At 42.7% G+C, this 56,049-nt stretch overlaps 2 protein-coding genes and 1 pseudogene across 5 annotated transcripts; 1 reads left to right on the top strand and 2 right to left on the bottom strand.

The window, feature by feature from the left end:
* Positions 1–3,720: 3,720 nt before the first annotated feature.
* On the bottom strand, positions 3,721–47,159 carry LOC112215589 (transforming acidic coiled-coil-containing protein 1). 3 transcript variants are annotated; one of them, XM_024374751.2, is made up of 13 exons: positions 47,013–47,159; positions 21,884–21,987; positions 14,703–16,074; positions 13,185–13,245; positions 12,350–12,542; positions 9,232–9,284; positions 8,076–8,216; positions 7,664–7,740; positions 7,467–7,510; positions 7,079–7,245; positions 6,573–6,679; positions 6,164–6,284; positions 3,721–5,897 (listed from the first exon to the last, which is right to left on the bottom strand). In XM_024374751.2, exons 3-13 carry the CDS (start codon positions 16,043–16,045, stop codon positions 5,829–5,831), a joined length of 2,376 nt encoding a protein of 791 aa, XP_024230519.1. In that variant the 5' UTR covers positions 16,046–16,074; positions 21,884–21,987; positions 47,013–47,159; the 3' UTR covers positions 3,721–5,828. The 3 variants fall into 3 exon arrangements, with proteins under 3 accessions (XP_024230519.1, XP_024230508.1, XP_024230501.1); XM_024374740.1 differs by lacking the exon at positions 47,013–47,159 and adding an exon at positions 36,341–36,662; XM_024374733.2 differs by lacking the exon at positions 47,013–47,159 and adding an exon at positions 23,895–24,758.
* A 547-nt stretch (positions 47,160–47,706) lies between these two features.
* On the bottom strand, positions 47,707–54,771 carry LOC112223249 (phospholipase DDHD2). Of its 2 annotated transcripts, none has more exons than XM_024386273.1 (18): positions 54,526–54,771; positions 54,140–54,220; positions 53,857–54,014; positions 53,313–53,509; positions 52,820–52,909; positions 52,528–52,651; positions 52,168–52,257; positions 51,795–51,936; positions 51,421–51,629; positions 51,033–51,094; positions 50,792–50,920; positions 50,616–50,705; positions 50,200–50,346; positions 49,587–49,742; positions 49,389–49,494; positions 48,995–49,153; positions 48,247–48,406; positions 47,707–48,140 (listed from the first exon to the last, which is right to left on the bottom strand). In XM_024386273.1, the coding sequence occupies exons 3-18, from the start codon at positions 53,993–53,995 to the stop codon at positions 48,074–48,076; spliced, it is 2,067 nt and encodes a 688-aa protein (XP_024242041.1). In that variant the 5' UTR covers positions 53,996–54,014; positions 54,140–54,220; positions 54,526–54,771; the 3' UTR covers positions 47,707–48,073. The 2 variants fall into 2 exon arrangements, with proteins under 2 accessions (XP_024242041.1, XP_024242049.1); XM_024386281.1 differs by having other exon boundaries at positions 50,200–50,343.
* A 1,154-nt stretch (positions 54,772–55,925) lies between these two features.
* The window catches only part of LOC112262769, a 7,471-nt pseudogene continuing 7,347 nt past the window's right edge, over positions 55,926–56,049 (top strand).

The raw sequence follows: 56,049 nt of genomic DNA, 5'->3' as shown, positions 1-56,049 counted from the left end.
TCAGCCTGCATATTAGGTTGGTGTTTAAAGGGTACAATATTTAGGATATTTACTTCAGTTATTAATTATCATTAAAAATATATATATAGATAGAGCATAACCGACAAACAAAAAGTTGACAGTGATTATTATTCTAGTAAAGTAAATACAAGAAAAGGCTAAATTAATAAACGCTGATGTGGTACTTACGCCAAGGTGTCAGTTTGTTTCACTGGACTGTGGCTTGGGTTTATTGATACAGCATTGACAAAGCACTTCACTTGCAACAGTTTGTATCACTGAACTTGAATCAGAGAAACAAAGAATTCACTACATAAGAGGAATGAATTGCAACCAGAACTCCCAATAGAAATGTTATATGAAAGGTCATCCTTATTCCCAAATTATCCCTATCAAGACGGTTCCATATGCACGTTTTTATTGGTAATTCTATTGTGCTTCATTGTACTTTGCTTCAACTGATATGTTTTATGACTATTATATCGCTGTCTGTATTATTGATTCACTATAACATACGCTACATGTCTTTGTTTAGGCTCAAAGAGGCTCTCTAGGGAGAGAGGGAAGGGGGACCGAAAGGGGAAACCTAGTCAGTTGTAGAACTGAATGCATTCAACTGAAATGTGTCTTCCTCATTTAACCCAACCCCTCTGAATCAGAGAGGTGCAGGGGGGGGGGCTGCCATAATCGACATCCATGTTTTCGGTGCCCGGGGAACAGTGGGTTAACTGCCTTGCTCAGGGGCAGAACAACAGATTTTTACCTTGTCAGCTCAGGGATTCGATCCAGCAACCTTTCGGTTACTGGCCCGAACACTGCCTCTGATGAGTCTCTGTGGGGTCGAGAGAAGACGGGGCACTGCCTCTAAGATGAATCTCTCAGGGGAACATGACACTAACACAAAAGCTAAAAGGTGGGAGGAAAGGGAGAGAGTGAGTGAGTGCGTGCATGCATGCATGGGTGGGTGCATGCATGGGTGGGTGCATGCATGGGTGGGTGCATGCGTGAGTACACTGTAGCATTAATGCTCCGAGAGTGTATATTACATCATCATTAGACAGAATAGACTAGAGACTGAAGGTCTGACTCTGTTGTGTTTAAGCCCAATCCGGCTGGAAAGACGAGACTCCCCTCTACCCAGCTGTGCTCCCATGAAGAGTAACCAGTCTGTGAAACTTCCATTTAAATTCAGCAAGAAAGACATATCTACAGTGCCTTGCGAAAGTATTCGGCCCCCTTGAACTTTGCGACCTTTTGACACATTTCAGGCTTCAAACATAAAGATATAAAACTGTATTTTTTTGTGAAGAATCAACAACAAGTGGGACACAATCATGAAGTGGAACGACATTTATTGGATATTTCAAACTTTTTTAACAAATCAAAAACTGAAAAATTGGGTGTGCAAAATTATTCAGCCCCCTTAAGTTAATACTTTGTAGCGCCACCTTTTGCTGCGATTACAGCTGTAAGTCGCTTGGGGTATGTCTCTATCAGTTTTGCACATCGAGAGACTGACATTTTTTCCCATTCCTCCTTGCAAAACAGCTCGAGCTCAGTGAGGTTGGATGGAGAGCATTTGTGAACAGCAGGTTTGAAGCCTGAAATGTGGCAAAAGGTCGCAAAGTTCAAGGGGGCCGAATACTTTCGCAAGGCACTGTACCAAACAGAGGTACAAGAACTATATCTTAAAATACAGGACATGATCATATGCACATATGATATTTATATACCTGTGTGTGTGTGTGTCCAGGTACTGTATGTGCAGAGTAAGATGTATAATCTCATGTTTTTTCCACAGAGACCAACAGCAGAGATCAGAGTCAGATATTCCCAGTGGTCGGTCTGCCCAGCATCACACACACCTGGCCTTTATATAGTAAGAGTGAGATGATGTATATTGGTCTTGATTACCTCAGTGAAGGCATAGTTCTACAATATGTTGAAATAACTTGTGTTCCTTCGATCTGAACTTTTACATTTTGTGTGTTCAGTCACTTGGAGAGAATGTCATCACATTTGCGAGGAATGAGCTGAGTTCAGATCACCCAGAATTATTTTGAAGTCAGAGAGAGAACGAGGAAATGGTGGACGCTGATGATGAGAAGCAGACTTTTGTGAAGACATTCAGCTTGAAATCCTGAATTACAGTACATAAAATCTCTGGTAACGGATGTCCTCTACATTGTTTGAATCCCAGCCCAGATATGTTCTTGCTATTGCTTTAATTCCTTGATGTTAGTAATGTAAATATTTCCCTTTGTTGAACATTTATTTGACAAATGTCGACACAGTATGAGTGAACTCATTTAAACTAAGTAGACTTTACATCACAGATGTAGCTTAAACATGCACACTAATTAGTCTAATTAAAAATAAACATTTATCACAGGTTCAATTCATCCCAAAGGTGTGTGATGGGGTTGAGGTCAGGGCTCTGTGCAGGCCAGTCAAGTTCTTCCACACTGATCTCGACAAACCATTTCTGTATGAACATCGCTTTGTGCCCGGGGGCATTGTCATGCTGAAACAGGAAAAGCCCTTCCCGAAACTGTTGCCACAAGGTTGGAAGCACAGAATCATCTAGAATGTCAGTGTATGGTTTAGCGTTGAGATTTCCCTTCACTGGAACTAAGGGGCCTAGCCCGAACCATGAAAAACAGCCCCAGACCATTATTCTTCATCCACCAAACGTTACAATTGGCACTATGCATTGGGGCAGGAAGCATTCCCCTTGCATCCGCCAAACTCAGATTTGTCCTTCGGATGGTGCCAGATGGTGAAGCGTGATGTGGTTGAAACAGCCTAATCCACTCATTTGAAGGGGTGTCCACATACAACATATACACTAAGGCTGGGATTAAATCCAAGGCGCATTAAACGGCAGCACATTGCTCTTCACGTTTGAAGTGTCACGAACCGGCTCAAAGCCCGTAACAAAAGGGAGACAACGTGGAGATAAGGAGTAACAAAATATACATTTATTAAATAAGTAACTAAGTATCATATACAATGGTGTGTGTAATCAGTAGTGTAAGTGAGTGTTTTGCATGCATGAATGTGATAATGCAGGGTGTTGAAAGATGCTAAAGCAAACAACCAAAAAACCACCAAGAAACACAACAAAATCTATGAAGGTGTCTGCAGAAGGTCAGCCGACATGTGCAGCATTTACTGTGAATGTGTCACGCCCTGGTCTTAGTATTCTGTGTTCTCTTTATTATTTTGGTTAGGCCAGGGTGTGACATGGGTGATTTATGTGGCTTGTTTTATCTAGGGGTTTTGTAGTTTATGGGATTGTGTTTAGTTAAGTATTCTAGGTAAGTCTATGGTTGCCTGGAGTGGTTCTCAATCAGAAGCAGGTGGTTATCGTTGTCTCTTATTGGGAACCATATTTAGGCAGCCATATTCTTTAGGTCCCTTGTGGGTGATTGTTCCTGTCTCTGTGTTTTGCACCAGTTAGGACTGTTTTCGGTTTTCCACGGTTTCTTGTTTTGTATAAGTATATTGTTCACGTTATCATCTTTATTAAAGATGTTTATAAATAATCATGCTGTATTTTGGTCCTCCTCTCTTTCACCAGAAGAAAACCGTAACAGAATGTGATCTCGATGAACGTCAGGGAAATTGCCTTTAGGCACATCGGCTGTGCAGTGCGCTACTCTATAGAGTGCCTCGAATTGAAATCCCAGCCTAAAAGTTTTACTGAAGTAAAACAAGTTCACAATAATGATCACTTTTATTCAGGAAATGCCTTCTGCACAAAATATATATATATCAATCAGTAAACATCATAGAATCTGTGCACGTTTCGTTCCTCCACTTTACAAATTCTGTATGAACAATCCAATAAAATTATATTATTTTCATACAATATAAAATGTACACATACTGCAGTGCTAGAATGACAAGCAACTTCAAAGTCAGACCTTTAAGTCATGATACCTCCTCCCGAAGCCCCTTTATTTGGCACAATAATAACATTTGGCAGTTGAAGGTACTGATGATGATGAGGATGATGATGATGATTCATGAAATAGGTAGGATAAGGCAATGGCTCCCAAACTATGACTCAGGTAGGTAGCACCTAAGTGGGCTTGGGGACAGTTCCGTGTCCACATACTGTACTGTAGGTCCTTGTAGACCTAAAGGTTGAAATGAACCAGTCCGATACATTGCCATAACATTAAATAAACTAGTCGTTGTGCTGTTTAGCCACCAGCTAGCTTTTTGTTCGCTCTGAGAACATCTGAACAAGAATCCACATCTGCATTAGTATATAGTTTACACATATGTCATAATCTGTCATAATATTTAGTGTTTTCTGGAAATGTTATTCTCAGAGCCTACAACATTAACAGTGATGGGCTTTGAGGGCAAGGGAATGATTTGGCAACTCTAGTATTATGGAGATGGTAGAAAATATTTGTCCTGTTTTCCAAAGGTCTTGTAGAGAAATGTAACTGTGGCTGCACTGCAGAAAGCCAAGCTTACAACCACAGCTCCCTATGCTGTGTCTAGCTAAAGGAAAGATGAAAACAAAACATGTCAGTTTCAAACGATTCTTAAACAGAGCAAAAGTCCAATTATAAACAGGATATGTCACTACTCCGTTGATGGATTTGTTAAGATATTCTTGTCATAGTGCTCTTTTGTTCAGCTACATGAGCTAAGGGGTAAGACACAAGGAATATGGATTAAAGCCTATATTGTCTATATAACAAAACATATTTGTTCAAACAACAAATACAGTAACAAGAGTTTTTCCAAATAATGTTGCATTGTTAATACAGAAAACCAAGCACTTCCTCCAGACATGTGGTGATAACAGACATGAGTAAACAAAGATACTTTAACATATGCTGTACACATGAAACACGTGTGCTTTGCCTTCAAACTATAATCAGAATTAATAGGAGTATATAGAGTATATCTCATGGAGCTACATAAAAGATCTAGAGCATCGACCACAAACTGCAGTTTGAAGTTGATATCAAATAACAAGAAGCTACATAGTTATTAAAATAAATGTGCAATCCCTTGATCTATTTAAAAAAAAAAAGTATACTAGCATACCGCTATAAGCATGTCCTACCTAAAGAAAGGTACAAAACAATAGAAGATGAAATGAGAGTAGATCGAAACGGTAACTCTATCAAATGAAAAATGGATCGCTCTCCATCTCTAGTAGTTTCTAGAATAGCAGCAGAATGATTGTGTAAAGTCTAAACCCGTGGAACGCAAGCGATTGCAAAACGAGAGCCACCAACTGATTGATTGTTGATCTCTTTCCCTGTATCAGCAGAAGAATGTCCCCCAAACCCTTTCTGGATCACACGTCTCTGTCTCTTTCTTCAAAACTGATAATCCATGATGTGGAACATACTTTACAAACACACCCCACAGTACGCAACGCAACAGGTTACAAGCAGATCCCTCACATAGCCCCACAACAGGGAGAAATCGACAGTAATGTCCATACTATGCTTTATTTATGCAAAAGTTACGATTTGGCACTACATGCCTATAACAGCTGCACATGCACATTACAATTTGCCACATCAATACTTCAATTGATCATAAAAAACATATACTCATAGCTGTTTCGCAGTTTATTTGTTCCATTCGAGAGACAACGGGTGAATACTGCCGTCACTCCCTGTGTGTATAAGTAATAATAGCAGAGACGGGTTCAGATTGTGTTGATGTGTGGATAGTCGTTTACTAGTGGTGGGGATGGTTAGGACTTGGCTGCAAAGGTAAGGCAGAGCGGAGAGATGTTGGTGGAACAGTACATCCAAGAACTCCAAAGTTCCTGATATCAGGTATCAGTCTAATGTTCCGAGCTTTGCTATTAGTTCGTCGCAGATTTTTGTGAGTTCCTCAATTTCTTGGTTCTGTGAAGAATAGAGAGATAGGCAGAGATTGTTCAATCAAAGATTCAGCATTTGAATAGTTTTTTTGTGACTAACAAATGCGACATCATGAAACACTTCCTGGTCGAAATGCGCCATCTTGTGCCTCTCATTGGGAGCCATTGATAACAAACAGAATTCTTGTATCCAATTATTCTTTTACTATCAATGATTCCTACTGACACATTATCCCTTAGGGATAAAGTCAAGCCAAGTCAAGTCAATTTAACTCATGTCAAGTCAAGTACCTTCTGATGGAGGGCTCTCTCCAAAGAGTCCACCTTCATCTGCTCCTTCCTCAGGCTGGCATGAAGAGCCACACTCTCTGAGTCGGCCCTGGAGCGCACTTGGGCGATATCTTCATTTGCTCTGCAACACAGCAGAGAGTGGAACATTAAAGAAAGAAAAGAAAGAAAAATAGAAGACCTCACAAAGAAATGAGAGAGTGAACCATTGAAAGATAATGTCGCTCGCCTCAAAAGTACATAGTAGCCAAACGAACAATAGACTAGATAAAGTGATATATTTATATTTAACATGATCAGATATTTAACATTGAGACATTTACCGTCTCAATCCCTAGAGTCAAGACTCAAATCATATAAAACATCTGCTGAAAAAGCAGTCTAGATACAAGAAATACTGAACTATCGTTACTTGTCTAGTTTTTCCTCTGCGTGGATCTTGAGTGTGTGGTATCTCTGTTCTTCCTGTCTGACGCGGACCAGGTACTCTTGGGCACACTTCTTCAGCACCTCTTCATTCTGCACACACACAGACACACACACAGACAGACAGACAGACAGACAGACAGACAGACAGACAGACAGACAGAAAAAAAACTGAGAACTGAATAACCTTGTATCTCCATTACAGATAGTAATTTTGTTCGCAACAGTCCGATACAGAAAAAACAGTGACGCTAATAATACCATTTCATACCATTAATAAGTGCTTTTCCAAACATAAAAGGACTCTGTACATCATAACATCAACAAAAGAATAAAAAAAATTTGGGGGTTGAAATGACGTGAAAACAACATTGATTAAACCATTTTTTGCCCAATGGGTCACTTCGTCAACAGAACCGCTCTAGTCTTAATCTAACCTTACACTCACATTCTTTAACCTTCTCTCTAGTCTAGTGTTAACACGTAGCCTACCTTCTTAAAGCCTTCCAGGACGGTCTTCATGTTCTCGTAGCGTCTGAAGAGGTCAGAGAGTGAGCGCTCCACGGAGTTGAGGTCAGCCAGGGCCTGGTCCCGCTCCAGGATCACCTGCTGGACGCTCTTCTGGGAGCCCAGGACACTCCTCTTGTGCTGCTCGTCCTCTGTAAAGGTCGCAGGTCAGACAGTTGAGGGACATCCAAACAAGGGTGTGTCTCAAAAGTCTAAATCGGCTTGTTATTATCATCTAGTTCCATGGATTTGCACTGATGTGGAATTAAATGGGCTGGTGAAAGCCATAAGCTGGTAGACATCCACCATATTGCTTTCACCTCTCCCATGATTTCATATCAGTGCAGATAAAATGAACTCCTCAAGAACTTACCAATCATCTGTGCAACGGTTTTCTCGTACTCTGCCACTATTTTCCTACAAGAGACAGATAAACACAGGAGAGATATAAATAAAAATGAAAAGGTTTCTTTTCAGTCTAAAAGGTTTCTTGTGAGTTTGTCTCTGTTATATTCTAAATATTATTATCTTTGAATTATGGCAAACAAAAGCAACAGCGCCATATAATACCTCATCTCTAACACCTCTATGTGGCTTTCTTCATACTTTCTCTTCCATTCATTGGCTTCTATCTCTTTAGTAATTATCTGTTGGGGAGAAAACACTCTGGGGTTAGAAGAGTGCCAGGCATCCATTTCCACTTGCTACTTGTTGATTATTTAAGCATGTTTACTATTGTATAATTTAACAGAAGCACTGTAGTGTGTGTTCAGTGTTACAGTGACAGTCTGCGATCAAGGAACTGAGCCTTTAGCTCAAAGTACTAGCTTGGTGTTAGCTAGGTTGTGTTCATTAGGGCAGGCAACGAAAAATGTTTTTTAAACAAAAAATGTGTGTTTTATTATTAGTCAAAGTAGTCCCTCTCTATTTCCGTTTGGTGCCTAATGATCACGACCCAGGTTTAATCAGTCAGTTACTGTACCTCCTCTCTGATCAAGGTGAGCACTGCTGCTTTGTCCATCTCACTTTGCGATATGGTCTCCAGGGAGGAAGGACTGCCTTTATCATCATGACCCTCACAGCCAATCAACTTTGGCTCTGGGGTGATTGACAGCTCTTCACTCTGTAGATACCAAGGACAAAACATGTCAGTCTGAGCTCTAATGCAAACTGGCTTCTATTGACAAATTATGACAACTAACAAATCAAAAGACCTAAGCCAGGGATGGGTAACTGTCTGCCCGTGTACCGCATAGGCCCTCTTTTTAAGGCACGCGGATCAATTTCCAAAAATGGGGCCCTCGACCACAATGTATTTTGGGGTCGAGGTCTCAACTTACTGTTGAGAGTTAAAATAGTAGAATACAAAAGGTGCAAATTCGAAATTTGGTTGTGCATCAACAGTTTTTCTCTTGTTATGTTAGTCACTGACAGTCACTCAATTAGCCTTGTCAGCTAACAATTTTTAGATTGGTAAGTTAGTCTAGACAGCTTTCTAAAATAGTAATCATGGCCAAATGCTGACCGGGCATGCAGGGCACGTGCCCAGGGGCCCTGACCTTGGGGGGCTCCCCATTGATTTTGCAAGTCACTCTCACTCAGATATCATACTGACATGGCATAAGTCATGGCAAAATGTGTAGAATTAGTTTTATCTCTACCTCGTGGAAAAATGATTATAATTGCATGAAATTTGTTAAAACAGTTCCAAATGTTCTCTCTGCCCCATGGGAAAATGTGTCGAATTGCAGAAAATGTGTTTTAAAATGACAAAATGTTCTTTACGCCCCATGGCAAACTATGTAGAATTGAAAGAAATGCTACATTTCTCTCCGTCGTCAAGAAGAGGCCCAGTAAAATGATTTGTCGGCGAGGTGGGGGGACCCCCCAACCAAATCTTGCTTAGGGCCCCCAAAAGGCTAGAACCGTTCTTGGCTATTGGTATAATGCATTTAGTTAGGAGAGTTAAGTAGTTTAAATGCACAAATGGATTGATTGCACAAATCAGTTGACTGTATGTCTGGGTATGGATGAGGGTACGCTGACCCACGAGCCACTACGGTCCCTCATGACGAGTTCAAATTCTTTGTGGCCTCACCCCCATCAAAGTTGGCCAGCCCTGATCTAGACCTACTTACCGAAGTGCAAATGTCTTTCTCATCCATACAGTGTGTTATCCTCGCCTGTGGACCTGAGGGGAAAATAAATAAATATTGAATCAGGGGATGGAGATGGAAAGTCATTTTATTCAACACTTGATTTTCAATGGCCAATAGGTGGCAGTAAAACCTAATGTGAGATTCAACAATCCAAGAGGCTCTCCAGAAGCTGCTTTTATGCTTTGTCTAGGACTGCTTCTTGCATTTAGCTGTTTGTTTTCTTGCCCCTTTAAGCAGAGTCCCTTTGACTATGACTATTGGATACTTTGACTACTGATTATTGGATACATCTAAAACCGGGATTCACAAGCTTTTCACTCATGTCCCCCTTCCATCGTTGGGGAATGTGATATCTGAGTGACTCAAACATTACAACAAAATCAATGGGCAAAAAAAAAAAAACTAGCTAAAAAATGGGCTAGTTGATCTGGACAAGTTCAAAATACTGTAGCTCTCTAAGGTCTGCAATGACTAACACGACAAGAGGAAAAATGCTTTATGTACTACCCAGTTTCGAAATTGCACCTTGTGCATTTTACTATTACAACGTTCAAGAGTAAGTTGAAAGCCCGACTGAGTTCCTTAAAAAAGGAACTCAGCTAATAATATAACTAAACTCAATCACTGTTAGCAAAACAGACAGTTCTGAACAACGCATGCCTGAGCGAGCAGACTTTTAGGGTCCCTCGGCTACACATATACTGCAATGTAAACTTGCGAACTTGTCAAGCCTCGAGCGCTACCTTCAGAGGGAGCGCACAACACCCGGCCTACAGTTGCCCCCCTTTAAGCAGGGCTGTGTAAACAGAATTGTCTCGTTGAGCCAAGACTCTTACAGTGATAGCATAGCAATGTTTTTGAAACAGCTAAAATGTACAGACATTTTCCTTAATTTTGAGACTTTGAACCTGTTTATTTTTTGCTTGACTGCACTGAGCTACTGAGGTCCAAACAAGAAGTAACTCTCCGGGGAATTATCAGCATTTTCACAATTTGCTTGGATCTCACAATGACTTCCATGATATTGATCAAATGAAACCTGGTTTGTTCTGAGATAACTTTAATACGGTACCTAGTGTAAGCCTAAGAGCTCACATTTAGCAATGGTTCAGCTAAACGTCAGCTACAGCTAGCACGTTTACGTGAGGATGCAGAACATATTTTGTTTCGCTAACTAGCTAGCTAATGTTACCTTGCTGTGTAGCCTATATTATAATATCATATACATGACACTGTATTATAGCTTTACTGTACTTTTCTATTCGTATGGGTGGGTAACTGAGGAACCCCCGACTCTTCTCTTATATTGAGGTGGTGTTGAGTTTTGATAACTGGTCGTGGGATTTGCTAGCAACAACATTGAGTCACAATCAGTAGATTTCTGTAAAAAAAACATTCTGAATACGCTTCACTGAACTTATGTTTGTCCTGTACAACTTGCAGTCCTTCCGGGTGCTGAAATTCCTATTTCTAATCAAAATCATTTAACGAATACAACCACCGACTTTTTAATCGTTGCTCGTGCTACGTAAATGACCCTAACTATTAACCTTAATCATAACCCTACCATAACCATTACCTAACCTCAACCATTACATTAACCATTTAACATTTCAACTTCAATGGGGTAGGGTCATCCCAAGGACCCAATTGAATCTTAGTTTACGTAGTACGCGCATTGAGTAAAAAGCGCTAAAAGCTTTTAAGAATTGACTGATGGTGACTCAAATGTTGTTGATAACAAATCCCGCGACCATAAGAGAACGGGGTTGATGGTTCCTCAGCTAGGGAGGGGTAAACATTCATTATTTGATTAAGAAGCATGTTGTCAGCTAATTTTATGTGTATTGATGAGAAAATAAACCCCTTAATTGTCTGCACCTGCTTGTGGATTGTCACATTATTCAACATTGTAGCCTAATGTGTTTTAGAAGAAAAATTGCTTGGATTGTTAAATCGTTTGTGCTTACTGGCTTCTGTGATATTTACGGTCAATTTGCGCTGCGGACCAAGAATGTCACGTTGCCAGCGACAACGAAAGGTAAGGCAAATGTGAAATATGAAGTGAAAATTGGAAATCTCTTTCGCCAATCTGGTCGTCAGACTCTCCTTAATCTCGTAATGGGAATAGGGCCTATAGAGTAGACCTAATCAGCTATGTTTGTTCTTTCTTTGCGCTGGAGAAATGCAATTCTACTACACTTTATATGACGTGAATGCAAACAAAATCTAAAGCCTACGAAAAGGGGAGACACAAATTGTACAATATGACGTCCATCTAGCCTGGAGGACATTATTGTCGCCCCCCAAAACATTCCAGTGGTACTGATCCAATGATAAAGACAGTGAATATGCTTGCACGCGGGGGATATGGCCAATGATATTCACTGGTGCCAATAAATTGTGTTGCTATATTGGGAATTGGAAATTTTGATAACTAGAGACAGATTAATCTATTATTTGTCTTCTCTTTTCAGCAATGGCCATTTGCTTTTTAAACTGTTTTCCTATTTTGAAATGTTGCGATAGGTCAGGGTCTATTTAATTGCTTTTCTGACTGCTGCAACTCAACAATCAGCTATTTGCTGCGCGCTTAAAATGATTCACAGCTCATTTTAAAAAGAATGATTCTCTGTGGCCAAATCATGCTCTCTGGTGTAGTATTTTCAAAGTTTGCATTTATTTCTGTATAGGCACGAGTAATTATATCGCTAATTTGGGCAGATTTAAATCCATTTACTGTCACCTGTGCCGACATCAATGTGAAAGTGACCTGTGCATAAAACAGCTGGCCTCGAGGCTTACAAGGCCAAGTTAAACGCCGATATCAGATTCAAAGAAATCGGCACGCTGACTGACAAAGCAAACTGTCTCTGCTTTCTAAAAGTAAGAGAAATGCATGCAGGCTGGCAGCTTCTCTCCGAACGATGCTCTGCATGGTCCTAAAGCCATCTAATATGCTAAACAGCCTTTACATTTTAATCGGGACTGGAATGATTTGCATCTACTTATGTGTAGCCCACTTTTACATTTTTTTTTTGGTCTTGAGCTAGCCATACCCAACTGACGCCCCTGCCTGAGAGCAAACCAAATTTACCATCCAGCAGCGCCTGGCTTTTGACATTGGATGGGTTGGCTGGGCCTTTGGCACATGCTGAGTCTTCCTCCACCTCGGCCTCCTCCTTGGCTTTCTGGCCCATGATGCCACTGCAAGCCAACTTTTCCTCATCGGTGGCATGGCGAACACGGCGGGGCATTCCTTGAACCTGGGACACCACCGCATCCTCTTCCTGTAAACAAGAGAATGCAGTGCCAGCGTGCTGTCAGTCTAGAAGACTCTAGAGGAAGATAGAACACTGATGTGATGGTACTAACTGTCATTACCATATTCAATTCAATGTATTCCATCTGATAGGTGGTGAAGATCATTCTATAATTAAATCCATAATCTGTCAAATGTGCATACTGTACCCTCAGAGAATAAGTCCACCAACAAAAAAATCAAACAATGCAGCAATATTCCAAGGTGCATTCTATATGCATTTCAACATGCAAATAGTACTTGATTTCTCTGATATTATAGTATTTTGTTTTTGTTTTTCAAAGCGTTACATTTGGGGGTCACTTGAAGTAGTTTGATAGTCTATTGAAGTACAATGGGAGGTCAAAAGACTTGATGGCACACGGCCTCTATAAACAGTGCTGAGAGATTGGTAATGCATCTGTCAACACGCCAGGGTTGTACTGCAGTGCTAGAGACACACTGATGAGTGTGTGAGAAAGGGAAAGGCACTGGTCAGCATGAGAGAGAAGTGTGTGTGTGTGTGTGTGTGTAAATGAGATGAGGTAACCTACTGAGTAATAACAATTGCAGTGACACTGCAGCAAGGTTATATTCAGCTGATATTGCACACACACACACACACACACACCTGATTGCAGACATCCAGGACCAGGGACTGGTTTTCATACTTCTTCACCTTACAAGAATTCCTAGAGAAAGAACACAGGCAGAGGATTTGTGAATAAAAAATATAGCATTGGTTATTGGGGCAATCAGCCAAGATGACATGTTTACTTGACATGTAATTGTTCAGGATAGGTATCTAATAAATAGCAGTTGTCTAAATATGGATTATACTGTAAACACTACAGGTCCCATTGGTCTTGTCAGTGACACACACTACAACACTGTTAAAAATCCTATGCTGATTGAAATCTGCTATTTAACTTTGCAAAGAGTAACAAGGCAACCGTTCAGGAAATAGCCAACTAGCTAATGAATCTTTGTTTTTCAAGGAGGGTTTCACGTGCCAACAAGCAGGAGTGCAAGTGACTAAAAGCATCTTCATTGAGCTCTCATCATGACAACACTGAGCTCTCATCATGACAACACTGAGCTCTCATCATGACAACACTGAGCTCTCATGACAACACTGAGCTCTCATGACAACACTGAGTTCTCATCATGACAACACTGAGTTCTCATCATGACAACACTGAGCTCTCATCATGACAACACTGAGCTCTCATCATGACCACACTGAGCTCTCATCATGACCACACTGAGCTCTCATCATGACCACACTGAGCTCTCATCATGACAACACTGAGCTCTCATCATGACAACACTGAGCTCTCATCATGACAACACTGAGCTCTCATCATGACAACACTGAGCTCTCATCATGACAACACTGAGCTCTCATCATGACAACACTGAGCTCTCATCGTGACAACACTGAGCTCTCATCATAACAACACTGAGCTCTCATCATGACAACACTGAGCTCTCATCATAACAACACATGCAATGGGACAGAAAGCAAAGACGGCATACCAAGCGAGAGATTGAGTGATGGAAGAGCAAGTACTACTTACAATAGAAAACAGAGAAACTTCACTTGTTCAGTGGTCCTGAGGCGAACAAACACAAGGAGGAAGGAGAAGCAGAGAAGGGGTGCATGATAGACAGACAGTGGAGGTTGGTTGGGTAGATGGGAGGGAGGGGGTACAGCGGTGGCACAGAGAGCATTTTGGGAATGAAGGATGAAAGAGAGAGAGAAGGAGGAGTGAGTAGAGGTGTTCTGCTCAGCATTAGAGATGGAGTTAGGTTTCTAGGGGGCTGGCTAGAGGGCTGAGGGTTTGGCAGCGGGCGACTGACCCAAACATTAGGATGCCAGTGACTTCGCAAAAGGCAAAAAGAGATCCAGTAACTGCAGCACCATCTAAAACTAGTTTAAACTAGTGTAAAAACCACAAAGGAAGGCTTGATATCACATACTGTAGGATAACGACAAGGACGACAATTTCATGTTTTTCTTCTTGCTAGGACAAAACACATTTCTGGATACAGAATTACCCTGAAGAAGGCTACACTAGTGGTGGAACACAACGCATGCTTTGGATTGACGTGCTGAAATGCCAAGCTGTAGGTGTAGCAGACTTACTTGATGATCCTGTCCTTGCTTTTCTTTGGAGGCTGGCGCGTTTTCTTCTCCTCCTCCAGGGGGCGATCCAGCTTTGGTTTCACTGCTTCCTCTGCTGGCCTCTCAGGGGTATCCTGAGAAGTTGGGTTTTCACTGCCCAGGGCTTTAGATGGCTTAAAGGGTTCAGCTGAGTCGTCAAAGTTCTGAGGATCAAAGCTGTTGGATCCTTTAGGAAGAACTGGGGAACTGCTCATTTTGCAACCACCAGCCCCAAAGGGGTTAAAATTAGGGTCATCCCACTGGTTGGGGTCATACTTATAAGTTGACTTGGGAATTGGAACGTCATCCAAACTTAAGGAGGCACCTGGCACGGAAAGCAGTTCAGAAGCGGTTTCTGAAACTGGCTCTGCTACCGGTTCAGCTACAACTGGTTCGGGTGTCGGCGTCGGGGCAGGTGCAATCGTTGTTGCTTTGGCCTTTGGTTTCTTGGTGGCGAGCTTGCTGCCAGGCTTTTTACCCAGCCTCCTTGGCTGTGTTTTTGTTACCTCGCCTGCCTCGTCTAACCCAAACTCCATCTTCACAGGCTTGGGCTCTTTGACCTCCTCAACCTCCATTTTAGGAGAGGAACTAGTCCCACAAAGCGGCGGAGAAGAGCTATGTACAGGTAAAGGCTCCAGTTTGGGAAAGGAGCTACTTACAGTTGGCGTCTCAAGTGTAGGCAGGGCATCGGCTGCAAAAGCTGGGGGGGAGTTCTGTATCTTGGAGCCTCCAGTGGCGAATGGGTTAAAGCTGTCGTCAAACTGGTCCGGGTCGAAGTTGTAGCTAGCCTTAGGGATTGTGATGATGTCAATGTCCCCGTCCCCCTGTGTGCTAGCATCGCTCAGGGCTCCCTTTATCTTCAGGGAAGGGGGCTTGGTTTTAGTGGTTTTAGGGATTTTAGTGAGTGTGGCCTGCGGTTCAGAGATGGTCTCAATGGGATGTCCATTACAAACTGGCTCTGTGCTGCTGGACAGTGGCCTCTTTTCCTCGGGTTGACCTAGGTCCAGAGAAGTAGCCAGTGGCTTCTCCTCAGGTAGGCCTAAGTCCAGAGAAGTAGCATTTGGCCTCTCATCGGGTAGACCTAAGTTCAGAGCAGGACTGGTCATTGCTTCTCCATTGGCATGTGCTGGTGGGTCTGCTGTGGAGGGTTGAACCTCGGTAGTGTCTGTGTTGGGAAGCATTTGGGGCCCTTTTTTAGAGTCCATGGGGGCCTCCTCCTTAGGGTCCACGGGGGCCTCCTCCTCAGGAGCCAAGGGGGGCTCAGCCTGGCCCATGTTCTGGTTAAAGAGGCTATGAACTGGATCCCCGGCTAGGCCAGACACCATCAGCTGTTCATCCTCCTCCTCCAGGGTATCTGGTGAAAGCAGGAGAGAGGATACAAAAAGTCGACTCAAAAACCAGTAGTAGCTGCCAGAAAATATATATTTTTAAACGTAGCCACAAATGCAAAAGACGACGATCAAAAATGTAATTTGGAGTGTGATGTAATTTCAACAAAAAAGCCTTCTCAAGGCAGGTTGCAACAAATATTAAGAGATGATAATATTCCTTGGTTGCTACCAATCTCACAGTAACATAAAGTTGCATCTATTTCCATGGTTACGCTTTTCTTTAAAGGCCTAATAACATAACAATACATTTGTTTGTACTTGGAAACTGTAATAAGGGAATATGGAAAAGTCTTAACAGGTCAGATTGAGAGTGTATGTCTTGAGGGAGCTGTTACTGTTGTTGATTTTGCAACACTGCCCAGAGGAATGTACAAATGTTTCCTGATGGCCGTCATCGTCACAGTTTTCATGCAACAGTCTGTTGCTAAGAGACAGGGGGCAGCAAAGGCCCTAGTTTATTTATATACAGTGGGGTGGAAGAATTAATATGCTACAGTGTTTAATGCAGAGTTGATTCTCTTATTCAAAATATTTAGAGCTAATCATCACTAAGCAAAGTCAAATCTTTCCATCAGTATGTTTACGTACATGTGAATGGGTGTGGTGTGTGTGTGGACAGAGAGAACAAGAAAGGGCCGCAGAGAGAGGTACAGTATATAGGATCTTGATTTGAGCCAGTTTTCTACAGTAGGAAAATAATCCTGCAGCAACAGGAAATGTGAATTATTATGTGTATTATAAATAATGGACATTATTGAAGGGGTTGATACATTTTTCATAAGGCAAAATTAAGTCTGAAAAGTGGCAAATGAAATGAAGATCCTATATCTGTACAGCTTGGACAGAGCAGATCTGATTAACTGCTCTATAGTCAGTTCATCAAAGTTCAGATCCCTGTACCCAGGAATTCAAGGTTAAGTTATTGAATCCATATTTAGTGGAGATAGTGAACATGGCTATATTGCTATATTATCAAGAGAGAACACCTATTTCTGAAAAGAAGTTTTTCTGTAGTGTCATCACTTTTCAGTCTCTATTATGCCATTATTACATTCGGTCCTGATACTGCAATAATACTAAGATTAACTCTCACTGGACAGAAGTACTTTTGTACTCATTTGATACAAATACTCATAGTATAAAGGAAAATACAGTTATATATTTGATAATATACGTTATACTTATTGTCGGCACTAGGGTTTTTAGTTCAACCCTAAAACAATATAGCAGTTGCTTATTTTCCTGCAGTAGCCAAATGCAGCACTAAGGACCTAAAGTAGAACAAGACTAGACAGTAGGGCAAGACAATACATTCCCCAAGTTAAGAGTGGTTATATAAGCTCTCTCACCAGGTCTGAACACTGGCAATCAACTTTCTCTTATTTAAGACCAACCAAAAGCTGGTTTTATCTGTAAGGCAGTGGGTTATGGCATGAATTTTGACGGCCTATCCAGTCGTGATGCACACTACCCGTATGTGCATGGAACAACAGTAGCCTAATGTGCTTTTGGTGCCTGTATACTTTGTATTTAGTAAGATGGTTCCGGTATGTTCATAAAACATAGGCCTATTTGGGAGCAGTACAACGTGAGTGGACATTTCTCTTTACATTGGATCTTTGTCCTGCTACTGTGAAAAGTTTGGATGTGTGTAAAACCCTCCATAGTCTGCCCTGTTTTAATATTATATGCCCACAGGGAGAAATGATGGCGCTTGTAAGTTGTATGTTTGGCATGTCCATGCTCAGCCATAATGCAATTTACAGTAGGCCTAGCCCCTATATCAGAGCGAATGCTTGTGCATTCATCAAAACCCAGTCCTTTCGCAAGTGCGCCGATAATTATGATAGGGAAAATAGCAGAAATATTTCTGACACACCCCTGCTTAGATTAGCCGTTACGTTAGGTTGTTAAAATAGAGCCCATACTGTTTTTAGTTTGAAAGAAAATGTCCTGCAATTTTTAGCATTTTGCCTTTGGCCGGAGAGAACATTTAGCAATTTTATAACTAATTTCATGCAATTTTACTTGTTTTGCCATGGGGCGGAGAAAAATGTGCAGTTTACAACTAACCACATTCTTAAATTGCACCACATTTTTAAATTGCACCACTCCTGGGCGGAGTGTGGGATTTATAGATGTATAGACATTATTTCTGTCTATAAACCCTACAACATTCTTTTACTTGACTTATTGCCAGAGATAGTTAAGTATTCAGAGAGTAGGACAAACAACAAGGTTATTTTTGTGTACACTACTAAACGTCTCTAAAAGTACCTGCAGCTTCATCCTAGCCTGTTGCCAGGTCTGTTTGTGCTGTCTTGCCAACTCATATGGTCTTTATTGGAAAGACAGCACAAACAGATCTGGTACCATTAGCAAAGCAGCACAAACAAATCCTGGAACAGGCTAGCTTCATGCTGCCAAGAACAGTCCCTTCAAAACGGGCCAGTGAGCTAGAGTTCAATCTTCTCCACAGCTGGCTGCGTGAGGAAGAGGAGGAGTGAGGAAACATCAGGAGAATGTTTGTGGTTGTGGAAGAGAACTGAAGACAACTCCCTCGGTGCGTGCTGCCAGCGAATGCAGCCTTCTCAGACTCCGCGGCTCACGAACGACACTTTCACTACCCCAGGCCTGAGCAAACAAAGATAGCCTGGACACATCCTAGCCTGTGCTACGCAATCCCACTCAAAGCAGTTTGAGACCCCTTGCTTTTACAGTCCCATATCAAAACACAGTGGAGTGAACCGAAACAAAACTCTCAGAGACGAAGAAATACTTATTAAAAGTAACTTTGACAGAGTGAAAAGCAGCACGGCTGTCCAACTAAACTACGCCTCCTCAAATACTTCCAAACCAGCCTGAAATCCAACGGGTATGTGGTTGCATTGCATGCACTCTCTATGAGTTTTGAGACCATCTAAATTATCGCCAACATATACTGGACATCATACAATAACAGGGTTTGAAATGAAGTGTTTCAAGTATATTCAAGTAGGTTACTTCAAAATATTGGGACTGGGAGTAATATGGAAACCACTGTTGCTTCACTGACTTGTAATGGGGCTCATAGATCCAAACCGGATCAATATATTGGAGATATTTCTAGATCCCTCACAGGGTAAGTCACTCTCAAACCCCTCCCACAGACAATTGAAAACAAAGAGGAGCAACTGCTTTTGTTCACGGCTGACCTCCCGAATTCCATAGTCCAAAGTAGGGGTCGACCGATTATGATTTTCCAACGCCGATACCGATTATTGGAGGACCAAAAAAGCCGATACCGATTAATCGGACGATTTAAAAAAATAAAAATTTTAAAATAATTTTAAAAAACATTTATTTGTAATAATGACAATTACAACAATACTGAATGAACACTTATTTTCAATTTAGCCTCAAATAAATAATGAAACATGTTCAATTTGGTTTAAATAATGCAAAAACAAAGTGTTGGAGAAGAAAGTAAAAGTGCAATATGTGCAATGTAAGAAAGCTAACGTTTAAGTTCCTTGCTCAGAACATGAGAACATATGAAAGCTGGAGGTTCCTTTTAACACGAGTCTTCAATATTCCCAGGTAAGAAGTTTTAGGTTGTAGTTATTATAGGAATTATAGGACTATTTCCCTCTATACCATTTGTATTTCATTAACCTTTGACTATTGGATGTTCTTATAGGCACTTTAGTATTGCAAGTGTAACAGTATAGCTTCCGTCCCTCGCCTCAAACCAGGAACACAATGACAAGAGCCACCCTCGAAGCAGCGTTACCCATGCAGAGCAAGGGAAACAACCACCCCAAGGCTCAGAGCGAGTGACGTTTGAAACCCTATTAGCGCGCGCTAACTAGCCAGCCACTTCGGTTACACCAGCCTCATCTCGGGAGTTGATAGGCTTGAAGTCATAAACAGCGCAATGCTTGACGCACAACAAAGAGCTGCTGGCAAAACTCAGCTTGTTTGATATGAAAGTGCTGTTTGAATGAATGTTTAAAATCACGCGCCTGCGGTTTCTGCCTGCAGGAACCACCGCTCAGTCAGATACTTAGATACTTGTATGCTTGTATGCTCAGTCAGATGATTTCTGTCTGTTATATGCATGTAACGCGGATGATATAGGACACGCATAGATAAAATAATATCTAGCTAATATCATCAACCATCAAGTTATGATTAAATGTCAGAGTAGTGTCTGTTAACTAGTGATTATGATTGATTGATTGTTTTTTATAAGATAAGTTTAATGCTAGCTAGCAACTTACCTTGGCTTACTGCATTCACGTAACAGGCAGTCAGTCTCCTTCTGGAGTGCAACGGTCGTTATTGCGTTGGACTTGTTAACTGTAAGGTTGCAAGATTGGATCCCCCGAGCTGACACGGTGAAAATCTGTCGTTCTGCCCCTGAACGAGGCAGTTAACACACCGTTCCTAGGCCGTCATTGAAAATAAGAATGTGTTCTTAACTGACTTGCCTAGTTAAATGAAGATTAAAGATAAAGTGTAAAAAAAATTCTGATTTCCGATTGTTATGAAAACTTGAAATCGGCCCTAATTAATCGGCCATTCCGATTAATCGGTCAACCTCTAGTACAAAGCAAATTCTTATGCAGGCCGTAATCCAATTCTCTACCCTTCTCCAATGTTAATATTTTATTTGAGCCACACATGCTATTGTTTTGGAGTGGCCTACCTCAGATTGACCTGAATGGCAAATATAAGTCCTGTATTCAGCCAATGACTTCCCACTGGACACAGACGTCAATTCACAGTCTATTCTGCGTTGGTTCAAGGTAAAATGATTGAAATTATGTGGAAACAACGTTGATTCAACCAGTGTGTGCCCAGTGGGTTCTCTCTCACAACTAGCGTTAATTGTTGGTGTGAATAAGGTAATTGTGTAGTTTAATATCAAGCTTTAAGTGCTGTGTAACTTTAATGGTCTTTGTGAATGTCTAACAGTCAGATGCATACCTAGAGAAGTATGGTAGGCAAACAAAGCACATCTGTCTTCAATTACAGCGGCAAGGTACACTTCCCTCCGTTTGGCCACATGTCAGACGGAACATAGTTAAAATAGCTTTACAGTAGGTGCAGTTTAATCTATTGCAGTAGCAGTCCTTTGAGAGCAAATGCAATCTGCAGTTTCAGTTGAGAAAACATTATTGATCGACATCAAATGGTCTGAAGGACTAATCTACTTGATTCCACCAAACACTGTATTTTGTTTAATGAAAACAGCATATTGAAAACCACATCTGAGGTGACTGTTAAAAGTTGAAGCACCATGATAGTGCGCGCGCACACACACACACACACACACACGGTTCCCCACAGGAAGTGCAAGACAGAGAGACAAAATCTCTCTTGTTGCCATGGAAACTCCAAAGGAAGCCAGCCAGCTAATGCATTCTCTACACGTGAGTGTCAGTCAGTGGTGCGTGGGTGTGGGAGTGAACTGAAGAGGTGGTTGAGGTGTGTGGTAGGCCATGCCATGTACTGTAGATGTTGTGAGGGACAATTTGTGCTATAACAATATCCCTTACTGTGAAGCTGCTCTGTGTGGTATGTCATTATGATATAGTTGTATGATGTCATGTTTTTGTTGCTGACTCACATGCCAAAAGTAATTGCTCTTCGGGGATAGATAACATTCATTCATTTTAATTTTGTTGTTGACCTTAATGAAATACGTGCAAGTGATTTTCAGCATGTTTTGTGCCTACTTCTCTCTTTCTGTCCTTGTGTGTTGAAGGCAAGCAGCAGTGCTCTCACCTGCTCTGTCAGTGGCGAGGTTCTCCAGCTCTCCTGGGACACTGAGTGGAGCGTGGACAGGACTCTGAGCCTCTGGGGTCGCAAAGTGGCCCTCTGAGTCCGAACTGGAAGAGAGAGAACGAGAGAAAGAGAGCGAGAGCGAGAAACAGATAAAGAGAGAGGTAGATGAGTTTGGTCATACCACTAGAATATCTGGAAATACAAACTATTGTGAAAATATCATTCTAGTATGTGTACTAATGTAGATGTTCTAGTATGTGTACTAGTGTAGATGTTCTAGTGTAGATGTTCTAGTATGTGTACTAGTGCAGATGTTCTAGTATGTGTACTAGTACAGATGTTCTAGTATGTGTACTAGTACAGATGTTCTAGTGTGTGTACTAGTGCAGATGTTCTAGTGCAGATGTTCTAGTGTGTGTACTAGTGCAGATGTTCTAGTGTGTGTACTAGTGCAGATGTTCTAGTGTGTGTACTAGTGCAGATGTTCTAGTGCAGATGTTCTAGTGTGTGTACTAGTGTAGATGTTCTAGTATGTGTACTACTGTAGATGTCCTAGTATGTGTAGATGTGCTAGTATGTGTACTAGTGCAGATGTTCTAGTATGTGTAGATGTTCTAGTATGTGTACTAGTGTAGATGTTCTAGTATGTGTACTAGTGCAGATGTTCTAGTATGTGTACTAGTGCAGATGTTCTAGTATGTGTACTCATTCAATGCAATGTGTTTGCATACCTGTCATGTGCAAAACCAGTTGGCTACAACTGATAAACAACCCACAGTAGTATCTGTGAGATCCAATGTTGTGCTATAGGTATAGCAATTAAACACTGCTATAAAAAAATATATATTGCACGATCATCTCTCTCCATCGGTATCACAAAGTCGTGAGTGATAACACAATCATCAAAGGCAGGATAGTGTTTTGCCCCAACAAGGAACAGGAGACAGAGGGCACATTGTGTGCTATACATCACTTGTTGTACCTGTCTGCGGTGCTGGGGAATAACAAAGTACCTGAGGCATTGTGAAATACTTCCAACAAACGTCACACACGCACACATTAACCAGTAAGCCTCTAAAACGACAACAGGCATGTCTGTTTGGAAGAACCACATAGTAGAACAAAACGGTGTAATGGTCAAATGCATTTTCTCTCTCTCTCTCTCTCTCTCTCCCCCTTTATGCTTTGATCACAGCGTCATTGCATTTTGGTACACCAGAAGTACATTTATTTCCAATGAAACGCTGTGTTTTCCTTGCAGCATCGTGTTGCAGAGGCAGTTGCAGTGTGTTCGTTGTGGTGTATACGTTGGATTTATCGAACGTATGTGTCAAACTGTATGCGTAGGCGTCATTACAGAAATGAACTTTTGTTGCACACATATCCAGATGATGCTGCGTACCATTTTGCGCCAGGGCACTGTCGGTGTGATTGAAACGTTAGAACAACACCCGACTCACAAACCCCACAGGTGGAAAGGCAAAGCAGGTGCCACTCTCCCCCTCCTTCCCCCATATGACTCCCCCTCCTTCCCCCATATGACACCCCCTCTCCCCCTCCTTCCCCCATATGACACACCCTCTCCTCCTCCTTCCCCCATATGACACCCCCTCTCCTCCTCCTTCCCCCATATGACACCCCTCTCCTCCTCCTTCCCCCATATGACACCCCCTCTCCTCCTCCTTCCCCCATATGACACCCCTCTCCTCCTCCTTCCCCATATGACACCCCCTCTCCTCCTCCTTCCCCCATATGACACCCCTCTCCTCCTCCTTCCCCCATATGACACCCCCTCTCCCCTCCTTCCCCATATGACACCCCCTCCCCCTCCTTCCCCCATATGACACCCCCTCCTTCCCCCATATGACACCCCCTCTCCCCCTCCTTCCCCCATATGACACCCCCTCTCCCCATCCTTCCCCAATATGACACTCCCTCTCCCCCTCCAGCTGCATTGTGGGTCTCACTTGGAATGCTTCAAGGCTCCAATGTAGCCAACAAACACACTCGCCTGCACCCTTGAGATCCATCTTCCTCCTCTTCCTCTCGCTTCCCTCCAAGGGGCAGCCGTCCATTCTCCTCCTTCACCCCCTGGCCCTCCTCCTCTTCACTGTCCTCTCCCTCCCCTGCTCCCCGGACTGCCGTCCACGTCCACTTGGCCCAAGACACAGGCGACAGCCAAGACATCCTCCTTGGCACTGTTTTCGGCTTCCTCCCTTGGTCTGAATAGCGTAGACACTATCTTCTTGTGTTGTGTCTAGATAGACAAAATCCGTTCTGTAGTGTCTGAATAGACCCTATCTGTTTGAGTTGTCTTCAATGGTTAACCAGTTGTTTCTATCTTCTTCTCTCCCTCTTAAAGATGGCAAAATAAACCACCAGTTGTTCTTCACATCTTAGTAGTAGCTCCTCCTGGCTGTTCTCTTCTTCATGTTAGTCAGTTTCCCCTGAAGGCGTTCCTTCCACTCGGCTGTTGATGTTCTGTTTGGCAACCTTTTCTCAGAGGCTTCCAGTGCTCTCGTCTTCTCTTGCTCCGTCTCACCCTCTCTCTTACTGTCTGTCACGCTCCCTCTCTCTCTGCCTCTGTGGCAGTCAGAATACCACAGCAATGATCTGCTGGCTTCCAGAGTGTTGCCTAGCTCGCACTCTCACTCTCCCCCATGCTGTCTACATCAGGGCCAGTCCACTGTGAAAGAACATGGGGGGAGAAAGGAAGCTTGCATCTTCAAAAGATTGCTGTGCTCTCTGGGCCAGTGAGTGTGGCGGCCCCTGTGGTGACAGAGTGGTAGCTCCCAGTCAGGCAGCTGTTCCACTCATGCAAAAAGCAGAAGAGGGAAAACGAACTGGGGCTGAGGAGAGTCTGGTGTTGCAGAGTGGTGGAGTCGGTGGAGCTTCACGTTTTACAGCGCAGAGGGTTTTGGAATGTAGTCTCCCAAGCTCCCCACCCTCCCCGCCCTCAGGCTGTTTAACCGTTAACCGTTTCCCTCCTCCTCCTCCTCCGACCCGACAAGGCGGCAACAGCCAGCCATGCATGACTGGACCAGACCGGGGAAACCTGTTCTTTCTCATAGCCCCCAGTTCCTCCCTGGTTCACGGACTCAATGGCCCCCTTGCCACTCTCTGGCTCATTGTCCCAATAGTCATCGATTCTCTTCTTTTCCTCATTTCCTTAGGATGCTATTTTCCTTTCCTAATTTCCCTAGGAAATGTTTCTGTCCTTCATGAACGCTGACATGAAAAGGTCTTCATTGGCAACATAAATCGGCCGAATTCTGACCCTATCTTTTCTTAGCCTAGCGGTAATGAGCGTTGGGCCAGTAACCAAAATGTCGCTGGTTCGAATCCACGAGCTGTGCAAAAATCTGCCGTTCTGCCCTTGAGCAAGGTAGTGAACAACAACTGTTCCCTAGGAGCCGATGACGTGGACGTCGATTAAGGCAGCCCCCCCGCACCTCTCTGATTCAGAGGGGTTGGGTTAAATGAGGAAGACACATTTCGGTTGAATGCATTTAGTTGTGCAACTGACTAGGTATCCTCTTTCCCTTCCCTTCCCTCAAGCCGATCAATTGTCACCAAGAAAAGGAGACAAAGCGATTTTAAATGATTGGGACACAACCTCACTGATACCACTGATGGCTGCTTGAAATAATAGAAGAGCCTGGGGATGCTAGCTGTTTGTTCCCCTCCAGTGATTTATGCTCAAGCTGACATCAATCATTATGCTTCAGTTAAAGAACCACGAGAGCGCAGCCTGTCCATTGTAGAAGAGAAAAACTTGTTTACCCAGAATTCTTTCCACCATGGAGAGGGTGAAGGCTCTCTCTAGTTGAGGTTTTTGCTGTCTGGTTTGAAGATGTGCTTGAGAAAGGGAGTTCCAACTTCTAACTCAGAATAAAACAATTGATAATATATATCATTCTATTGTGTTTTCCTACATTGGAGAATTATTGGTGATTCTATCAATGTTGTATTTCTGACCAGTTTTCCAGGTATTTTCCATTGTGTTAAAAGACTAATAAGCCTTAAACTCTCAAAAGTGTTTGTTGTCTGAAATACCTGTCTTGACAACATGCTGTCTCCTACCGACTACTACTGCAGTGAGGAAATGAGGTGAGGGGGGGTGTAAGAACCCAAAAAGCAGGAAAAGGTGAAAGTGATCCAGAGAGAGTTGTGACACATGGTGACCCAGGTTTGTACAGCATTCAGATACATTTACCGCTCACGGTCACCAGAGATCCACATTATCGTCTAATCTACACCAGTCAATGAGATTCAGTCAAAACTGCCCAACTGAACAGCCTGTCCAAAGCGTTGAACAAAATTTAGCGATAAAGCATATACATATTAGCATACCTCTAATCATACTATTCCATCAATAACGTTCATCAGCATCAAAGCAAAAATAATTGAGGTTACCCGCATACACGTCACATATGGCCACTTCACTGTTTTATTACGAAACATCAAAAACGGATTGTTTGATTGAAATGCTAAGGCTGTGCTTGTTCATTCTAGTATAAAGACGACAGCCATACACATCAATGAAAATGGTGAGGCAATGGTCTGCGGGGCACATGGGCCCCGTTCCAAACAGGATGCTACCCAGTCTTTTAAGGTATGCTGCTGTTACCTGCTTGTCCACTACTGCTGCTCAGGAGGATCTGAGACTGACGTTCTGTTATATAACCCGACGAGAGCTACATAGACATGCTTCCTATTTCAAACACACACCGAAAGTTATGAAGCTGAGGAAAACAGAAACCACATGCCACTGAAATGAGCAGTTACGAAATCATGTCCCACTTTAAACGAACAATATCTGTTGAGGCTTAAGGAAGCTGTCGTAAAGCTTTCATAAAGCCTGTAGAATAACTAAGGGGTGCTAGGACTGCTGACAGTGGCAATTAGATTAGAGATTAGGAAACTTTTATTGTCCATTTTAAGTTTACACTAAATGGAAAATTGTATTTGGTGTTCTGGCTCACATTAAAAGGAATTGAAGTAGTAATCTGAAGATTGCTGCTGGTGTCTGTTCCCAGCTACCATCTACTGTTGTGCCCTTGAGCAAAGCACTTCATCCCAAAGTTGGGAAAGACAGATGATACACTTGGAGACAAAGTACTAGTCTAATATATTCAAGAAACCTGTTTAAAAAAACACGACTTTCCTCAACTTTTTGGGGGATTTCTAAACTATTCAAAGAAGGGAGTGTAGTGTGTGTGTGTGTGTTTGTTGTGTATCTAATTGGCTGAAGGGTGTTTCCAGTGGAGCAGACCAGACCCTAGCTATTAAAGCTCCAGACAGGTTCCACCCAGCCTACAGCCACTGGCCTGGCTTCATCTGTTAGATCCCTTTGTTGCTGTTGGGGAGGCAGGGGAATAAAGGTGGACGCTTCTATATGTGAGGAATTTCAACAAGCCAGTTTCAATGGGGGAGTGGCCTGACTACCGTCTGACTCCAGATGTATGGGTGAAAGGGATCCTCTTTGAGACAACAGTGAGCCAAATACAAACCGACAGACAGACAGACAGACAGTGTAAAGAAGACAGCAAAGGAATATAACACATCCCCTAACACGTTGTCTCACTGTCTCACCAAGGCACGTCCTCACTGACCTCAGCAACATCTCACTTGTTTCTGCTTTTCTCATCACAGATGTCACCAACAAAGACCCATCTCTGTTGAGTCTTGATGTCTGTCTTACTGAACATCCAATAACAACAACAACCTGGTATGGCAGGCCTTGCACAACTGCCCAGCCTGCTAACATCGTGTCTCCAGTGAGCCCAGATGGGAGGAACATTAAGAAGCGTTCAGAAGTAGAAGTCCTCTTTGGCTGCATGCCCTCATGTGCTACTTCCTTTGTCCTCTTTTACCAAACAGGTCGGAACTAAGATTGAGATGTCCGTTAGTTAGGGAGGTGAATACATCTGCAACACAGATAACACTCGTTCGTTAACACATACACACAGGCATGTTTGGGAGACGCCCAACTTTCTCTTTCTCTGATCTTGCCACCCACTCAAACAGGTTCACTCACTCTTTCATTTACACACACAAACAATGCTTGCATTCGTAGTGGGGTTTTGTATTTGTCTGCCCTCACTAGTGCTATTTCTGTCTCCAGGCAGAGGGAAGGTCTGTTATGTAAGGCAGGGCCCTTATTTCCTACTTCTCCACTGCAGTCACAGTCATGTCCTCCCCTTTACTAAGTCTTTTTTTCTCTCCAAACTTCTCATGATGGGAACTTTGTAGCTGCTTGGTGTGATTCACGATATTCATAAGGGGATGTGACCTCTCTCTGTCTCTGAGAAAGAGTGAGAACAAGAGAGAGGGAGAGACAGGATAATAATACGTAACACATTTTATTTGTATTTTATTAGTTTATACCAGCACCTGCCGGCTGTTGTAAGCCCCTATTTTGCATAGGCATATGGGGAAGTGAATCTATTTTGAGCGCAGTGATAATGATGATTATTCTTTTCTCCCACAGCACATGCTGCACCTGTCCAAAAACCTGGCAGGGAAAATCACCACCCACTGCACAACACAGGCATCAGAACACAACATCTTATAACAGTTATCTCAGGTGTCTGTAACAAAACATTTGCCTACTAGTTTTCTTTTCTTCATATATTGTTAGAGAGTTGTAAAAAATGGGTGAAATGTAGGTCGTTTTTCTAGTCTACACAGTTTGAGGAAGTGGAGGAGACCACATCCGCCTACAGACATGACTATGTGTGTTGACATCTAAACTGCTATCCAATCATGACTTGAGGCAGACCAACCACCTTTCCTGTTTATGCCTCCGTCTGTTCTCCGTCTGTTCTATCAGCCATGTGTCTACCTAGTATGTAAGGTTACATTCAGCCTGGTCCCAGATCTGTTTCTGTCGTCTTGCCAACTCAAAATCAAATCAAATTTGATTTGTCACGTGCACCGAATACAGCTGTTTGTACCATGTTTTGTGCTGCTACCATGTTGTGTTGCTACCATGCTGTGTTGTCATGTGTTGCTGCCTTGCTCTGTTGTTGTGTGGTTTGTCCTATATTTACAATGTTATTTAAAATATATATATTATTTAATCCCAGCCCCCGTCCCCGCAGGACTTTTGCCTTTTGGTTGGCCGTCATTGTAAATAAGAATTTGTTCTTAACTGACTTGCCTAGTTAAATAAAGGTTAAATAAAATAAAAAATAAAAAACTGGTGGAGACTTTACCGTGAAATGCTGCTAGGGTCATTGTCACACCAGCACAAACTGATCTGGGACCAGCCATGCTATGGACCCTGGTGGTCAAAAGTAGTGAACTACAGGTATATAGGGAATGGGGTGCCATTTTGGATGAAACCTAAATACGATAAGCCCTGTACAGTCACCCCATGGAAAATCACCTTCGTGTGATGAGAGAGCCATCTGGTGGCAGAAACAGTTCTGATTCTGCTCCAGTGGCCTCTACCCCAATTCTGTGGCTGACCTGAATTGCCTTTCTGTTTACCTCTTTAATAATATACAGCTATATGGAATCATATCTATGATACTGATCTCTTGGCTACATAGCTGATGCACTCTGGACTGTCCATTAATCACGGTACTCCATTCTGCTTGTTTATGTTTTATCTGTCGGCCCCGTTGCCTAGTCAACGCCATTTTACCTGCTGTTGTTGTGCTAGCTGATTAGCTGTTGTCTCACCTACTGTTTAAGCTAGCTTTCCCAATTCAACACCTGTGATTACTGTATGCCTCGCTGTATGTCTCTCTCAAATGTCAATATGCCTTGTATACTGTTGCTCAGGTTAGTTATCATTATTCTAGTTCACAATGGAGCCCCTAGTTCTACTCTTCATACCCCTGATAACTCCTTTGTCCCACCTCCCACACATGCGGTGACCTCACCCATTACAACCAGCATGTCCAGAGACACAACCTCTCTCATCATCACCCAGTGCCTGGGCTTACCCCCGCTGTTCCCGCACCCCACCATACCCCTGTCTGCGCATTATGCCCTGAATATATTCTACCATGCCCAGAAACCTGCTCCTCTTATTCTCTGTCCCCAACGCTCTAGGCGACCAGTTTTGATAGCCTTTAGCCGCACCCTCATACTACTCCTTCTCTGTTCCGCGGGTGATGTGGAGGTGTCCCCAGGCACCCTCATTTGTTGACTTCTGTGATCGAAAAAGCCTTGGTTTCATGCATGTCAACATCAGAAGCCTCCTCCCTAAGTTTGTTTTACTCACTGCTCTAGCACACTCTGCTAACCCTGATGTCCTTGCTGTGTCTGAATCCTGGCTCAGGAAGGCCACCAAAAATTCAGAGATTTCCATACCCAACTATAACATCTTCCGTCAAGATAGAACTGCTAAAGGGGGAGGAGTTAGCCTGCAAAGTAATGTCATACTTTCCAGGTCCATACCCAAACAGTTCGAACTACTAATTTTGAAAATTACTCTCTCCAGAAATAAGTCTCTCACTGTTGCCGCCTGCTACCGACCCCCCTCAGCCCCCAGCTGTGCCCTGGACACCATTTGTGAATTGATCGCCCCCCATCTAGCCTCAGAGTTTGTTCTGTTAGGTGACCTAAACTGGGATATGCTTAACACCCCGCCAGTCCTACAATCTAAGCTAGATGCCCTCAATCTCACACAAATCATCAAGGAACCCACCAGGTACAACCCTAACTCTGTAAACAAGGGCACCCTCATAGACGTCATCCTGACCAACTGGCCCTCCAAATACACCTCCGCTGTCTTCAACCAGGATCTCAGCGATCACTGCCTCATTGCCTGTATCCGCTACGGAGCCGCAGTCAAACGACCACCCCTCATCACTGTCAAACGCTCCCTAAAACACTTCTGTGAGCAGGCCTTTCTAATCGACCTGGCCCGGGTATCCTGGAAGGACATTGACCTCATCCCGTCAGTTGAGGATGCCTGGTCATTCTTTAAAAGTAACTTCCTCACCATTTTAGATAAGCATGCTCCTTTCAAAAAATGCAGAACTAAGAACAGATACAGTCCTTGGTTCACCCCAGACCTGACTGCCCTCGACCAGCACAAAAACATCCTGTGGCGGACTGCAATAGCATCGAATAGTCCCCGGGATATGCAACTGTTCAGGGAAGTCCGGAACCAATACACGCAGTCAGTCAGGAAAGCTAAGGCCAGCTTCTTCAGGCAGAAGTTTGCATCCTGTAGCTCCAACTCCAAAAAGTTCTGGGACACTGTGAAGTCCATGGAGAACAAGAGCACCTCCTCCCAGCTGCCCACTGCACTGAGGCTAGGTAACACGGTCACCACCGATAAATCCATGATTATCGAAAACTTCAATAAGCATTTCTCAACGGCTGGCCATGCCTTCCGCCTGGCTACTCCAACCTCGGCCAACAGCTCTGCCCCCGGCAGCTCCTCGCCCAAGCCTCTCCAGGTTCTCCTTTACCCAAATCCAGATAGCAGATGTTCTGAAAGAGCTGCAAAACCTGGACCCGTACAAATCAGCTGGGCTTGACAATCTGGACCCCCTATTTCTGAAACTTTCCGCCGCCATTGTCGCAACCCCTATTACCAGCCTGTTCATCCTCTCTTTCATATCGTCTGAGATCCCCAAGGATTGAAAGCTGCCGCAGTCATCCCCCTCTTCAAAGGGGGAGACACCCTGGACCCAAACTGTTACAGACCTATATCCATCCTGCCCTGCCTATCTAAGGTCTTCGAAAGCCAAGTCAACAAACAGGTCACTGACCATCTCGAATCCCACCGTACCTTCTCCGCTGTGCAATCTGGTTTCCGAGCCGGTCACGGGTGCACCTCAGCAACACTCAAGGTACTAAACGATATCATAACTGCCATCGATAAAAGACAGTACTGTGCAGCCGTCTTCATTGACCTTGCCAAGGCTTTCGACTCTGTCAATCACCATATTCTTATCGGCAGACTCAGTAGCCTCGGTTTTTCGGATGACTGCCTTGCCTGGTTCACCAATTACTTTGCAGACAGAGTTCAGTGTGTCAAATCGGAGGGCATGCTGTCCGGTCCTCTGGCAGTCTCTATGGGGGTGCCACAGGGTTCAATTCTCGGGCTGACTCTTTTCTCTGTATATATCAATGATGTTGCTCTTGCTGCGGGCGATTCCCTGATCCACCTCTACGCAGACGACACCATTCTATATACTTTCGGCCCGTCATTGGACACTGTGCTATCTAACCTCCAAACAAGCTTCAATGCCATACAACACTCCTTCCGTGGCCTCCAACTGCTCTTAAACGCTAGTAAAACCAAATGCATGCTTTTCAACCGATCGCTGCCTGCACCCGCATGCCCGACTAGCATCACCACCCTGGATGGTTCCGACCTTGAATATGTGGACATCTATAAGTACCTAGGTGTCTGTCTAGACTGCAAACTCTCCTTCCAGACTCATATCAAACATCTCCAATCGAAAATCAAATCAAGAGTCGGTTTTCTATTCCGCAACAAAGCCTCCTTCACTCACGCCGCCAAGCTTACCCTAGTAAAACTGACTATCCTTCCGATCCTCGACTTCGGCGATGTCATCTACAAAATGGCTTCCAACACTCTACTCAGCAAACTGGATGCAGTCTATCACAGTGCCATCCGTTTTGTCACTAAAGCACCTTATACCACCCACCACTGCGACCTGTATGCTCTAGTCGGCTGGCCCTCATTACATATTCGTCGCCAGACCCACTGGCTCCAGGTCATCTACAAGTCCATGCTAGGTAAAGCTCCGCCTTATCTCAGTTCACTGGTCACGATGGCAACACCCATCCGTAGCACGCGCTCCAGCAGGTGTATCTCACTGATCATCCCTAAAGCCAACACCTCATTTGGCCGCCTTTCGTTCCAGTACTCTGCTGCCTGTGACTGGAACGAATTGCAAAAATCGCTGAAGTTGGAGACTTTTATCTCCCTCACCAACTTCAAACATCAGCTATCTGAGCAGCTAACCGATCGCTGCTGCTGTACATAGTCTATTGGTAAATAGCCCACCCATTTTCACCTACCTCATCCCCATACTGTTTTTATTTATTTACTTGCTCTTTTGCACACCAATATCTCTACCTGTACATGACCATCTGATCATTTATCACTCCAGTGTTAATCTGCAAAATTGTAATTATTCGCCTACCTCCTCATGCCTTTTGCACACATTGTATATAGACTCCCCCCTTTGTTTTCTACTGTGTTATTGACTTGTTAATTGTTTATTCCATGTGTAACTCTGTGTTGTCTGCTCACACTGCTATGCTTTATCTTGGCCAGGTCGCAGTTGCAAATGAGAACTTGTTCTCAACTGGCCTACCTGGTTAAATAAAGGTGAAATAAAAATAATAAAAAATAAATAAATAAATACTGTATGTGAATGTGGTAAATCATACAACAGTCTCAAATAAGGTTGTTTTTGGTTTCACGCTGTCGTACTTCACTAGTCTTGTGATGTATTCACTCAGCTATTTGGAACAAAATTGAGAACGGAGGTGGTTATCAAGTGTTGCACTTGAGAAATACTTTTGCTAAATCACCACAGTGAGTCCTATAGGAATCAGGCCGTGGGTGTGCTAGTATGGATATTGGAACATAGCCAAGGTCTTGAGCACCTATATGCAGTGTGACTGGTGTTATCCCAGCCAGCCCTGTGACACTGGTGTGGCAAATCCCAGCCAGCCCTGATGTGACAGCACACAGATATCCAGGACACTGTCTGATGTGACAGCAGAATGCTGAGACAGCACACACAGATATGTCCTGTCTGATGTGACAGCACACACAGATACGTCCTGTCTGATGTGACCCATGTTTGCAATGCTTTTATAGTGGGAGCCTTTGCATTTTTTTTTTACCTGAGTAAACACCAGGGAATCAAATGATAGGCATATCCTGTTTTAGAAGGATAGTTCAGCTCACCCAGGATAACATCTGACTTGTTGTATAAATTGGGTGAACTATCCATGTAGTAAAGCCTTTTAGATGATACAGCAATAAGTCACCACAGCTTGAGTTTAGTAAAGTATTAGCGGCTATCTTTATGTATTGGTGATGGGTCAAAAAAAATCAATACAGTTACATATCGCAATATTATTTTTGGCAGATATTATATCAATATTTGACTCGATTTGTAAAACAATATATACTGTACATGTTTGTTTTTTTTGCTACTGTAGTTAGCGTTAGCTAGCGCTAGTCGGCTGTACCTGCGCCCAAACGCCGAAATTGTTCATCCTATAGCTTGTATCTGCATCTTATTTTTAAATTGTAAGCCAACATGCTTTCAGCACTTTTATTTCCCAGACTGACCTAAACTCGTTGTCTCATGCTCTCTCATGTCTCTCTAAAGCAGACATATAGCGAGCAATCTGTTTGGAACATCAAGTCGCAATAGAATCGCAGTATCGAATCGCAATACAATATAGAATCGTGAGGATCGTGAGAATTGCAATACATACCGCATCTGCACCTAAGCATAGCGATAATATCGTATCGTGAGGTCTCTGGCAGTTCCCAGCCCTGCAACAGTATTTATAAGATTGACTGTAGAAAGTGGAAGAACCTGACACAGCAGGAACATAAGGTCCCCTGTGGCAGAAGATTCAGAAGGAAAGGTCCACCTTTTCTCAATGTTCCCCCCCGCTTCAGAGCCTGTATTAGATCAGCTAACCGGGTTTACAGGACTGTCTATAGTAGAACTTCTGTTGATACACAAATTACTTATTTTAATCAAGAGTGATCGACTCTAAACTTCCAACTGCCACATTCATCACATGCAATTAGCTGAGCACCTTATGGATTCAACACTGTGATCCGATATGGATCTATCTAACCTAGTCAATCACTAAAAGCTTACCACAATATTGATCTATGGTAGCCCACTGAACTAAAGCCTTGGGAGCCAACACAACTCTTCGGGTCTCAGGCAAGGTTTATTCATAAAACGAGCAAGGTTCCCAAACACCTCCATTACACAAACAGTAATTCAGCATGTATTTATCTGCTAGTGTGAGGTACAGTTTACTGTATTGGTAAAAGCATGAGGGTCAAATGCATCCATTACGTTCGCTGTCTCATCTACTATTGAGACGGCATAGAAATAGAATTACAGTACATTGACTTGAATGGGATTCTCTATTCTATTAATTCTATTTCTGTGGGTATAACCTGCAGGGGGCAGAGTGGTCCCCTTTAAGAGAGACAACTCCTTAAGGGGGGGGGACTAGAGGAAACCCGGGAGCTACTTCACACAGTGAGATCAATCAGTCGTACAGCCAAATGTTCCTTTCGTCAACAAAACATGACGAGACAACTGAGGGTCTCTGTTTCAATCGACAACCGTAAAATGACAAATCTCAGTTCTTGGAGATGAGTACATGCGCACGCATGCACACACACACACACACAAACAAACAAACAAAGAAACACAAACAGGCAAGGATTTACTAGAGGGTACAGTAGACAAACATGCTTGACACTGTACATTTCCAGGCTGTTTGAAGCCTTATCATTGAGTGAGTGAGGGTGTGTGAATATTTGCATGTGTGTGCAAGAGCTTGTCTGAACAGACCATTCATTCACACTAGTATTAAACACATGGAGGTGACAACTCACTGCATACACTGACTGTTTGCTTATAGTTTATGCTTATAATACACAGTATAACTCTTATAATACAGTGTAACTCTTATAATACACAGTATAACTTGTATAATAAACAGTAACTTGTATAATAAACAGTATAACTTGTATAATACACAGTATAACTTGTATAATAAACAGTATAACTCGTATAATACACAGCATAACTCCTATATTACACAGTATAACTTGTATAATACACAGTATAACTTGTATAATACACAGCATAACTCCTATATTACACAGCATAACAAGCAACTGATCTCCATCCATTTCCCACAGCTACCTTGTCATTCTATGTATCAATCGATTTGAATAATAAGACACATAACTAGCAAAGACTGTATCGTTACGTTACACTATCAATCCGTAAATATAGCATAGTGATGATATTGTTATACTGTAATAGTTTAAATGTAGACATTGATTAGCTAAAGTCTCCCCGACACAAAGAATATACTATGTTTTAAGCTACTTCCTTTCTGGTCAACAAACACTGTGACAGGTCACAAATGCATCATAGCCTATTCATAGCTTCTTCCCTCGTCAGGCCACAACAAAGTTGACAAACCAGAACATCCAAGTACACCGTCAATTCCGCCTACAAGACGCCACAACTTCTGACAAACAATAGCTCCTGAAACATTCAGCATGAATATCATTGACCCAATAGCTAATCTAAAATAGTCCACTCCACAACTGAGTGAGGCCATTTTGACACGCCTCTGTAGAAGTACTGTTATTAGACAGTTGTCAAACTTCCATTGCTGTTACTGTAAGTACAGGTATTAGAGAACAATTACTTCACTCACATGTTACTTGTCTTCCTCTTGGTTGAGTTTGCTGCCCCTCCAGTCTTCTTCTGTTGGGACTGAGAGCCCCCCATGTTGACAGCAGCTTTCTTTACCCCTCTAAGGGAACTGGGTCTTTACCTGTCTGTCTGTAAGTCTATACAAGTGCGTGCTCCTTTTAAATGTGCACGTGTGTGTGTGTGTGTGTGTGGGTGTGGGTCATCCCAGGTCAAGTTAGCCAGCCTACTGTCCCATCCGTGTTTCTCTCACTACTGCTGCAGTGAATGACGCTGCAATGTCCATCTGAAACAGCCCTGATATCCTGCCAGGCTCTCTCCAAGCCTCCTCCCTCCCACAGACTTATTGCTCCCTCATTCCCTCCCTTTACTTCTTTCTTTTTCTCCCTGTCCCCGCCTCCTTCACCTCACGCGCAAACACCAGGGAACAGACTGTGGTAAACATTCGACTGGGAGTTATTGCACACTATACTAAATCCTGGTGGGGACAATCAAGGAAGGAGGCTAGAAGGTAAAGTACGTAAACCAGGTCAAGTTTCTTCGTCATAAAGTGATGTCATGTGGGGATAACCCAGGTTGCGTCCTAAATGGCGCCCCATTCCCTATACAATAGTGTACTACTACTACTATAGTGTCCTATCCATATGGCTCTGTTCAAAATTAGAAGACCATATTAAGGAATAGGGGTTCCATTTGGGATCCCAGATAGCAGGCACACAACAACTCATTAGAGCAAACAGGACTCTGCTTGATGTGACGACATGGTGTTACTTGCTCAACAGGTTGAACCAGAAGTAAGGATGGATGGTTCCATGTTTTGACTCAAATCTAAATGTCAACAGCAGTCCAGTCATTCAAAGCATTACAGTTAGGGAGTGAACAGAATTTATTACATGGAGAAAATCGGACCTCTCTGAAATGAAAATGGATGACCCTACCTTGAGAAAAACATACAAATATATTTGACCTAAACCCTCCCTGAACGCTTGAAAAAAAATACAATCGACCCATCCCCTATACCCAAAATAATCATTAGAAACCAAGTGGATAGCAGAGAATATGTATACCGTTTATCCTCACTTCCGGGACAGACCAGAGCCTTAGATATGCAGTTTAAGAAACTGTTCTCCGTCCTGTAAGCATTACATGGCAACGCAGACATTTTAATAGCACACAGGGCTGCAGGCCAGAAGGTTGTGGGTTCGTAAACCACCGTGGACAAGAGCAGGGGTGGAAAGATCTCCTTTATATTAAAAGCATTGCATGAATCTATCATTGTATTTGCAGGTCAATCGGGGGAAAAAAGCCTTTTATAAACATTTCATGCAATTCTACATAATTGTACATATTAGCAGAATATTTTTTTAATACCCCACAAATTACCAAAATTACAGGTTAAGAATTGACAGAGATAGGCCTGTGTTCATCTTATCTTATTTCTCCAATGCTAAATCAGTGTGTATTGTTTGCAAACGAAATTGTCCCTGTTTGGAAATAATTCAATCTGAGACGTCATTATGAATCTGAGCATGGTACTTTCAAGAGTTAGGCCTACCTTTCCACTCCAGACAGAGAAGGCCTACCTTTCCACTCCAGACAGTAGGCCTACCTTTCCACCCCAGACAGCGTAGGCCTACCTTTTCCACTCCAGACAGTAGACCTACCTTTCCACTCCAGACAATAGGCCTACTTTTCCACCCCAGACAGAGTAGGCCTACCTTTCCACTCCAGACAGAGTAGGCCTACCTTTCCACTCCAGACAGAGTAGGACTACCTTTCCACTCCAGACAGAGTAGGACTACCTTTCCACACCAGACAGAGTAGGCCTACCTTTCCACACCAGACAGAGTAGGCCTACCTTTTTCCACTTTCCACCCCAGACAGAGTACTCCAGACAGCATACCTACCTTTCCACTCCAGACAGTAGGCCTACCTTTCCACCCCAGACAGTAGGCCTACCTTTCCACTCCAGACAGAGCAGGCCTACCTTTCCACTCCAGACTGAGTAGGACACCTTTCCACAGAGTAGACCTACCTGTCCACTACAGACAGAGTAGGCCTACCTTTCCACTCCAGACAGAGTAGGCCTACCTTTCCACTCCAGACAGAGTAGGCCTACCTTTCCACTCCAGACAGAGTAGGCCTACCTTTCCACCCCAGACAGAGTAGGCCTACTTTTTCCACTCCAGACAGCATACCTACCTTTCCACCCCAGACAGTAGGCCTACCTTTCTGCTCCAGACAGAGCAGGCCTACCTTTCCACTCCAGACTGAGTAGGACTACCTTTCCACACCAGACAGAGTAGACCTACCTGTCCACTACAGACAGAGTAGGCCTACCTTTCCACTCCAGACAGAGAAGGCCTACCTTTCCACTCCAGACAGTAGGCCTACCTTTCCACCCCAGACAGCATAGGCCAGACAGACAGTAGACCTACCTTTCCACTCCAGACAATAGGCCTACTTTTCCACCCCAGACAGAGTAGGCCTACCTTTCCACTCCAGACAGAAGGCCTACCTTTCCACTCCAGACAGAGTAGGACTACCTTTCCACCTTTCCAGGCAGACAATAGGCCTACCTTTCCACTCCAGACAATAGACCTACTTTTCCACACCAGACAGAGTAGGCCTACCTTTCCACACCAGACAGAGTAGGACTACCTTTCTGCTCCAGACAGAGTAGGCCTACCTTTCCACCCTAGACAGAGTAGGCCTACCTTTCCACTCCAGACAGTAGGCCTACCTTTCCACTCCAGACAGAGTAGGCCTACCTTTCCACTTTCCAGACAGTAGGCCTACCTTTCCACCCCAGACAGAGTAGGCCTACCTTTCCACCTCCAGACACAGAGTAGTCCTACCTTTCCACTCCAGACAGTAAGCCTACCTTTCCACCCCAGACAGAGTAGGCCTACCTTTCCACCCAGACAGTAGGCCTACCTTTCCACCCCAGACAGAGTAGGCCTACCTTTCCACTCCAGACAGTAAGCCTACCTTTAAGGCCTACCTTTCCACTCCAGACAGTAAGCCTACCTTTCCACCCCAGACAGAGTAGTCCTACCTTTCCACTCCAGACAGTAAGCCTACCTTTCCACCCCAGACAGTAAGCCTACCTTTCCACCCCAGACAGAGTAGGCCTACCAATGCAGAAAAATGCCAACTTTAACTGCTAGCTACTCTTCTTCCGTGGCTTAACCCAACGAGAGATCACAAGTGTTTCACTGAAAGCTGTCTGGGTTTAAACATCTTCTACTGTGCAGAAAGTGAATAGCTTAATCAATTGATAGTGACAGAATTAGATTACCTCCCAAGCCAAGTCATGTTTTTGTCTCCTTGGCTATAGAAGGTTGTAGCTCAGCCTCTGAATGAAAAGAAAGGAAACAACGATATCCCCATATGCATCGGAGTGACATCTTACGTGGGTATTTTACAGCTTGTTTCTAGCATAAAGCATTGTGGACCAACGCGCTGTTATAGATCACTTTATATCATCAGATCTGTTTTATTTTCTTCACAAGCTAACAAGGGATAGGCCTGTGCTTTTAGCCATTTTCTTAGGCCTAAGCCATACCAGCTCAATTAGAGTCTTGATTTTAACTTAACAGCCCTTCACTGACATGGAGCCAGGCTATTTCAAGACTACATGGTGGATGGAGGAATTGACCGACAAATCCATGGATATAGCAGCCTATAGCCTAATGAAGACGATGAACTGAATTATACCTTCTCGATTTTGCCTACTTGCAGCACCATGAGCTGTCCATTTCCTATTGATTGTGCCGTGGCTACCGCTTCAAGTTTCAGCACCACAATGTAAGTTACTTGAATCTGGCTTATTGCAAGGTCAGTAACTCTGATGAATAGATCATGGGCAAGAAACATGTTGTTTTTAATCAAAATCAATTGTAGCAAGCTATCAAAGTTGACCTCTGGTCCTCCTTCTCAACTTCACGCTCCCCTTCTCAAACTGAAGAGAAAATAGGCCATAGGCTAGTCTGCGCACAAGGTCTAATCATTTAAAAGAAAATCGAAAGAAACCTTTGACTCTTCTCCTGAACTGCCACTGTAGCCCTACACAGCACAGCTATAGGTTAAGCAGCACACAAAAACGTTTTTGATCAGCAAGAGCAGAGCAGGCCGGGGCTCAGGGTTGGAATATCCAGTGCCGTGTGTAATGCAACCTACTTTCATTTACACCATCCCAGCAGCTATCTTAGAAATGGAACCTTGCTCTGTGCTTCTCCCAGCATGCACTTCGTAGCCTATAGGCTATGGATCATTTGATTGTGACCACACTAAATAGCCTATAGTCGCCGATATATAGCCTAATAAGCAACTAATTCTAAAACACTTAGAAATATTGAAATGTCATCAATCACAAATGACATGACCCTCCCCTGGACTAGTTTGTTTTTAAAATACCCAAACCCTCCCCTTGATTGAAATTGAAAAGGCATGACCCTCCCCCATTTCCCTCCATTTTCCCCCATGTCCATTTCAATCCATCCCTTATCAGGGAGTGATTATCTGACCAAAATGCATTGCATGCAATTCCTGCAATGCGATTGCGAGTTGTGGTACTTGGAACCCCCTATGGAATAGATGCTTTTCCCATCTATTTCAAATGTTACGGTACTTTTTTTTCTTTAGCGTGAACAAAAAAGACGTGTTAGCATACAGTAAGACAAACGACGCAGCTTGGTGTGACAAGGAGAAGACATATGTAACACAAGATGTACTTCCTTTCTTACAGTTATGAACCCACACTGGATCAATGCCATGAATAAAACCAATACCTCATATCTGTTTGTCAAAGAACCATGGGAAAACTTTAAGGCAACTTTGTTTCAGGATTCAAGCTCACACAAGCCAGCAAAAACAGGTTCCACTGCTCACACTGACTAATCCTTTTAGTTGCTTTTAATTTACCACAGCATAATGCCTCATTTCAGATTAACAGTCTATCTGGCAGGGTTGGGCAGTCAAATCCTGTTGAACACAATCAGTTTAGAAAGTGAATGAATTCTATTCATTCATGAAGAGCCCTCGTGGGAACAATGGGTAGTGTTAATTCAATCAATGCATGAATTCATCAGTAGTTTCAAGTGTCAGAAAATACAAAAGACAGGGTTTGAGATTAAGGGTTGCCCTATTGCCTGAGGCGAGTGACCTGAGTGGTCACGCAAGTTGAGACTGCTCCGTGTTTGCCCCATTGGGTCAGGGATTTTTTGTTTACTGATAACAACCAAAATGAAGTAGTCTGGTCGTCTTCCAGCTACATAATGATCATAATCATCGGGCAACCCAAAAATGACCTTTCAGACCTTAATGTCAATCCCTGAAAACAGCACGATTTCCCTAGCACTGTAACAACATTGCCACAATGCTGCTCCGGTGACCTGTGCATAATAACAAAGGTCAAAGTGAGGTCACTGTCACATTGTAGTCATAAATACCAGACACCTCTCTATCACACACACACACACACACACACCTAGCCATCTCTACTGTACGGATTGCATACTAGAGATGCATAGCTAGCCATTAAAGGTAAAAACTCTCTGCTACAGACATACCTAACCATGTTTCCTATAGACACTACCTATCAGAGATACAGTAAGAAGAAGAACGCATCTTCATTGACCAATAATAGCATCATGGTAGGAGGACTATTTGTCTGTGCAGTTCGTCCCAGTACTGATGACAAAGATAGCCTTTTAGCACACGGCATGGCATTGCCACCTCGCCACCTTGTTTTCACAGAACAATTAGAATTATTTTCAAAGAGGCTCAATGATCTTCATAGATAATTTTCACGTTCAGTTACATGTTTAAGAACATCAAATCAAACACTGCTTGAAATGAATTTGCTTCAACTTTTTATCCATCCATCCTTTTGAGAACCAATTTAGTGAATCGTTATTTTACTGTAATCAGTTCGGGACTGTATGTTATTACATATAGCGGCATTAAACAGGTTGACAAGAAATGTCAGCAAAGACTACGTATGAATGAACAGCCTGACATCTAGTGGTAAACTAAGATAAATGGCATAGTTTTTGGGGGTTAGGGGGTTGATCAACTTTAAAATATTGCAGATAGATTGTATCAATGTAATTGTCTACTTCACTTCCAATCCCCCAAATATATTATTTTGCAGATATATATATACACACACACACACACACACACATATATATATATATACGGATCTTTAAAAAAATCTTTAAAAAAAAATTGTTTTCCTTTATTACCCTCCAAACCTACCACCCCTCCCCCAATTGGAGCAAACTAGTGAACAACAACACTTAGGCCTGTATTTCCAGCTTATACATACTATATACAGTTTATGGACACAGTTTATTTTACAATAATTTTATTTTGTTTGTTTTTAACTCTTGTCTTTCCTCTACCCCTCCTATATTCCCATATATTTATGATGTCCATCCATTTTGATTTCTATTTGTCATATCTTTCAAACTGTGCTCTTTCAAAAAAGTTCAGAACCTATGTACTTTTTTACAGACACAGTATGTTTTACATTAGTTATCTTGTTGTTATTAGCCCCAACCTTCAGCTCCGTTCAAACATTGTTGGTAGTTGTTACAGGCATGACATGATTTCCCAAGGTTTGTCATCAAGATCTTCAACATCATAATTACAGAACGTTTTTTACACTTTATAGTGTACTTGCTTTTAGGGACGTTGACTCCCCTACTCATACAGTCGGCCTATTTGCCACGATGGAACTAATAATGACCACTAGTGTGGGTCTAGTGTGACATCATGTTAAAGGGATCCAAATCCATTCCGTACGTGTTTAAAGGTGTTATGATGGGGAGGTTACTAGGCAACCTCACACACAGACCAGACACATCTGGTGTAGGCCTACAGTACATCCTGGCCAGGGGCAGTGACAGTGCAGTCTTACTCAGCATTTCCATTGCGAGGCAGGGGACCATGAGCAATGCGTGGATGTGAAACAGCACAGTGTTGATTCAATGTCTCCCTAGCACTTCCTACTCAACAAATGATAACTCACCCACATCAAACACTTAAAAACAACACGCTCCTGAAGTCCCTTCCACAACCACAAGTCTATAAATGGCAGGGTCATGGTAGTCTGGGAATCTCTCCCTGTAACTCCCTTTTCTAATACTGCCTGCTCACATATTACAATGATTATTTTATAATAGTGATCACATAATCCATTGTTATCCCCTAGTGTTACTCAACAGGGTAGGCCTCATGAGCTCAATATAAATGGATTACATTAAATGGGATTCCTTCACCTCCCAAGATAACTTCCACATTCCAGTTCTCCAAAATGGGAACATTTGTGGGAATTTCTTTTGATTCCCAGAAGCCGCAGCGTGCTTCCATTCCACATGTGAAAGAGCGGACTGGGGCTGTACCTAAAACTATTATGTGCCGTCAAATCCTTACTTCCTCCAGCCATGTTTCCTCAATTCCTCTCAAAGCCCATTGGAGGAGAGGATCCCCCCTCTGACCTCCTTCAATGAGCTTTGATAGGAATTCAGAAAGAAAATGACGGAGGAAGAAAAGCTTTGGCATTTAGTAACATTTTCAGACACAGCCATATGTTGGCTGCTCCTGCCCATTTAACCCCCACTTCCTGTTCAGCTGAGCCTCAGCCTCTGCCTGGGGTGTGTCTGAGAGTGACCTCATCTTCCTTCCAGCTCTGAGGGCCTCAGAAATGCCAAAAACACTACAGCACATGATGCAATGTGAATGCAAGTTGGAGGCAACCAGTAAGCCCAAATGTATTGTTCCTATGAGTTCCTCACCCGTATTCATTCAGTCATGTAACTGAAAGAAAACACATGGAAGGAAATGAACGTTCCAGCACGCTGGTTGTCAGTTTTTGACCCTCCGTCTGAGCTGTGCTCTTTCTGGGATATACGCTGTTTTTGTGAGCGGTGAAGGAGGATTGTGTGTGTGTGTGTGTCAGTGTGTGTGAGCGTGTGTAAGCCATGAGTAGCACCCTGTTCACTTCAGACAGACTTTACATTGCCTTATGTATAGTGCTGTGTGTGTACGGTTGAGCCTTGCCTTGTGTTGGCTACTGGAACGTTGGTCATTGGTCAACAAGTGGAAAATCTGTGGAAAGAATTTCCTGTTGATAGACAATATCCACAATAAATCGAATGATTAATCAATCAATGTGAGAATCACATTGTGAGAAAGGCAAATGCACTGTTGTGTGGTGAGTGCGTGCGTGTGTATGTGTACACGCGAAAGTGAAATGATTGAACAAAACCCAGGTTTAGAACCCCTCTACATTGTTCAGATAGAGTGACATTATCACTCTATCCTCCAGTCCTCTTATTAGCTCCCATACTTCAAAGAATCTCAAGCTACCTGCCCTTACATGAAGTCACCTTTCAGTCAGATGGGGTTTTCTTACTAGCAGGGTTGAAACAGTGCAGCCTGGCTGTGTTAGCCTAGAATTCAATCAAACCTGTCCTGCAGAAACCTAAGCCCTAAGCCGGGGCGGCAGGGTAGCCTCGTGCAAGTTCAAATCCCCGAGCTGACAAGGTATAAATCTGTCGTTCTGCCCCTGAACAGGCAGGTAACCCACTGTTCCTAGGCCGTCATTGAAAATAAGAATTTGTTCTTAACTGACTTGCCTAGTTAAATAAAGGTTAAAAAAAATCAAATTTAAAAAAGCCACTGCACTCAAACATGAACTAATGGTGTTAGGTAAATAATGGGCTGCCCCCACAAAAATCTGGTTCAGACTTTTTAATTTCACAGCCTTCCTTTTTCATCCAAATAAAGGAAAGCATTTCAAGTGTGTTTAATTAGAGCAGGGATGAATTATCCCGTGGTTGAATAAGACTTACATAAACACAATACAAACACGTGTTAGAAAAGTAAAAAACAACAGGCTTACGGGCATGAAAAAGTACAAACTAGCAGTGCTCACACATGATCCACAACACCGGCTGTGGTGTCAGCTCAGCTAGTTGTTTCCAGAGTTAAAGAGCTTATAACATTGCCAGACTCTCACACTGTAAGAGTGAAAGAAAGTCATTAAAAGGATAAATGCTTGAATAGTAATCCTCCCTTGCCAGAACCCCCATCTAGACAGTTAATGCAGAGTTTTGGAAAATGAGGAATTACATGTGATTCAAGCAGAATGGACAGGCTACAAAAAGAAGGATGATTCAGTGGAAGACATATTTTGCTCTCATTGAGGCTCATTCCTCGGGGACTACTGATAACCTATATATTATAGAAATAACAAGATATTTGCATGTGAAAATGTAACGTGATGCATTTGCACCATTGATTCCCCTATGTGGTTGCACTTTACTTGAACCTATGTTATATGGGCTACAAAAAAACGGTTATAATCATGACACAACAAATGAACAGTCATGACTGGCCAACTTGTGTGATCTTATGCTAACTGACTTTACATGGTCATAATAGCCTACTTTCAATAAAACACAACTATATATCCAACAAGAAACTACAGGGCCTGTGTGAGTCCATGTATGACTCATAGGAAACTTGAACAGATGAGACTATGGTTTCAAATCATGTTTTAAAAATGAATTGCTCTCATGGAACGTTACTCTATAAGTAGATATTGCGATTAACGTAAACTCACCCCATTCCGTACAAATGATGCAACCGCAACATTCAAACGAGGCTACAAAGAAAACTAATGGGACTGTAGCGACTGTGTTGACTTCAAAATCGGGGGAGTGAACTAGGTTTCTATTCAAGCGTTGATCGACATGGTAATGGCTCTATAGTATTGGAGAAAAGTTGAAAAAACTGACCCTCCGTTACATTGCAACTATCTCTGTCTTACAATCTCTCTCCACCAGGTGTGGCACTTCTCTCGTCCTTTAAAAACAAGAAATGGACAGTGACGGGGTAAGGGGGGGGATACCTAGTCATTTTTTGCGTCATCACTGCAAGCGATCATCATTCTACAAGCTGCTGTTTACTTCTAAGGTCACTTTAGCATCCTCAAATTCGACACAAACCTTCAAATAGGTATGTAATGACACATTATATAAACTCTTTATAGTGTTTTATTTACATTTTAGAGGCGATAAGGTGATAAGTTGGACCAGATCGAGTGAAAAAAAGCAATTTTCCCACACATCTCTCCTTCTCACTATTAAAAAGACCCGATGGGGCTCATTGCCTGCTTGAATTATGCAGAAACGGGCAGCGTTTAGGTCATGTAATTGATTCTGTTGGAAAGGGGAGAAATTGTGCTTTACAATGCTATTGACATTACAGTTGATCTGGAAGTATTACGTTTTTGGGGCGCTAAAATAAGGGCAATTGTACGGACCAAGGCGATGTACGAGTTTACGTTATAGCCTAGTCTTTGGTGTCTGCACATACGCTGTGTGACTTTCAACATAACATGCAAGTATTGTCATGTCGCCCATGATCTTGTGCCAAAGTGAGTTAAATAACTTTTAAAGCAAAATTATACTTCAAAATGTAATATAATAAATATTCCAAATTTGTTATGTGATCTTACATTTTAGTAGATACCATCACGATACATAACACAACGGTATCACAATCGATCTAACACTATAGCGCTTTACATTTTTACAGGCAAAAACAGTCAACACAGAGCTGGCGATTATAGCCAATAGTCCAAAAGTTAAATGTCCTACCTTTCCAGTGAATTTACCGGATAAATCCACAACTCAACTTTCAAGAGACGTCAAAGATGGTGTTATGAAGTTATTTTCTTCACTATGAAAACGTTCCTTGCAAAGCACGACGTGATGGGCAGTCCAATGTCCCAACGCGTTCTTCAAAGAGAACTGCCCTGTGGCGTATATTCCACGCGGTGGGTGACGCGGATAAATGGGAAATGAACTTTCTGGCGGCTATGTGCCAGGAATGTGACTTAAAGACACAGTCGGTTAATGTACGACAATGAATCTTACAGATAGGAACACAATGAGAGGTCACCTCTTTGGAGAGCAAGGCTAAATAGGCAACAGTGTGGCATGGAGTCTACAGTAGCTATTAGATAAGCCTATTGGCTGCAGAAAACAGTCAAATCCTTGCAGGATTTATTTCTGTTGTTCATAATTTGCTGAAAGTAAACAGACACACACACACACACACACACACGTGCTAAATTGCAACTAGGACATGGTCCAGCAAAAAGTGCGAATAAGCAGAATAGCAGCTTTAATTAAAAGTTGGTCACAGTTTCCATATTTGTAAACAAATTAGAACAAGCCCATAATCCTACAGTACATTTTAAATGCATTCTTATGCAAACAGTGCATTAGGTATCACCAAAAATAACAGTTTATGTAAATTTGCCATCTCCAGATCAAATCACAATTCAGATTAAAAATCACCATTTATTCAAAGTGCATTTACCAGAAGCCTCAATACACTTGACAGAAAAATAAATACAAATGAAGCCATAAAAATGTGATGCATCCAGAGTCTCCTCTAGTAGATACACAACTCAAAAGATCCATCCTTTACATCAGGGATGGGCAACTCCAGTCCTCCTGGGCCTGATTGGCCTCACACTTTTTCTCCATCCCTAGCAAACACAGCTGACTAATCAAATTGGATTCTAAACCGAATATCATGATCAGGTGTTTATTGGAGTCAGGTGTGTTAGCTGGGGCAAAACTGTGACACTGATCAGGCCCTCGAGGACTGGAATTTGCCCATCCCTGCTTTACATGGACATTTGGAGAAGCTAGAGAAGGATTCCCTTCCCCTCATAGATTTCTCTCAAAAGCAGCAACACGGTATCCTCAGAATCCCTGAAACACACAAGAAAACATGAGATACTGCAGAAAGCTAAAGAAAACATGTAAGCTTGTTCAATACAGCATGAGTCAGAGTCAACACTAGCTCAGTTGTTATTACCAGTAGCAGAGATGGCTCTGGATGGCAAACAGATACTCATTGAAGCTCTCTAGGGGTTTCTCTTGAAGGACGTAATCAAACCGACGTCCACCATTCAACATTCCAAAACTGATATTCTTCATCTCTGTAGGTGAGACGGTACCGTTTTGGGCCCTACTACCTGGAAAAGAGTATTGATGGAACATTCCGCTAACACAGTTCAAATGTTATTGTCTCCTTTTTGTCTTTAGGACAGCTGTTTTTAGTCAAGACTTTCGTGTTTTTAACGTAATGTGTAATTGTTGTGCTGTATGTGTGTTTATAGTTTTGTTTAACATTGTGTTAGTGTATGTAAGTTGTTTTGTCTGAAACATTGTTCCCCCTGCTGCTATTAGACCAGGTCTCTATTGGAAAAGAGATGTTATCTCAATGAGAAAAACCTGTATTAATAAAAGGTAAAGTAAAAAATAAAGGGACATTTGGTTGCAGGCAGTGGTAACATGATAATACTCATAGTACATACAAAAAACATGTCACACAAAGGACAAATTACACCGAAAAAATAATTATATTACATTAAGTTGCTTTTAAAGGCCTACCTGTTTAGTAATGCTGTAATTACTAGAGTAACAACAGTGAATTTTTTTTTAGGGAATATGAAGAATAAAGTAATGCATGTATGGAAAACCATTGCACATGGTTCCTAATAAATGAGTGAATAAATAAATGAGCGAACTAAAGTAATAAATAAATGAGACCAATCTCTCACCTTCTGACTCCTGAGGTGGCAGTGCAGCTGTGGTTCCTACACTGGCCACTGGGGGCAGTGTGTTGACAGGTAGCGTGGTGAGGGTCTGCCACACACCACGCAGAGTACTGATGGAGAGCAGCAGATCTGAGCTGACTCGCTTCAAGCTGTCTTTCAGCTCTGGGGGACACAATGTCAACACAGGGTCACTGCATGGGAGCACAAGGTGAATGAAAGTTTCCACACGCTCATTGGATAGCAACGATGTGGGTCAGTGTTTTAAATGATCAGGCAGGTCAGAGCTTTAGTAATGCTCGCTTAGGGTCTTAACAAAAAGCTCATGACATATGGGGGCTACCATATCTTGAAATGTTTCTGTAATGTTCAGATCAAAGCTTCACGCCTCAGGTCTCACCGAGATGCATCCTCTTCCTGCCCTTGTGATGTGGGATTAGCATTGGGGGCAGGTCCACCCCTGGAGTCACCACCATGGGCTCAATCCTGAAGGCCACCGGGTCAAACTGCAAGGAGGAAAAACACATTGTCAGGTCCTTATGAATATTCATGGCTTTGATTGACTTTAGCTTTACTAACATATGATCCATAAACATACTGGATGGAAGATGTTGTAGAAGCTTTTGCAGGTGGGGAGGCTGTATTTGGGGTCGATCCTCTTCAGGCCGCGCACCGTTAGGAACATCCCTATAGGAGAACCCAAGGCAAAGAAGGCCTGCGGCTGGAAGGCCAGCTGAGGGTACACAATGGACACCTGGGCAGGAAGGGCAGGGGTACATGATTAATACCAATTCAGTATGCTCCATGTATAAATTCTGATATATTTCTTTACTTTCTGGAACTAAGCATGGATATCAAAACTCACCAACATTTTAAAATTTAATTTAATTCATTTAGATTTTCAGTTGTAATAACTGCTTCAAGACATTCTATTAAATATATTCTCTTTAATCCATAATTTGGCTTAGAGTGTTGTTTTTGTGTTGTTTGTTGTTTAAATCATCTGTTTACTGGGTTTTGTACACAAAATAATGTATACTTTTTAGCCAGTAATTCTGAAAGTTGTGCTCACGAGCCATAAGAGGTCCCCAAAAATTGTGTACTACTTCACATATGTGCAGATATGTGCACCATGGCATTGCTCTCTCTCGCTCCACTGTATGTGCATGTGTACATGTTACAGTATGCAGTCACTGTTGTTGTTTGTTTACCTGGCCAATGCCAATGTCAAAGTACTTGTAATCCACTGGGCTGATGGAGGGGGCGTCTGAGAGTAGCGTTGGTTGTTCTTGGACCTGGGAATACACACTTGGAACGCCAGGAACTGGCTGGGACGTTCCTGTCCTGGATTCCTGCTTCTGGGCCGAAGGATGGATGTATAGATTAGATAGCTCCAATAACAATCTAAACAATATAACTTCATCAGGCTGCTGGTTCCAGCTTGCAGCCCATTTACAAACAGTTAGGATGGAATATCGTCAGGGTTAAGACTACAGACGGATAGGAAGCTACGCACAATAGATCCAATAGACTGGAATGTCAGATCAAAGAAGCTTGGGGAAAATTTCACATGGTGGCTATGTTTAACAATGAATGGTACCATTTGGAAGTGGATAGGATTTCATACCTCTCTCCATCTCTTCAACAAGCACATGATCTTCTTGCGAGGCCCCAAGGGTATTCCCAAGTCCTTCAAGTCTGTCTCCGAACAGAGAGTCTAGTCAATAGACAGAGGACACACACAGTTAGAAAGTCACAGACACACACACACTCACACTCACACACACACACACACACGCTTACCAGTGATTCTAAGTCCATTTGCTCCTTTGTAAGCATTTGGAAAAACTTGCCCAATCCGAAATTCCTAAGTGTTTCCTCAAAGCTCTCAAAGTTAATGGAGGTTGCTTCACTTGGGCTGCTGACGCTACTCTGAAGCAGAAGAAATATAGGATCAACATTGAGCTAATCAGAATAAATATGCTGGTGGTTGTGGCCATGGCCAAAATGTAGCTGTACATTTTGTCAGTTGCCTACTACTTACTATCTTTTCATCTGTGTTATGTATTTCTTGATTTGTCAGAAGGTCAAAGAGGATCAGAGAACCTAGAAAAGTCATATTAATAAAGAATATGAATTACTATAATGGTTATTAATACTACACTCCTAGAAAAAAAGGTACTATCTGGAACCAAAAAGGGTTCTTCAGCTCTCCCCATAGGAGAACCCTTTGAATAACCCTTTTTGGTTCCAGGTAGAACCCTTTACACAGAGGGTTCTACACATATCCCAAAAGAGTTCTACCTGGTAACCAAAAAGGGTTCCCCTATGGGGACAGCTGAAGAAACCTTTTGGAAACTTTTTTTCTAAGAGTGCAGTTTTTACTAATAAAGTCAGAAGAAAAAGTTAGGAGAGGTCTATGAGGTACTGACCCAGACTGTGTCCAGTCAGTGACACTGCACCAGTGAATTGTGGGTGGCGCTGAAGGAATATGTGGTGGAGGCGGTTGATCTCTGAGGCCACGGTGTCTATGATGGTCTTGCAGTAGGTGGGGCTGTTGTAGAAGAACAGGTCCAGCACCGTGTCATTGCTGAACTGACGCAGACGACTGATGCTGGGCAGTGTGATCCTCTGGATATCCCTGTTGGTAAGAGGAAGTGAAGAATGATTGTATTAGTGTGTGTGTTTGTGTGCGTGCCATTCTTTTGTGTAAAAAAACACAAAACCCAGATAACAGACAATTTAAACAACAAACAACACAAAAACAGCCCTCAAAGCCAAATGATGGAACAGTCCAAGGCCTTACTCATCCACCCCAGTGGCGTCCCCATGCAGCACCCGGTGCCAGTTGATTGGAATGAACTCCACGCGGCCCATGTGGGTGCCATCTTGGCTCTGCTTGAAGTGACTGCTCAGCAGGCTGAGTGAAGCATCGCGGAAATCATTCACTACAGGCGGTAGAGAGTGCTTTAGTATGTTTATGATATGCTTTGGCATGTTGGTACAGTTAACTGGTAGGCCTTTTGTTTCAAGTAATATGGTCATCTTAACCTATCAAGTCTGCATTAATCAATGTATGGGAATGTCTGTGAGAAGAAAATGAATTGTGAAAAAGGGAAAAAGCAGAGTGCAGATAAAGGTACAGTTTTAGAGGTAGGGGTCAAAGGTTATACACACACCACATTCAACAACCCCACGCAGCTGGATGTCACAGGCCGGGCCAACGCCATGTACCATGAAGACAAGGTGGTCGACTTGGTAAGGCTCTCCTGAATGACCAACAACACAAATAGGGTCTACTGTGTAAGGAATTGTAATTTGGTGTCATGTAAATACCAACGTGCACATGGTCCAATGCATTGGATGCTCCACAACTTGAGTTCTCTGTAAACAATGCAATATCCATTGTTCAGGCCAATTCCCAGTACTGTTTGCATGAAACACAAATAGAAGTACAGTACAGGTGTGACAACCTCACACAGAGGTGTAGAAATCAAAGCCCATTGTGAAGATGTAGGCCTATACATTTGTGGGCTTACCTTCAGGTATCTCTATTGAAATACCCTCCAGGCCCCTTTTGACGGTCCTGGGTCGACTTTGCTCAGAGGCAGAGGGGAAGCTTATCCAGTACTTCGAGGGGATTGTCTGTTGCTGTGTCATAAGCTAATGGAGACAGAGCAAGGAATAGAAACTTTGTTGCATTTTATTTTACAGTCCAATATTTGCATCTCTACAGACAAACCATGCAGGTACTAGTGACAGTAAGATAGTGTCACTAAGATATACTGTGCTTCTGTACATGTCAGTTATGGATGGGAGAGGGGGTCATACCATACGGCTGTGCAACACCACCGTTTCTCCAGTGGGGAATTCTAACTTCCTCGTCCAGTCATTCAGCGTCACTGATATCATGTAAGCCTCCTGTGAATACAGTGATGCAAATGTAACGGACCCTGGTCTCCTGTACTCCAGGCATTAGCCCCGGGAGGTAACACAAGTATTGGGTTAGGTGGTTGACCAAGGTTCAAACCCGGTCAGTCATACTGTATATGTTATTGACAATATTACCAAGCTTTGATTGACAGATTAACAAGGTCATTACCAATCCGCAGTATACCCCTTTCAGACGGTAGAAAGAAGTAAATACTGGCCCCGCAAAACTATGGTACAAAGATAAACACCAAGGTATCAAGGTAGATATTGTATCAATTTGTAATGATTGGCATTTGTGTGTGTCCGATATGGCACCTATATAGTGCACTTCTATTGTCCAGGCCCTGTATACTATATAGGGAACACGTTGTTGTTTCAGACTGTGTCCTACCTCCAGAATGAGACTGGTGTGCTCTGGGTAAGGGGTGTAGGAGATATCCTTGTCTCCTTTGTGGAACCAGGAGCAGCGCCTGACCTCCGAGGGGGGCTGCTCCCAGTACACCGCGTAACGCCGCCTCTCCTTCAGCCTCACATCGAAACGCCTACCCTCTGTGGCTACCACCATCTCCTCCACCCCACGGGTCTCCCCTGTTAGGAGCAAACCCACAATTATGATATGGTTATAGTCATCTTTATCATTGCTATTATTATCAGGGATCACTCATTACATCCCATGTCTAATTGAACAGCACAGCCCAAATTAACAAAACCATAACACTCCACATTACAGCAAAAGTTGTAATTACATAGTATGGTAACAAGTTATAATTAATAACAATGAAAACATTACTTGCCTAGATAGTCCTTAATTTCAGTGTAACTATATTCTTGTTTCGGGGTAATACATCCCACATAATATGGTGCTATAGTACGAAGGGGCAACAATACAAGAACTATTTGTATTATTTGTAAAAGTAAGATGAATTGTCTCATGCCGTGTTTGTGTGCCTCTTCCAGCCTTGAGGAGTCCTCCCTGTTGAAAGGAAACCAGGAGTCTTTACAGTCCACCTGCTGCTCGCAGTGGAACCAATGGTGCTCCACCGGCTCATATACACCTTCTATCATACCGTTCATGGCAGCTAGATAAGAGAAGCTAGGAAAAAGTGGAAGTGAATAGAACAGAACATAATTCTTAGATTTTCTCTATAGGGAACATTCATATGTGTCGTCTGCTTTTAAATTAAATAAATATAGAAAGAGATAAAGAGAGAAGCTCACCTACTGTCTGGCTACTGTATGAGGATGGAGGGGTAATTTGAGAGGCTCAGGTTGATCACCCAGGCAGCTTTAACGGACCACCTGGGAGGCACAAACAGCATTTCTAATATTTACACATTCATCTGATGCTAAGTTTCAGGGAAGATATCATTGTTTTAGATGCTAGCTAAGAGCTGGCAATTGGATATTTTGTATCCTTGAAATACAAGAAACATAGCAAGCACATGTTTCTGTCCTATCCGTGGATAGACGGTGCTGAGTAAAAACATACCATCACTTAACATACTGGGAATGTTTGTTAGGAGTGAATATCGTGAATTCCTCTCATACTATTGAAACTCACATTCTTTAAAAGTAGAGAGCTGGCATCAGAAATAGCTACATACCTTCAATGTACAGCTAATGTTATAGTATGGGACTCCATCAAATATGGCGGTTCCTCCTGAGTGGATCTCTCTGTTGAAAGTTGCAAATAGACGTCCTTGGAATATATCCAAATCCAAAAGCATTTAGATATTGTTGAAGGCAACAACAAAAACAACACGGTTTGTTAAGTTTTCTAACAAGGGGGAATTTCCTCTGATTGACTTCACACTTTGCAAGCTTGTCTCAACACTCATGTGTTTTGAATGACTTCACTGGTTTAGTGACTCAGAGTGGGATCAAAGGTCAATTCCAATCACGATGAAGAGGTGTGGGGAAATAGCAACACACCAGTAGGCCTGTAGGCTATAATCACAGAAGAGAGAAAGTACCCAAATCTCTCTAACAACTGTGTTTTAACTCATTAATAATAATTTGCTAATTTGGTTCCAAGCTTAGAGTGGGGAATGGAAACACATGCAAAGTTTTACATGACTATCGCTTTATCACATAAAGATAAGCAATAATGTCCGTCTTTGACACTTTAACTTCAGTCAGTCCACATCTACACGGTAGTAAAATCTAAATCAGATGTACAACACACATGTTGTATGTATGGAGTAAAGTGTAAAAGGTGCTTGCCACCTGAATGGTCCTGATAATTTAAGACAAGGGATCAGTGGGTTCTGCTTTCCATTAATCATCTCTTACATAGGACAATGTTCCACCTGTGTGGCATACTGTGCATAGACATGGAATCACCAGATCAGAAACATTGATATTATTTAGCATGACAGCCTAGAAATGCAACCCTGTCTTTACCTCTTGCAATATACTGCACAGATTAAGTTAGGAGAGTGGGTTACTTGTTGTTGATGGTTGGGGGTGAGACCATAACGTCTTTGTTGACTTGCAGTCTCTCCCCTCCTATAGACAACTTAAGGCAATAAACAATTTCACAAATTATTGACATTTTGAAGAACTAAGATAAGTTTGCTTTTACATGAAAAGCTCATATCTACTTACTGATAGCCCATGGACATGTCTAAGAGAATGTTTATGTTTGTGCTTTTCTTTTAAACATCCTGAAAAGCCGACACTGAGTTGTCTGGTCTCTTCAACCAACGCCGCATCAATAATATTGTACGGATTGTAATTCCTAATTAATACATACGAAACGAAATATCATACTGTAATGAAACAGCAGGGAGCAGGTCTCGAACCCTCGACCTTTGAGCCCGAGTTCCGGCACGCTATCCACTGTGCCGCAAAAGCATGCTCGTGCGGCAGAGTCGATTTCTGCGCTTATAAACCCAGGGTCGTTACACTACTCCCTCCTTTCAAAGAGCGCGTCCTCGCACTAGATTGCGACTCTACGTTTTACAGGAACGCGCTCACCGGCCAAGCACACGCACTGTCGTGGATGCAGGTATACCCTTGATCATGACTCTCAGTTCCATTACATTACACATAAGAGTAATTGGAAGAAGACGTAGCTTTTGAGATAGGGGTATCTGTTGCTGACAATTGATTTATGCCATAGAATG

The sequence above is a fragment of the Oncorhynchus tshawytscha genome, linkage group LG02, assembly GCF_018296145.1.
Source record: "Oncorhynchus tshawytscha isolate Ot180627B linkage group LG02, Otsh_v2.0, whole genome shotgun sequence".
NCBI lineage: Eukaryota > Metazoa > Chordata > Actinopteri > Salmoniformes > Salmonidae > Oncorhynchus > Oncorhynchus tshawytscha.
The sequence above is the reverse complement of the archived record's forward strand: the minus strand, read 5'-3'. Positions and strand labels throughout refer to the sequence as shown.

What these genes read in the sequence shown, in the direction of transcription:
- LOC112215589 (XM_024374733.2), bottom strand. Translation starts at nt 24,070, where the DNA reads ATGTCTTGGCTGTCGCCTGTGTCTTGGGCCAAGTGGACGTGGACGGCA. An exon ending in AAGCCAGGCGCTGCTGGATG is followed by an intron (nt 9,285 to 12,349) that starts GTAAATTTGGTT and finishes TTTTCCCCTCAG; the next exon opens with GTCCACAGGCGAGGATAACA. An exon ending in TCCTGGAAGGCTTTAAGAAG is followed by an intron (nt 6,680 to 7,078) that starts GTAGGCTACGTG and finishes GTGTGTGTGCAG; the next exon opens with AATGAAGAGGTGCTGAAGAA.
- LOC112223249 (XM_024386273.1), bottom strand. Translation starts at nt 53,995, where the DNA reads ATGAACGGTATGATAGAAGGTGTATATGAGCCGGTGGAGCACCATTGG. An exon ending in GCGTGGGGTTGTTGAATGTG is followed by an intron (nt 51,937 to 52,167) that starts GTGTGTGTATAA and finishes TACCGCCTGTAG; the next exon opens with TGAATGATTTCCGCGATGCT. An exon ending in TTGACATTGGCATTGGCCAG is followed by an intron (nt 49,743 to 50,199) that starts GTAAACAAACAA and finishes CTTCCTGCCCAG; the next exon opens with GTGTCCATTGTGTACCCTCA.